We start from the raw sequence: 72,089 nt of genomic DNA, 5'->3' as shown, positions 1-72,089 counted from the left end.
CCTTGTTTTTGAAGTTCAGCCAAAACAAATACACGAGATACAATGTCCAAGTCGCACTTCTTTCAATAGTTATCAAAGGTACCAGGATTATAATTTAGTACGCCAGACGCGTGTTTCGTCTTCATAAGACCCATCAGTGACGCTCATATCAAAATAGTTATAAACCAAACAAATACAAAGTTGAAGAGCATTGAGAATCCAAAATTCCAAAAAAGTTGTGCCAAATACGGCTAAGGTAATCTATGCCTGGCATGGGATAAGAAAATCCTTAGTTTTTCGAAAAATTCAAAGTTTTGTAAACAGGAGATTTATAAAAATGACCACATAATTGATCTTCATGTCAACACCGAAGTGCTGACTACTGGGCTGGTGATACCCTCGGGCACGAAACGTCTTCCAGTAGAGGCATCGACCCAGTGGTGTAAATAGTTATAAATTATTGAAACCATATTACATTGGCAGTGTAAAAATCTCATGCACAAACATCACGCATCATACGTTTCTATCAAAAATATCATTTAGAGAAGTACACCTGGACATATTACCTGTGCTGAAGCGTTCAAAAGCCCTGATGATGTACCCTCTGACTCTGGATAAGTTATTTCTGCAGCAATTTCAAACCCTACAGGCAGGTAACCAGTCATGAAAAATCTGCATCAACGAAAAAAAAGATAAAGAAAGTCGGAACGTTTTCGAATCATATAAAAACTGCATTTCATACAAAACATTACCAAAATAGTAATAGACTTAATTTTACTTTTGGAAAACTGTATACAACAATTGCATGACTAGAGAGTTATAAAAATGTGTTCATTCAATGATCTTTTTATTGTGTTAATTCAAAACAAAAAATCTACAAAAAACGACAAGCGTATATTTTGTAATCAGTTCTCAAAGCAAGACCCTTCGTGGTCTTGTGAAAGGTAATGTACCTCCATATTTTTTTCATATTTGATGGTATCCTGTCGATTAAAAGCGGAACAAGCAGCAGGTTGAAAATACGTACCCTAATATTCCAGCACATAGATATACTACCCATAGTAAGTTTACATTCAATGTGAAAGTAAATGCCACCATACCAGCTAATGACAGCAAATATATACCAACAGTTGTTCCCCTAAAATAACAGTTAACAAATTGAACTTTATCACTTATTTCATGTCTATTGTGTGTTTTTTACATTGTAGTTTGTATAAAAAGATAACATGTAGTATACCTCAATGAGTGAGCAAGCTAACACCAAAAATTTGCCGCAAACAGTTTTAATAAATACTTTTCTACTATTCTGTCGTCAGATTGTAAATAGTCTACCTATGTCATTTGTTTGCTAAATTACTAATTAATTCCATATATATAAATGTGAATTATCATAAATTTAATCTGATTAAACATGTGAAATACAGCCGAGGAGCACCTCCGGATTTTCTCACTGCGTTAATGATCCATTGGTGGCCTGCGGTTGTTACAAACATAAATCTACTCTTTGGTCGGGTTGTTGTCTCTTTGACATATTCCCCATTTCCATTCTCAATTTCATACACCGGGGATTTGTAAACGTTCCGTTCTCCCGTTTTGAATTATCTTTTGGGATACTCGGGTATTTTTTCTGGTTCTATTTCTGCACTGTTTGGATTCATTACGTACCCCTAGCATGGGGGTATCTAGGAGTATTTCTAGATCTTAGTACTTTGTACTAATTACAGAATAACAACGGGCAAATTAACGTTTGAATTTATTTCTTGAAACTAATTATTTCATGAAATAATCTAATCGTAACAATACACGCCTTTCCGAAATTCACCGTCTGAATTTAGAGTTTTTCGAACAGAAAGAAGAACAGAGTGTTCAGGATTTTGTATTATGTATTTTATTTGAATTTACCGTATATATTCTGAAATTAAATTCTTACTTGAATGTTTTAGTTTTATCAAGCCATACTCCAGCCAGTATAGCTCCTACTATTCCTGCTATAACTACTGTCAAACCTATTTCTCCAGCTTCTTTTTGGTGACCCTAAATATTTATAAGTGGACAATAAACTTAGACTTCATAATAACCAAATTTTGAACAGCAGTAATCATATGTTCGGGTTCTTACCCAATATAAAACATTTTTCCAGTTTCAATTATAACTAGAACAAACCCGGGTCTGTAACTTCGTGAAAATTTTGACGATAGTTTTCTATTCATGGACTTTAGGACAGACTGGTGAAATGATGAAATGACTTTCGGAATTGAGTGGCAAACTATATCTATATCGTGTTTGGCGACAAAGACTAATATGAATAAAGAAATGATTAACATTGTGGTGTGATTGCCAATTAAGCACAATCCTTGGAATTGAAAAATGAAATGGGGAGTATGTCGTGAGACAACATCCTAATGCCACCCATTCTAGGTCTTCAACGCAGCGTGAAGATATCACATTTGGAGGTGGGACTGAGCTAACTCCAAAGTAAAATGTGTACTATTTCAGTGAAATTGGACGTAATACTTTTAAAATTCCAAAACATATAAATGAGTTCAAATTAATTAACTTCTACGTCATTCGGTCTCGGGTGGAGTGTTGTCTAATTTGCAATAATACCACATCCTCTTACTTTTATATGATAAATGCTTAAATATGAAATAAAAAACAACTATGGCAGGCATGCAGTAACTCACAACACTCACTTGATCATAAGTTCCTTCAGTACATGTACACAACGAGTTATTCTATTATAGTTATTGTAGTTCTTTACAATTTGTAAATGCTGACCTTATCACGTTTAGTTTATATTAACAAAAAAATAATGGACTAAGTCTTGTATAATTATAGAACATGTACATACCGGATAATAATGCAAAACAACGGGATTCAGTAATGTTGCTATGGCGTAGTAGGATCCAGTGTTTATCCCTAAAAGAACATCATAGACTTTTTTTTAAATATTCGCTAGTAGTTTTGGAATCAATGTTTTAGGAAAACTCGAAGAGAGCTTTCGCTTTCGGCGTACATTTTGATTGTGTCGTCTTTTTCACTTTTAGTACAGCTGTCAATTATTTTTTGAATACCGATGCTAAGAGTTTGTTTGTGTGCAGAAGCGTAGTTATTTGTCAGACACCCGTACACTTAGCGTGTTTTTATGACACAATTTCACTCTTGAACTTGACAAAAGCGCCAATATTGATGTTCTTAATTCATCTTAAGGTCAAGGTGAGATATATCATCCTGTATTATTTTTTTTTACTGTAATCTTAAAGTCACATTGTCGGGGAATTTCATTGTTAATAAGTGTTCAGATTAAACTTATAGATAAGATTGGGTGATGTATGAAAATAATAACGTTCACAAAAACTGTTTTAAACAGATACATATATATATTCCAGTTTAACTTTTATTTCATTTGATTTCTGTGGAAAGTTGGATCATTGGTAATAAGATCAATCTCGTTTTTTCAAATAATCTGTTAAACTGTAATATTTTTTAGTTGTTTTCATTAAAATTAAGGCCCCGACATATAACTTTTAAGTTAGCGATACAACAGCGACAGCAATTCCAGTAAACTTACCTACCATAAGTTAATACCAGTAAAAGAAACCCTCTGTTTTTTATTAATCTCAGCAGGGATTTACCGTAATGTTGACTGGCAGCATTTCTTACTGCTAACCATTGAGCTCTACTTGGTGGTTGTGGTGGTTCTTTCTTAAAAACTACAACAGAAGAAAAAAATAATATCTTTTGTTACTTCCTGCACAACATGTATCCCAAAATGATTTATTATTATATATCTTGTTTTTATTTTCTATCCTTTTCAAAGAGTGATGCTAAAATTGTAATATGGTAATAAAAAAGCGTCAATGTTTAAGAAATCGCTATTGTTAATGGAACTTTTGAGAAACCTTTATAGCAGTCGGAAGAAGAAATTGACTCCACTCCATAATCAAAAACTTTTTTTTAATTAACGCAACATATAAGATAACTTGTATTTTTTTATCTTATCATTCAAAAATAAAGAATACAACGGGTTATATATTTGAAAGGGGTATGTTATCATTCTAACTCCATAACCATAATAAGGGTGGAATTTGTTCAGGAACAGACCCTGGTTCTTCGTTAGATTTGGATCGAAAAGATTCAACGACTCATTGGAAGGGTTATGCACCTTTGAAAATTAACCAATGTCGGTTGGCCAATAAAACTCAGAAACCGTAAGTTATAGCCACCTAAGATCATCACCAATGATCATCTATTCACGTGACCATGAAAATTGACCTAAGGTCAAAGGTCAAGGTCATGACCTAGATTTTGATCTTAGCTTGTTATCGGATTTACCCAATAACCGTAAAAGATAGGTGATAAAATGTAACAGAGAGAAAATGTGTGTCTTGTCGGGATTTACATTTGTTATGTTGGGTTCAAAATTTTTACTAAACCAACTGCTATGGAACTAGGGCACCAAAACTGTTTTTGGTGTCCGAAATGATGATTGTTTGCTTATAATTCAAAAGTGGTTAGAGATAGAAAGAAACTTTGAATTACAAAATGATCGGCATTATAAGATATACACAGTTATTTCTAGGTCAGAGGTCAAGTCTCTAGCAACGACATAACACACCTTAGCAACCATATATTTTTGAACTTAGAAGCTATGAATAATATAAATATGAAATTTTTAATACTGGAAATGACATTTTTGTCCCTAGCAACGATATATAAGTCCTTGGCAATCACTTAATTTTTTTATCTTTAAATACTATGAATAGTACATATGAAATTTTTAATACTGGTAGTAATATTTTTATCCTTAGCAACCACTTGTTATGAACATAAAAGTACTTAGAAACCATATATTTTTAAACTAAGAAGGAAAAAGGAAAGACCTTTCAATTGTTCACGAACATGACTTTTTAATTCAAAATTGGATTTGCTTCTGACAGACACATGACCTCGAGCTAACTCCTCTTGGCACTGTTACAACACGCCAATGCCACTACCACATAAACACGCACCAAATAAACAATATATCATAATGCTGGTTTTTAGATGTGTTGAGAGGCATTGAACAGGGAGGGAAATAATTGTCTTAACAGATATACTTACTAACTAAAACAAGTAAAAAAAGAACCGTTGTGACACCAGCACCAATATAAAACAAAGTATATAATTGGCTGCTGACCAGATCTATGTCGGGACTATATTTCACCAGAAGTGGAGGTAGTAAAAAGCCAACAGCTGCACCAATCTAAAAATAATGGCAATGTAAAAATAGCAATATTATTGTAATCTATACTGTTAATTTGACGTGGCATTGAATTCAAAATTTCCATTAACCACACGGTGGGTGCTCATTAAGAGCAAGAATTGTTTACCCTTTCAAATGCAATTGAGATCACCCACATTTATGTTGAGGTTTTGGTTGAATACTCTCACTTTATTAGTTTTCAATGTAGCGTTTATTCATTTTCTTTCTGTCATGTTTTTGTCATGACAAAGGTGGTTTCGTGAGTTTTATTGTCCCTTTGGTTTATCTTGCGCCACTTTTTTTTTTATCATTCTTTAGACACCCAATCAGATTTTTTATAATGTATTAGGAAGAACCAATATACAATTTTCATGCATGTCAGCTTGAATCAATTTTCTGTAGAATTCGTTGGGGTTTTCTTTTGTGAATTTCCATTCTTTTTTTTGAAAATTTAGTTGCAAAAAGAGGGACGAAAGATACCAAAGGGACAGTCAAACTCGTAAATCTAAAACAAACTGACAACGCCATGGCTAAAAATGAAAAAGACAAACAGAAAAACAACAGTACACATGACACAACATAGAAAACTAAAGAATAAACAACACGAATCCCACACAAAACTAGGGGTGATCTCAGGTGCTCCGGAAGGGAAAGCAGATCCTGCTCCACATGCGACACCCGTCGTGTTGCTTATGTGATTACAAATCCGGTAAATAGTCTAATTCGGTAGGTCAAATTCATGAAAGGGAATGGGATTGTAGTTACGACGTAAGGAACATATGCAAATGTATTAACAATTCTGATTTACCTTAGTAAAATAGTAAAATCTAAATACAAAATTGTAAATAAAGTTATAATCAAATGAAACAGTACAGTGTTAGACATGTATCATTGTAATCCTATACAGTCAAACATGTGAAATTTGCATATTGAAAAGGGTATGTACTTATAGTGACACTCTTCAAAAATTGTTTTTTTTTAAACTTCAAAATAGGTGACATTATGAACTTTAGTACATTTCTTGCAAGGAGACTTTCTCCATCAAAGATTTTTTTACGGAATCACAGTCTCCTGCAAATTTTATACGCTTACATATATTATCCATTTTTGTTGGCTTGGGCGATGTATCATGAATATTGAAAGTTCACGATAGGAAAAGTAAAAATTGTCTTTGATTTGTTTCTCATATCGTCTATTTGAACCTAGTTATTAACTAAGTAATGTTACATAATATACCTGGTTACCAAATACACCTAAAGATGTTGCTGTGGATACTTGGTTTGGACCAAACCATATTGCTGCAAGTCTCGCCGGGATACCAAGTATAAAAATCTGAGCTACCGAACAAACAGACTGACCGAACATCAATAACGCAAAACGATCGGGGTTAACACATGCTACTTTTATCCAAGCGCCAACTGCATTGAGGAAACTTCCGCAAATAATGACCACCCTAAGTCCTTTTTTGTCTAGAAGCCATGTTGATGGAAAGATTAGCGGTATATAAGCTAGCATGTAGACCATAGAAAGCCAATCTAAAGCGGTCTCCTTTTGAAATTTGTCCTCTGGCAAACTGGCATTGTAATAGTTAAGTAAAACATCTCCTATTATGTTCAGATGTAACCATTGGAAGTTGTTAGTTAATGAAACAAATGAGAACAGAAAAAGTATAATCCAACGCCTTTTGTAGACTTGGGGTAGAATACTATCTTCGGTAACTTTCGATGTCTTATCTTCGGTAACTCTCGTTGTCTTATCTTCTGCAACTTTCAGTGTCGGATCTGTTTGACCATTCATTGTACTGCAATTCAATAAGTCAATGCTTAACAATATGATGATACGTGCTATTATAAAATTTTTGATTTACAGGAAGAAAAAATAAAACCTTATACATTTTTGGTACGCACAGTCTAGAAAAGCTAAAAAGGGATATTTTCTCTTGAAAATTGTAGCAACCCACTAAATTCAGTGTCTGTACTATGTTAGACTATTTTCACCATGTCCATGCTGTAGATAAAGTGTGGTTTGTCTGTTTGCGCAGTTGTATTTTTCTTCTTCTGATCTGTTGTATTGTCCTTTTTTTGTGATTCGTTTTTTTTTCTTTTTGTGTATTGTTTTTATAGTATATAGACATCTCATAGCAATCTTACTCTGAGAACGCAGTTCACGTGTGGTTTTTTTTCTAAGAACTGTTCACTCGATACAAAGAGTTGAGGAAACCAAATGTATCGAATTGTCATTTTGCCCATTCCGTTATAAATATTGCAATTAAAGCTACACATTTATAAATATTACGAATTATTTGCCTTAAATAGAGATATACGATCTGAATAAGGGTTCTTTATTTCTGTATTTTAAATGTTTTAAGCCATGCTTTTCTTCATTTTTTATAATATTTTCCCGTTAATCTTTATTCTAAAAATAAAAATATTTCAACACCCTTTTTCACATATTATTTTTTTGCAAGTTGGACCCTATTGTGATCTATCGTGATTCCTTATATATATACCGCCCTATTTTTCTTTATTCTGTGTTTTGTCTATTTTTTCTCTTTTCTTTATATTGGTTGGCCTTTATTCTGAATTTATTACGGCTTATTCCCTTTTCTGGTGACCCAATCTAAAACCTCATACATTTAATTCACGATGTAGAGCTAGCGGAATGAGCAAACTAATCTATGTGTAATGTGTGCGATCTTAACGTTTTCAAATCTTTTCATCACATTTAATCTTTCAATCGTTATTTTCATCAAAAATATACTTTACTTTCAAATTATTACGCTTTGCATGGGCAAACAACCCTTGGCATGTTAAGTTATATCATTGCATTATTTAGCATATGCAAATTCAGTTATAATGTATTTTTAAATCATGTTGAAAATTGAACAATTCGAGGTCATTAACTTCGACGGCAAAAATCATAGTACTTTAAAATCTAAACAACACATGTAGCTTTATGAGTGGTATATGATCGACAAGAAACTGCGGCAAAAATTCCTTTGAAAAATCAAATCAATAAATGCAGCTATCAGTCAATTATGATTGAGAAGAAATGGAACTACATCTTTTTTTAAAGTTTTTTTTAATATTCGTCTTTAGTCAATATTATTGTGAGTAAGGCTAAGCACTTGATTCTGAAAACTAGACACTTTTCTCGGTCATGATTTCAAACAACGACTCGAATATATATTTATACTTTGCTACATGTATTTAATGTGAACATACGATCGCACGATGTTTGTTGAATATAAAGTACTGAAAATAATAAGCAACTCCGCCGGTCGAGCTCGTGGTAGCGATCTCGCATCAACTTTCAGGGGTCGATCTGATCACCCGTCTTTTTACAGTAGGCTTAAGACTTGTCAGTTTGAAAAAAAAAGCAAGAATTTGTCTGAGATGTAAACTATTACCTATATAACTAGCAAGTTTACAAACCGAAACCTTTTATCATTTTTGTGCAAAACAAGGTTTAGCATTTTCAAATTTCATGAGAATTATTTGCATGTAATATTTCCCGCTGGACGTTAATCAACCAATTAACTCGGTTCTTCAAACTTAAACATACGTTATCTATTGCCCAAATTAAACTGAATTATATTTGAACTAAGTGACATATAATACTCAAAGCGGGGATACAACCTTTGACATTTAGATTATTCAAAGTAATTTGTTTTAAAACTGTTGGCTGTATAATAAAGGAATTTGATTTGTTGACACGTCAGTTTGGTCATTTGAAAAGCAAACAAGGTGAACCGGAGTTCATACATTATCCTGTTTAACTGAAGGTCAAATACATGTATGATTATGCATATTTAAGAAAAATAATTAACCATCATTCGAAACTTTAGCTCAAAGTTGACCATCCGAATGCATTTCAATTGCAGATAATGGAAAAAAGGGGGAAAAGGTTACGGCAACCGTGTTTTATGTCGGATACGCGTGCATAAAATGTTGGCTGAAGTTTGATCACCTAACATCAATCCTGAAATGAAAAATGAGTCCGATTTAATATCTACTGTCAAAACAATAAGCTAAATAGGCATACTCTGTATTCCGGTTTACAAAACAAGATCAGCTTAGCTCTGAACCGATGTACTGTCCATTATCCAGCAGAGAACTATGTAAGCGCGTGGCACAGGGGCACACTCTTGCAAAGGGTTTTTTACCGTCATCTTGGGGTGATATATTTTTAAAATGAGGATCATATTTCTAATAGAAAACAGTATATATCTTCTTTTATTTTATAGGTGCATCATAACACAATTTTGAAAGTTAGGTATTTGGGTTCATATGACTGTATAAATTTAATTACTTAAGTTAATATTTATTCCAGATTGATTTCTACATGTCCCGGTGTCGGGTCCAGGGGAGGGGTGTTTAGGGTTGGACCTCCCATTTTAGGACGATCAATGCATTTGAATGGGGACATGTGGTTGGAACCCCCCTCTTTATCCTGGGTTGGGAACCCCCTTTCTAAAATGGCTGGATCCGCCCCTGTGTCCTACGATAGATTAGTACTCTTAACATGAAATATGTGGTTTATGCATATCGATCACCGGCATGGATTGTTTCAAATGGTATTTGTCTGCAGGAAACTAGCGTCGGGTTTGTAATCAGCAGACGATATATTGTAAAGAGCTTTCGCCTTGCGGCTTGTTAATAAGCAGCATTTTAAGTAATAACGATATCATTTCGATTCATCACAGTTACAGACGCATTCATTGCTTTTGTAAATCGTCCGGTATGTACAATGCGACTCATGTAAATTAGTTCTTTTTCTTTTATTTTAAAATGCCTTACCTTTTCATTTTTATTTAGCTTTCCTCATCATTTTCAAAATACACAATGCTCGACACAATGTCATGTTAGTTACATCTAAAATGATCTATCATAATTATAGTAACCTCCTTTTTAGTATGTAATGTCAAGCGTATAATTTGGTTGTATATTTGATGAATACAAACGTTACCTTAAAACCTTGAAAGGTATTCTATATGTGTCACTCGAGGTCGTATCAAATCCTGTTCAAGTGAAAGTTTATTATGAACAGACCACATAAAAAAAGACTGACGTGAAATTTCTGAAAATATTTAGAATTCATAACATATGTATGTAAGATTTCTGAAAATAATTAGAATTCATCACATATGTAATTTAAACTTATTAATAAGTATGTGATTATTGTACTAAATATATTGTGTTATTTAAACATCGGTCTAAGGAACATATCTATGTTGGTATATGTGTTATCTACTTACAAATTTGTCTCTGATTAGATTTAATTTAATTCAATTCAAAATATTTCATATATAAGTTTGACAGTCATTTCTTTGACTTTGTCACAGTTTTATTCGGAATAAGGAGAACTTATAATCATATCTGCTCATCGGCGAATAAATTCAATTTGACTTTTTGAAATGCTCATTGTATAATTTCAGAAAAATGCTTTTTTTTCTCCCTTCTTCTTTTAAACGATTCTTCTTAATATTATTTTCATTCGATAAAACATGGAATTTTATTTGTAAACTTTTCTATGTCACTTGGTGTCTGGTATAGAGTTGTCTCATTGTTATTCATACCACATTTTTCTTTATTTTATGTCATAATTATATTTAATATTAAAGCCCTAAAGGCAATTAAGAAAAAGTCATGTTAGTAAACCCCACAAAAACTTTTAAAAAAGTCTGTTCTGCTACCATTCAAAAGACAATTCTGATATTCTCCATCAATTAGCATTTTCTGAACGGATGACTTTTTTATGCTTTTTGGGCATAATAATATCAGTCAAATAAATATTTGTCGGTGTGATTAGTTTTTAAATACATCATTGGTAAAATACAAATCATTGAAGAGACAAAGGAAAGGATTATTATTAGCCAGTTTAGTGCATTAGGAATAAAACTTATCCTTTATTCAAAAAAGCAAAACTGGTCCGTCACAAACTAGCCGGGTATTAATACAGGGCCACTATCTATTTTGAATATAAAACTCATATGCAGTATAACAAAATCAGAGTATGTTTACTGTAATTAGATTGACAGGGCCATTGTGAAAAAACAGGTACCGCTATAAAAAATCTTAGGGCCATTATAGCGAAAACAAACAGAGTTATTATGTTTAAAAGAGTGCTTACTGAAAAAACACGGCCATTTGGAAAAATAAAACAGAGCCATTAAAAGTAAACAGTGAGGGCTGTTAATGATTTTCTGCTATTATCAATTTAAATGCATTTCGGGGGGGGGGGGGGGAGAAATATAGTAAATGAATGATATGTCACAGGGGTGGAGAACGCAACCACTTACAGATTCTTACTGTGCTGGTGACGGTGCTTATACTAGAGAGCGGCGTTTTGCATTTGCGCCGATCTGCATTTCATTTGCGCCGATTTTTTCTTTCATTTGCACCGATTTTTGATTTTATTTGCGCCGATTTTATTACAGGTAAATTATAGGTGAATAGATATAAGAAGATATGAGTGTCAATGAGAGAACTTTCCATCCAAGTCATGTTATTTTTCATTTATCATTATAGACCTCTTCCATTCGTCACTTGTACAAATGTAATGAATTGTCAATCACAACATGTATATAACTGTTGTCCCCAGCTCACCAGAAGGCCTACAAGATACATCTCCAGACTTTTTTCCTTGTTGACCGTATCCGTTGTTCTTTAGCATCTGTCTTTTGGACATCTATCACATGGTTATGCTCGATCTGTGTTTTGACAATAGAATCCGTGGTAACTCTGGCTTTACATGATTTTTTGGTACATTAGTAGGTATGTTTGTTTGAGAACACTGACCTTCCGATATGTATGGCCCTCGATGATAAAAGAATTTACTTCTCGGTCCGTTTCAGTGTGCAATATGACCATCAAGTTACAACGAAGTTCCAGAACAATATGAATCAAAATTAACTTAAACATGGATCCCGGATGAAAAACAATTATTACCATATTTTACCGATGGTATAGCACAGTACATGTACAAGTTTTAACTTACCAGTAAATCTAATTAGGAGCAAATATAAAATCGACGCAAATGAACAAATGAAATCGGCGCAAATGAAAGAATGAGAATTTTCAAAATCGGCGCAAATGTCATACGCCCCTAGACAGTAATAAATCAATACGATTATGGGTAGAACTAAGCATTATAATATTGATCTTATAATTCAATAATCAATATAAGTACGCATAAATCACAAAAACATAAACTTAGTATCTTGCTAGTTTTCTGCGTGGCACATTTAAAACAGTATTTACTTCATTAGTTAAAGTCTGGTGAAAATAATATGATATAAACAATATATTTTTTTTTTTTAACTATTTTCAGATTGTTCCTCTAGTTCCCTCGCTCTACATTTAATAATTGGAAGATAGCGTCGTCGGTTTTTTTTTTAAAGTCTGTTGACAAGTATAATAAGAACTAGTTAAATTGGAAATGTTTTCTGCTGAAAATTAAGTACATAAATCACGAAAAGGTTTATAAATTATGTTTAAAATTGCAATTACTTTATCCCGAATAAATAAATAAATAGTTTTGAATATGTTTTAAATTTAAAACATTTTGAGCTATAGCGTTTTCCTATTTATAAAAATAAAAATTGCATTATTGGAATTATGCACCGTATCAAATGCATATATGAAATGTCTTTTGTAAATTACTTCTCAATATATGTGACGTAAACAAATACCACGATAATACATAACTTATCCCACAAAAAATAGATGAAAGGAATGCTCTGTATATGTCATCAACAATTATTTTGGAAATCTTTTTTCAGCATGCACGTGCGTATGTCATCTGCAGGAATGATAGTACAGTTATGGAGGTTATATATACTAGTAAATGGCATTCTTGGTAATTAACCGTATTACTAATTTTAAACAAGCTACAAAAAATGTAAGTGTATTCTTCACAGATTTAATTTAACAATTATATGTCAAAGTACGTCGTTAACACAGAGCCTTGACTTATGCATTATTTTTTACTTCTTAGTCTGATCGGTAATACTGTGTACCTTAATAAGAAAAGAAAGATATGAATTGTCTATAAGTTTTCATCGTCCCCAGCGCGCCCCTTTCTTGGGAAATTTTAGAAATACCGGGCGTCCGTTCATCCGTCCTGTCTTGATATCGCTCTCAAATGTAAAATTCTATACCGATTTTTATAAAAATCAGAACATCCATTTATATGAGCAATGTTTCAGACGATTTCGAAAATCAATGCCGCTTCATTTTTTTTTAAAGAGTTGTACCCCTTGGAAGCATTCATTGTGTGGGATACTGCATAGTCAGCGTTCTCATATGTACTTGTAATGCCAGATAGTTGAATCATATATATATAATATATATATAATAGGTTTATGTCAGCATTGTCAATTTCAAAAATAAGTACCGATCAAATTTTTTGAATAAGTTATAAATATCAAGTATAGGAAAACTGCTCTCAAGATAATTTTAAAATGATTAGAGAACAAAAAATATATATAGCTATTGCCCTTGCATAGAAAACATTTGTAAAACGCAGTGAACATCTGAACTCTGTTCTAAGAAGTGTATATTTTGTATGACGTAACCCTTTGTGTCGGAGTTAAATTAACTTAAAGTATGTTCTTGTATTTCAAAGACGGACAACAGTATGGAAAATTATACAGACCAAACGCTATGCAGAAAACGACAGAGAAAACTGAGCAATACGAACCATCGAAACCATTTGGAGGGAAATCGGATATTCCAGTACGCTTTTCAGTTACTGTGTACAACCACCTGTCGTTTTGTGCAAAAACAAAACCCGCTGATAAGTGGGACTTATAAAGGCATGACTATACAGTCCCTTTAATTCTCAGGTAAAGTACTTTTAAAGTTCAGAACATTTCCAGTAAAGTTAATTTAAAATTATTCTTTTATCTATTTTTTTTCAGTATGGAAGCAAGACATAGATAAAACTCTTTTTTTTTGTTGGCCTTCTGTCAGAAAATAGGAAAACAAAAAAATACCGAATTCTGAGGAAAATTCAAAACAGTAGATTCTAAGTCCCTTATCAAATTGCAAATTTAAAAGTTCAAACCCTTTAATCGTATGGAAAACAACTGTCATATTCCTGACTTTGAACAGACATTTCCTTATTTAAAACATGTTGGTATTAATCTGGTTTTATAACTAATCTAACCTTTCACTTGTGTACTTTCTCTGTTGTTTCTAAGTGTGTCATAGCCTACACAGGTACATGAATGTCAAATATATATACTGGCCATCTTTTTCATGCTTTACATAATGAAAACTATTTTTTTCTAATTCATAGTAAATTTTAAAAGAGAAGGACGAAAGATACTAGAAAGAAAATCAAACTCGCAGATCGAAAATAAACTGACAACGGCATGGCTAAAAATAAACAGACAAACAGACAAAAAATAGTACAGAAGACACAACATAGAAACCTAAAGACCAAACAACACGAACTACACCAAAAACTGGGGGTGATCTCAAGTGCTCCGGAAAAGTAAGCAGAACCCCTACACCACATAAGATATAATTAGATTTCTATTATTATTGCTTTCAGGTCTTTAACCTTAAAATTTGTAATAAATATAAAAACTTAAATTTCCAACATTTAGGCAATAATACTACACCACATTTTGTATCATAGCATTAGATTGTATGATGTTATATCATGTTATAATTACGTCGTCGTTTTGAAGAATGTTGAAAAGTAAACTACGTACCAGTTAACTTTGAAATATTTTCTGCTGAAAAATACATGAAAAAAATATTGAAATTGAAACTACTTGATCCCGATTAAATAAATCAATTTTAAATATGTTTTAGATTTAAATCATTTGGAGCTACAAAAGCGTTTTCATATTTATAACCACCAAAATTGCATCATGGGAGATATGTACCGTATCAAATGGATATATGAATGTCTTTTTTTAAAATAACTTCTAAATATATGTGACGCAAACATACATGTAACTCTGTCTCATCACACCAAATAAGATAAAAGGAATATTTCTAAAAGAGTTATAATAGCCCTTGAACACATGAATTGTATGGACAAATGCACCGTTAGCGCTCCAATGTGTACCTTTCTTTGGTACTATTCTTGCCAGATTCTTTAATGAAGCTTATACTTATATTCATCTCAGCAATGTCTCGGATATACTACAATATTGCATAACTTATCTCACTAAAAATAAGATGAAACTTAGTAATGCTTTCTGTATGTCATCTACAGTTATTATGAAATCTATTTTAGCATGCACGTGCGATTGCCGTCTGCTTAAATAAATGTACAACAGTGAAAATTATATGATATAAACTCCTTTGTAACTGATTAACCGTATTGTTCATTGTAATCAGGGTGAAATAATGTGTGACAATGAATCCTTCATAGATACAAGAATATGTTGTATTCGTGTCAATGAGACAACACCTCATCCCAGTCACAATTTGTAAAAGTAAAACATTATAGGTCAAAGTACGGACTTCTTAGTGTGTTCGATAATACTGTGTAGGGACAACGGTACTTTTTATTCTGACATAGGCGACAATACTAACATTTTCTTAATTTACCAGTTTTTATAATACAAACCTGGATAAAATAATTATGTGTGGTGTTAGTACGTTATTACTCTATTTCAAAAATTGAAGCCAAATAGTATCATGACCAATTTCCAACGGAGCTTGTTTATGTCATCCATGCCCACTGTCATTTTACACCAAATTTATGAAATTTTGGAAGCTTTTTCAAATAATCCTCTAGAAAATATTTCAATAGGTTTTAAAATGTATATTGTAAATTTACACACTGCAGTTATTCATAGATAAATAAAAACAAATATACATTGTACCCATACATTCAATCACAGCGCTCCTAAGTTGACTTCCTTCACCTGTCTAAGGCCAACCTAACGTTGGGAAAATGTAATAGTACCGTTTTCCCTGTACTTTTTATCATTGCCTGTAAGTACATGTAATGTTGTTTTTCAATAATATATTTATAGTAATTTTGATAATAACGACGGAAATATTAGATTTATATATTTTTTTACTATGTGCAAAAAAACATAGTTTCGATCAAAACTATTAATACCATTGTTGATATAACAGAAAGGATATCTGGTGCTCTGTAGTTCTCGTTTGTTGATGTGGTTATAAATGTTTCTCCTTTCTAGTTTTTCATATAGACTAGACATTTTAATTTCCCGCTTAAATTGTTTTCCGTGTTGTAGACCGAGCTTTGACCTATAACGGTTTAAATTTACAAATTGTGACTTGGACAAAACAGTTGTCTCATTGACACTCTTACAAATTGAGACTTGGACGAAACAGTTGTCTCATTGGCACTCTTACAAATTGTGACTTGGACGAAACAGTTGTCTCATTGACACGCAAACCACATCTTCTTATAAATGTTTTACATTGTATCTATTGTTTTTTTCTACTATTTATTTCTTCGTATTGAAAAAAATAGCATATGAAGGAATTACATATTAATTGGCCGTGCTCTCAATCACGTGCACGAGTACATAACTTCTCTAATTTTACGTCAAAACAGACTCTTGAACACATATAGACAGTTCTACTCTAGAACACATAACGTAATTTCGGTTTTATTGGATAACACATTTGGGCATTTCTTTTTTGAGTCCACACCGTCCGACCATTGAACACTTGCAACATGTCTCACCTTGGACAGATTCTGGTAGTTCTTTCATAGAACATCGACCTTTCAGATTGGAGTGAATGAGTCTTTTGAGGACGAGATGCGAGCCTGGTATACACACATTTTAACCCTTTTATCTATAATAAGTTAATCAAGAACTGGTTTCCAAGTATTTGAACCATTCAATGACAAGATTTAGAAAGATCTGAACAGAGTTTTTATAACTGGTCCCAACTGCAGTTGATGGTATTAAGACGCTTACAACAAACACACCATACATACTATCTAATATAACGTAATTTATTATTGTCATATTATTTATTCACAGAAGACTCGGTGGAATCTATTACAAATTTTGGCTGTATGTTATTATGACTGATTACATTAGAATGAAGGCATTCTGTCATTCTTCAAGGAGGTCTGTAGCATAATTCAAGTTGGAATTAGAAAAAAATACGTTGTTGATCAAGTTCTGTGTATATGCCAAGATCATAATGTTTATAAATAAGTTGCATGGTTATCTATATAAATTGTGTTATTGCTTTGGTTCCGAAGAAAAAGCAATAATATATCCGAAACAACAGGTATTATTTAATTGCGATACGATAATAAATAACGGACTAACAATTTAAGGTATGGAAAAAATAATTGGATTACAAATTATTGTGTTCATGATTGTTAATGTTAATGGTAACCCCTGTTTGAAGTCCAGTTCAGAATGCCAGGAAATACGTATGCCGCTAGTATCAAACGAACTGAAGGCCCCCCTAGTAGCCGAATTGGATATTTCTGCAATGAACAAACAATTAAAATCTTACATAAGTGATGACATACAATTAACATTTTCCAAGGATATAAAAGACATGGTTAAAAGTGAACAAAACAATTTAAAGACTTCACTGTTAAGGGATTACGCGTCCAAAATGAAGACGACGAAGGAAGGGTATGACAAGAAAATTTCGAGTATAATTACAAATCTTCAAGCCAAAGAAGGAAAAGTTCAAGAAGAAATGTCTAAAGTTTATAAAAATTTAACTACATCAGAAGCAAACTTTAATGAGAAAACGACAGATTTGTTGAGCGAATTTGAACATAAACAGGAGAGCCTAAAATTAGAAATGTTATCAGAGTACTCAGCCAAGCTTCAGGTATCACATGACACCAACAACAAACAAATAATTGATCTTGCGAACAATTTAAAATCCCAGTTAGCAAATTTATCGAGAAATATCAAAGATGAATCGGTGGAAGTTAAATCGTACTTGCAAACCCAAAATAAAGAATTGGACGAATGGAAAACCAAATTAATGGAAACAATCAAAGGTAATGTCATTTATATTTTTTTATCTGAAATTACATAAAAAAAAATAACAGGGAAAAGTAAACTTAGTTAACGGAACACAAGACCACAAACGATTATCAACCAAATCCGACAAACAAAAAGTAAAATAACAAAACTAAGATACAAAACTCCGAGGAACATTCAAAACGGATAGTCCATAAACAACATGAGCAAATTGAAAATTTAAACTGAAAAACATTAAACGAATAGATAACAACAGTCATACATCTGGTTATATGACCGTCAGCAGTCTTCGGATGTAACCTCGATGGTTAATTAGAAGCAGACTAAAATGCACACAAAATTTGAAACATATTATCGACTCTTTTCATAATTTGAATATACGTTTTAGAATGTTATAAGTCGAATATTAGAATATGAGTCAAATCTGACAACATTAATTTGACAGCAAATGCCCCATGAAAACAAAGTGAACATGACATTTTCCCAACAATGGCGTCAGATTTATATTATATCGTCAATTTGAAAATTTTGGCGTCGGGATATTTTGGCTGCATGTGTTTTTTTTGGTTTGTCTAATTGAAGGCTTATGCGTTGGAATAAAAAAAATCAGATTCATAAATGTGACCTTCCGAACTAAACTATTTACCGGATTTGTTATCTTATAAGCAACACAACGGGTGCCACATGTGGAGCAGGATCTGCTTGCCCTTCTCGAGCACCTGAGATCACCCCTAGTTTTTGGTGTGGTTCGTATTGTTTATTCTTTAGTTTTCTATTTTGTGTTATGTGTACGTTTGTATGTTTGTTTGTGCTATTCATTTTTAGCCATGGCGTTGTCAGGTTATTTTCGATTTATGAGTTTTACTGTCCCTCTGGTATCTTTCGTCCCTCTTTTAAATGTCAGTTGACAAATTAATCAGTCATACAGACTAGATTTTTCAATCGGTTTTCATATCTTACATTATAAATATTTTACATTTGTACCCATTATGTGTTGTTACACTTTGATGTCAATATAATGATGTTTGACGCGACTGTCATACAGGTAAGACATTTAGCTAGATATAAATCCATTTTTGATTCTTCTTTTTGTACATTATGAAATTGCTGTTCTAAACAGGAATATTGCAATTGTTTTATTTGTTTGAGATGTTTGCGGGTTTTTTTTTTTAAATTCTTAAGGGACATTTTTACAAGGAGTTAAGTATTTTTGTTATTTTACTTTTTAGTTTCAAATCTAGAGAGCGAAATCACTATTCCTTTGTTGTCATAAATGCTATGTTTATCTTATATAATCATCTTTATTGTACTAGTAAAGCATATATAATACATGATCTTCTTGTTACAAACAAAATACAAATTTCATAACAATCTTTTAATCAAGAATCTCTTGTATTCAGTCATTTCAGTACCGCGACAGCTTTAAAAAGGGACATAGAATTTGTTCCAACCAAACTTTTGTTGGATTGACTATATATTGTTGATTTTTTTTAAAGTAAATTTTAAAACTCTTAAAGTCAGTATTTCGAGAATCAATTCAGAGAAGTAGCTGTATATTAGGGACGACCTCGAAAGTTCATTGTAGGATAACATAAAACTTAATTCATTTGTTGTTTCACTGACACCGCTACCTCCCCCCTCATCCCTCTTAACTTAATTTTGGAAAAATTGATTGACCAATAAGGATATATGTAAAATTGATGTCAATTAAACAATGATACCCTACCCCAAACTATTTGAATTAAGTTATTGTTATCCTTCATTGATTTTTTTTATGTCATTCCTTACTTTTAATTTCATCCGCAATGGAAGAAGAATTTCGTTTTTTTTTTTACACAAATCAATTTCAAAATTCAGATCACACATTATTAATTCCGTTATAAGTTTGTTGAACTAAAATTTTGAATGTGAAACTCTCTCCAAGAATCTATTTTTAGCTCCTTGTAGAGAAACAAAAAAATATTTTGTTCAAGTGAATTGTTTATATTCGTTTCATACTTAAAGTCATAACAAACCTCAAATTAAAAAAAAATATGCACATGTTCTTTTATAACTAAATTGATAGTTTTCACTATACAACTTATGTACATAAACTTTTTTCTGAGGAAAATTCTTCAATTTGACCACATTCAGAAGAAGTTCACTTATTTTTAATTGATTGCTTCCAGCAAACAATTCGTCGACATATTTTCCGTTTGCATAGTGACCTGAGCGTAACCCTCGTCGTAAAAATCCGGTGGTCGCAATACGCATGGATTTGTCATTAAAATAAACAATTATCTGATTGAACATGTTTAACACGTGCCCAATGCCATTGCTTTTTGTTATTTGTTTACTATAAGGTGACAATCGGTAAACTTCGGCTTTAAAACACGGCGTTTAATGAGTAGCCATATTTATTTATTTCATAACAGACAGAGAGAAACTAAATTGACGATTATACGATATATTTGCCTAAAAAATGAAAAAAATCGTGCACATAGAAAAATATTGTGCCTAATTCTTTTTAACTTAAAATGATTGTTCCTTTAGGAATCTTGTTTATGAATTGTATCCGAATTGTTTTTATCAATCAACAAATATGGCCGCCATGACTAAAAATGAAGCATAGGGTCCAATGCATTTTTGGCTATCTCAGAAACTAAAGCATTTACAGCAAATCTAACATGGGGTTAATATGTTGAAAAGAACAAGACCTATCAGTCCTGAAATGACAAACCGAACAACATTTTCTTGGTTACTGCCACTAAATTTGTTATTTTAAGGATAATTTGCAGTTTTGCGTTATAATCTTGAATATTATTGAAGAAAACAATAAACTGTAAACAGCACAAATGTTCAGCAGCAAAGTAAGATCTACAAAAAGTTAATATGAGGAAAATTGTTAATTGACCCCTTCAGGAGTTATTGCCATTTAAGGACAATTTTACACACGTTGTTTATTTCTTTTAACTTTAAAACCTTCTCAAATGAATTCATAGATATAGGAAGATGTGGTGTGAGTGCCAATGAGACAACTCTCCATCCAAATAACAATTTAAAAAGTAAACCATTATAGATTAAAGTACGGCCTTCAACACGGAGCATTGGCTCACACCGAACAATAAGCTATAAAGGGCCCCAAATTTACTTGTGTAAAACCATTCAAACGGGGAAACCAACGGTCTAATCTATATAAACAAAACGAGAAACGAGAAACACGTATATATTACATAAACAAACGACAACTACTGTACATCAGATTCCTGACTTAGGACAGGTGCAAACATAAGCAGCGGGATTAAACGTTTTAAATGGATCCAAACCTTCTCCCTTTTTCTGAAACTATAGCATAACATCACAACATAGAAAAACATACGATAAAATATCAATTGACAGACTTAACTCAATCAAAAAACGTCTGATTACACAATGAACGAATAAATTTGATCTGCGATATCTGCATACAAATGCACAGTTAATTAAATATTAGAGACAAACATTCATGACCAAAAAGCTAACAAACAAATTCAAACACAGGACATCACTGAGAAATATTTAACTAATCAATGTTCACTTTAGAAAAAAAACGTTTTTTTATAATCTTGAAGTTTATACAAATGTTGTAAGAATAAGTGAAAAGTTGAAGATATTACAAATAATCAAAGCTGGTATACAGACAAGATTAATATATATAAAAAAATAACAAAAAAGCATTATAAACAGTATCAACAGGTCGAATTAACAAGAAAATACGATTTGAGAGTACTCGCAGTTACTAACAGCTAGTTAAAAGCCAAAACCAATTAATAGTAAAAAATCATGCATCAGAGACTAAAATCGAATAAAACACATCACAGGGATTTAGTATTTTAACGTCATTGATAGTCAAAGAAGTCATGACTTGTGCAATGCCAAAAATAAATGTATCGACAGGTAGTAGTATAGTGAAGAGCGACTTCTATAGAAATAAATGTTAACGTGTCTGTGTCTCTATACATCTCGCCTCTAAAGATAATGAAATTTAGTTATGTTTTAATTTGCTTATGACAAAATCAATATTAGTGCCAATGTGAACTATATTCAGAGATCTAATTACAATATTGGTACGATAACCCTTACTTATAAGTTTGTTTAAAGGTTCGATGAGTTTACAAGGATCACATACGTCTGGCGTATAAAATTATAATCCTGGTACTTTTGATAACTATTTACAAGGATCACATAGTGATTTCCTCGCTTTAAGTACAAGATTACTATAAAATCAGTATATTTTTTAAATTTTATTTCCTTGTACGTCAAGAAACATAGACACTATGGTAAAATGGTACAAATGGGTAAAATTCCTTTATATGCTTTTGAAGAAAGAATGGCAGGTACAATGGAGATTGAAATGGCAATTTTAAGTCACTAATTAATATTTATATTCTAATTCGCCAACTCAAACGAATATAAATTATTTAATAAATAAAACAACACATAAATAGGATAAGTGTGCCTACAGCTGTAGCAGCCTTTAATATTACATTACATTCAATTTCATTCTCAAAACTAAAGTCCTTCACTTTAAATTCAGGCACACTACCATCAGTCCAATCATGCAATAGCACAGTTATATACAGTAACAGTAACACAATCAAAAACTATCTACAAAAGAGGAAAAATTCATATTAATATAATGTACTAATGCATATACTCCTATTAACGATAACCATCTCATAAAAGGGGGTGGGTGGGTGGGTAAACAAAATAACGAATGCTGCTACGTCGTACTATAGGCAAACTTCGAATAACTTAATTTTCTCAAGCTACCCCCTTAAGTAATACTTAATCATGCTTTTCACGAAAATCATGAGGGCATATACCCGTAAAACCGGCAGTACGGGTATATGCCATCCAATCAAATAGAACGTAAACACACACCATGTGCTTGATATAAACACACACACGTGTTTATAGTAAACAATCACTTGACCGTTACAACGTCATGTGACTTAATACCTTTAATAAATATATTTATATTCTAATTCGCCAACTCAAACGAATATAAATTATTTAATAAATAAAACAACACATAAATAGGATAAGTGTGCCTACAGCTGTAGCAGCCTTTCGAAAGACAAAGAAAGCAAAAAATGCAAGTAGATGTGAGATGTGAACATAGAGTGATACATATACAATGTATAAAGTATATTTATTAAAATTATATTCCCAAACTTTTAGACACTGTCAGTTTTTCTTTTATATTTTCTCTTACATAGCCATCTTTGGCTTTATCTGAAGCCCATCTACCATGCTTCTTGAATAATCTATCCTGAATGCCAGCTGATGCAGCTGCAGTAGCTCCACCTGATCTCAAGCTATGTAATCCAAATTTGGACTTATCTAAACCGATAGATTCAAGAGCTGATAATATAATTTCTCTTACTCTAGTATATGATAAAGGTTTAAGACCTCTCAGTTTATAAGACTTAGATTTTTTACATAAATACATTGATCTAAATATATAATCTGAAGATGAAGCGTCAATATTAGATAATAATAAATATTTCTCCAACATACTAACAGGACATGTTTGTGTATCTGTTCTAGCAATTAAAACCTGTGTGCCTTCTCTATAATGATCAGTTTTGCTTTTCGTTATGAGCAAAGAGACATGTGAATCACTAAATTTTAAATCAGATCTTTTTAAATTTACCATTTCAGAAAACCTTAAGAACCCTGCATAGCTTATAAGACACATACAACAAATTCTAATTTCTATAAGATTGTTACATTCTTGACCATATTTAATAACAATTTTCTTTAAAATATATGGTGTAATTGGTTCTTTTTTATTTACAATAGCATGTCCGATCTTTCTATGAGCTCCTTCTTTAACCGATATACACAACTGTGAATAACACGAGTTTGGATAGCCTGCTAGTTTATGAGCCCAGCTTATGGAATAATATGCTTCTTCAACCTTAGCATACGAATTAAATGTCTTTGACAGGTGTATTAAGTACAATGAAACATAAAAATCTGAAGCTGGTAAAGGTTTAACATTTAAATAGTTATTACACCACTTACAGAAATTGTTAAATGCATATGAATATTTTCTTTTGGTATTCTCGGCCTTCGAACGCAGACAGAACTCAGGTAGGCAATTAGATAAAGATGTCAAATCTTGGTCGACTGGCTTAGGCAAGGATTTCCATATTCCACATGAAAAAATATCTGAAAAACGTGCATATGAAATAGAAATATAATCTACTATACAACAGGCTTACAATATAATTAAATGACCTTGCCATATTTATTTTTCATACTGGCCATGTCAGTGAGACCTTGCCTATTAAATTTGGCCTTGTCATCAACAAACGACCTTGCCAATAAATTTGGCCTTGTCTTTACTATGCGACCTTGCTCAACAGCCTTGTCGTCAATTCTTACGTGAACTCAGCGTTCAATCTAATAGCTAAAACACTAGAAACGAATTCAGAAGATCCCAACAAGGACTTATTATTCATACCATGAATAAAAATGTTCTGATTTGGTTGAAATTCTAAAACATCAATTACATATGGTTGCAAATGCGAACCTCTTTTAAAAATCATTGTCCAAAATGACGAGGAAGACCACTTTGGAACGATCAAAGTGCCTCTAGCTTTACATAAAATCAAATGTTTAATTGCTCTACAGACAACAGAAATTGGAGGAACAATCCAATTAACTTCATTGTTCCAATTTTGCGTGAACGCATCAACTGCTTCAACACCTGGATTCCAGAACTTAGAATTAAACCTGGGTAATTTTTTATTTAAATTACTCGCAAATCTGTCCACAGTATGCGGACCCCACATATCATCTATAAATTTAAAAAATTCTATGCTTGTTCCCCAGTCTTCTATATCAATCATTTTTGAAATATAATCAGCTTTAGTATTTTCAGATCTCGGGATCCAAACAACATCTAACGTAATATTCAATTCAGAACACAACTTAAAAATATTCATAGCTATCTCTTGTAAATGTACTTTTGAACTTCCTTTCTGAACAATGAAAACACAGTTATTGTTATCTGTATGCCATTTAACACATTTATTTCTTAAACGGTTTTTAAAAGACATCAATGCTAACAAAATAGCTTGAAGTTCTCTCCAAGTAGAACTCTGTATAGACTCTTGTAAAGTCCACATCTGATGAAAAATATTAGAGTCAATATCTATCGAGTAAGCACCAGCAGCTACATTACTTGCATCAGAGTATACAACCACGTGGGGAAAAGAATAACCTGCTAAATGTTTTCTGTTCAATCTTAGAATGTTATTCAGCCAAAATGTGAGCTCATTGAATACACAATCGGGACATTCCAATTTTAAATTTAAATCCCACTTTACTCTGCTTTCAATAGCCCAGTGTAAATAACGGGTCATTAAACTAGTTATGTTACCCATGACTGGACACATAGAAATTACCTTTCCAGTTACCTGAGCCAATTTACGTGCTGTGAAATAAGGAAAGTTATTCAAAACATCAACCAATGATGCTAGTGTATTTTCAATCCTTCTATCTGATATACTAATTGAAAAATCAGACGAATTCCAAACTAAACCTAACCACTCTAAACATTGGACTGGTTCAAAAAATGATTTTTCCCTGTTAATAAGAAACCCTGCTTCTAACAAAGACGTTTTTACAAAAGATGAACATTCGGAAGCTTCTTGTTTATTTTTACCCATTCCAAGTCCATCATCTAAGTAAAGCACAATATCTACGCCGTTTTCTCGCCAGTATTTTACGATTGGACGTAAACATTTAGTGAATAGATATGGAGCAGACGAAAGACCAAAGGCTAAAACTGTAAAACAGTAAAATTTATTGTTCCAGCAAAATCCTAAATATGTTTGTTGTTTAGTACATACGTCATAATGAAAATAACCAGACTTAAGATCAAACTTAAATAGATAGCAATCTTTTGTGAAATAGTTTAAAGCCACTTTCCAGTCTTCAAATTTAATTCTTTCTTTTTTAATAAAAACATTCAGTTCACTCAAATCCAAAATCAGACGTTTTTTGCCCGAACTTTGAACTGCAACACTAAGCGGATTTACAACAAAAGGTTGAAATGGAGTTTCAATAACACATCCGATATCAAGTAATTCTGAAATTGCTTCATTTACAAATTTAGAATGGACATTAGCAGATTTGTTATTCTTAAATGACATAGATGTAGGAGTCTGCAAAAAAGGAATAACATACCCATTTTTGATAGTATTTATAACAAACTCATTAGCACCTATATGTTTCCAAAATTGTATATGCTTGCGTAAGCTATATTTCACCCCTTTTGCAACAGATGAAATATCAATATTATCAAAATATTTTGCATGTGACATAAACAGTTCAAACTGTCCGTAAAGATTACGTTCATCTAAAAAAGTAGTATAAAAATACTTATCATTAATTCTGTTGCCTTGTTGTCCCTGGGACACCTGGTTTTGTACTGAATAAGAGGGGGCACTGAGTTCGCCAGTGACCAAGCTGGTTGCAGTTGTAACAGATGTCCTGAGATGACGGTTCCCTCCGTCTGCCGGTCCGAAAGGGCGGCTGTTGGTAGTTGTTTTGTCTAGCGTTATGTTGATTAGACATAGGTGCAGAAGGAGCAGAAGCAGTAGCTGTAGCGGCTCTATAAGGATGAGGTCTTTTCTTTTCCTTGATACTCCTGATGGCACGGGTTTCTGCAGAACGAATGCGCTTCTCGTCTTCTGAGTCGGAGGCAAGGTCGTCGCTTTCATATTCACGGACGGTTTTCCATCCTGCAGGAGATTTGTCTGCAATGCGGATGAGTTTATTTCGCTTCTTAACCTTAAGGATAGCTCCAGATACCAATTTAAGACAAGCTGCATCTTCATCAGGAATACGCTTCTGGAGCTTAACGAGGTCGGCCATGATTTCACAATTAAAGTTGAATTGTATCTGGTTGCCCTCACCTTTGAGTTTAACTGAAACTTCCTGCTTGAGTTTGGTAGCAAAATTCTCGTTGCCAACTGCCAAATCTTTGTGTAGAGTAGCGATCTTCCCATCAAGATAGGTTTTAAACAGAGAGAAAGTATCCACTAAGTCGTTATTCCCAGTATTATGTGCAGAAATACCATCACGCAACGAATGTACACTAGTACCAGCTGGCAAAGATTCATGGTCGGAATCTAGAAGTTTCTCGGAGTCAGACATACCACAATAACGAATGCTGCTACGTCGTACTATAGGCAAACTTCGAATAACTTAATTTTCTCAAGCTACCCCCTTAAGTAATACTTAATCATGCTTTTCACGAAAATCATGAGGGCATATACCCGTAAAACCGGCAGTACGGGTATATGCCATCCAATCAAATAGAACGTAAACACACACCATGTGCTTGATATAAACACACACACGTGTTTATAGTAAACAATCACTTGACCGTTACAACGTCATGTGACTTAATACCTTTAATAAATATATATATTGAAAAGCAAAAATAATTATTGATGAAAGATTTAGGAAAAACAAATAACAGGTGAGCGATTCAGGTTCCAACGAGTATCTTGTTTTACTTGTTCTCGAGAAAAATAGATATTACTTTGTGTGAATTGGTAATATTATGGAAGGACGTTTTTAAGTAAATATTAAATTACTTTGATTTGTATATTGAATTTGTAACGGTAATGTTAATGTTTGTAACTGGACAGGTAACAAATAAGGCCAAAGTTCAAATACTGCATTTCCCCAACACTGGTAGCAAACATAAAGCTATTGATAATGATTACCTTAATTTTCAATAACATTTTTTTCGGCAATTAACCGTATGAATTTGTAGCCAAGGGTCCTTTCGAAAAAAAAAAAATACTAAACATAATTTCCTGCCACCTCCCCAAAAAAAGGCTTTGCCCGTTTTATTATATAGTTAGGTTAGATGATTATTGCCAAATAATAACTATCGTCAGTTATAGGTTAAACAATATTGTCTGACCAATTTAGAACATATTCATACTTTCGAGTGACCTTACAAAACTAACTTTTTCCATTGTTATATTCAAACCTAAATAAGAGTTCACTTTTTATAATGAACTAAAAATAAAACATAGGTAATGATCATTTCAATGGATGAAATGAAATAGCACCGACATAGTTTTGTGAAGGATAAATTGTTTTTCTTCTGCTTCAGGTAAAATTATTACTTGATATATATCTTTAAATTATTTTTCTTTTAAAAAGCAACACAATGCTATGAAAATCCCTTTTTTGAAATTGATTTTTTTTATAAATATAAAACTCTCTATATGAATATTTGAAATCAGACCATTCAACTTTAAATGCTTTATACTTTATATTAATAAATTTAAATCTATAGTGCTTTTCCGAAAATAATCCTTTGTTTTATATATCAGCAGTCGGGCATTGTGTATTTTTGAAAGAAACAGAAAATAATTCCCTCAAATGTAAGACATTTAATTTATCCTTACCATTTTTTGTTGTTGTGTATTTTATATACATGATATATGTATTCCTTTAGGAAATGCATGAAATTTTGCAAAATTCATTTTTTTTATTTTAATCTTTGCTCTTTCATCTTTAATCAGTAGGCTATTTTTCCAAGGATAATGCCTTAGGGGATTGAACACTTGGATAGTGCAACTATTAAGAGTTCACTTTCATAATTAACTGACAATGAAAAGTCATTCATGTATAGCATTTCATAGTGCATGGAAAACCATGTACTATGAAAATTAGAGGGCAGAAAACTGACTTTTCATTGGACGAGAAGGGGTGAGTATGTTCTAAGGTTATATAAATGATGAGTTATATTCAGTAAGGTAAATGATTGATGGTTGATAAACCATGATCTAGAACAGCTGAACGAATGGTCCAAAAAATGGTTAATGTCTTTTAATCCAGATAAAACAGAAATTATGTTATTTTCTAATGTGGAAACCCCAGAAATGAACTTTATATTCAATGATAAAAATATACCTATTACAAATATGCATAAACATTTAGGGGTTACATTTAGCAATGATGCTAAATGGAATGCCCACGTTGATAATATTATATCAAGCACGTCTAAACATATAAATATGCTAAGGAAGTTGAAATATAAACTGAGCAGGAAAAATTTAGAAAAACTCTATATAGTTTTTATAAGACCTTTATTTGAGTATGCAAGTGAGGTTTGGGATAATATTGGGGTAGGTTATGTCAATAAACTGGAGCAATTACAGCTCCAAGCTGCTAGGATAGTTACGGGCTTACCTATATTCACAAGCTCAAGGGCTATTTATGAAGAACTTGGATGGGAAACATTAGCTGAAAGAAGAGAGAGAAGAAAAATCCAAATGTTTTATAATATTCAAAATAATAATGTTCCAGAATATTTGTCAAATTTAATTCCCCCAAAAATACAAAGTATGACGGTTTATCCTCTACGCAATGGAAATGACATCATTATTCCATTCTGCAGACTAGCATTAACTAATGATTCTTTTATTCCATCAACCATACGTCTTTGGAATAATCTTGATGATTCAACTCGTGATGTGGAATCAATTAATAAATTTAAAACTGAACTAAAAAACCGTTACCCTCAGAGTAATATTTTTGTTCCGAAGCAATATGAATTTGGAAATCGAAAATTGAATATAATTCTCACCCAACTTCGATGTTTTGCATCATCCTTAAACTATGATCTATATAGGGTCAACATTATTTCTGACCCTTCCTGCCGCTGTGGTGTTAATCGTGAAGATTCCTATCATTTCTTTTTTAAATGTATATTATATTCAAACATACGAAATAAAATGTTTGAAAGTCTTCGCTGGCTTCCAAATGATTGTAAAATTAACATAGAACTACTTACCTCGGGTAGTTGTCTTCTTACTTTAGAGCAAAACCGAAACATTTTCAAAAATGTCTTTGAGTTTATTAAAAGTTCGGAAAGATTTCAAATTGTCTAGGTAGCAAACCATGATCGCACACACATCATCATCTAAGATTTCTTCTCCCTTTTTTTTTGTCCTTTTTAATTTTTTTTAATTGGGTTTTTTTTTTTTTTTTTTATTATTATTATTATTATTTTTTTTTTTTTTATTTTTTTTTTTTTTTTTTTCTGTTTTCAAAATAATTTATTCATTTATATATTATATATTTTTATTTTTATTTTTATTTTTTATTTATTTTTTCTGTATTATTATTGTTTTTTTTTCTTCAATCTTCAATTTTCCGTCTTTTGATCCATATTTATATATATATTTAGATATACCATTCTTTACATGCATGCTCATACATATATTTTTGTATTATATTGCTATAAATGTTAAATGGAGAAGACTTCATAAGTCTGTTTGACTGGTGTCTTATCCAATTTGTACTTTAACAAATAAAATATGTTTAAACTAAAAACTAAAATGATTGATGATTGTTTGCGCCGCATCTGTGCAAACGCCTAATTATATAAATCGTGGATATAATTTCAATAGAAAAAGATTTAATATGTGGACGACTTTCTTTTTTACAAAAATACTTTTGTCTTCCTTTCAATTATGAATTTTAAAAACAAAAATTGAATTTTAGTTTTATTTAACTAGGTCACGACATGCGTAAACACATTTCAAAATGTATACAAAGGTTTGTCTGTAAACACAGCAAGTTTTGCTCAAAGGCTTATATGACCTTAATGTTAAGTAGAGTGTATCGTGTACAATGAAGTTAAACAAAGAGATACTGGTACATTGACTAAGAACAACATGCACAACTGTATTAGAGAGATGCTTATTCAATGTTGAAATAAAACTAACTGACAAGTATGTGATTGCAACTTCTGGGTATACGAAATGATTATGCCCCTTTGTCTATCTCTCAGGATGTTGGACTAAATGATATTTTTCTGACTATAGGTATCTTCAATAGTCCAAATGGTCAACACACATCGCGATGATAAGTCTCTATAAAAAATATATATCACTTTTAAGTTGAACATTATCTTCCCTCCATTTTTGCTATACAACCCTGCTCAGTCGCTCTTGGAATTCTCGTATCACGACTTTAAGTTGTTTTAGCTTTAGAATAATTCCTAATCGACGTAACTCTTCGAAAAGTGGCAAAGACCAAAATATTACGATTAACAGTATTATCGGATTTTGTTCGATTAAAAAAAGAATCAGTCACTTGACAGAATCGAAATCCTTATTCACATTGTGTTTTACGGCTGATATTTAACGATATCTCTGAAAATACGTTCAGCAATCAATATAATTTGAACGATCGCCTGTATCTGCTGATCGCCGATTTATTAGCAAATACAATTCAATAGTGATTTTGCTTTGGTATATTTATTGTTTTAAAGATATTGCATAATAGATTTTTTTGTACGATTAAATCAAGATATTTTCGCAAAAAGGTAAACATATATATAGTCAAAATAAATTTATTTTCTCTTTATAGTTTAACTATTGTTAAAGTATTATTTATCGTCAGTAGATAAATTCAAAAAAGGTTTATGTGTTCCTGTTATCATTCCTTTCGAAATTCGCTAAAACGTGCGGGACTTTATACCATAGTCATGAAAGTTCATTAATTACCGGGATAATGCAAAATTAGTTAAATAAGGATGCAAAAGTAAATAAATATCAAATTGTAGTGACAGCAAGTGCAAAAATAAATTGTAAATGATTAGAAACTCACTGTGAATAAATATTTTTTTCCAGATGCATATGCTCCTCTAATGTTCAACATGTTCAAGGACTGCAGCTATATGACAGAGAAACAACTGAAAAGTGGAGTTTATACCATATACCCTAATATGGTCGATGGAACTCAAGCCTACTGTGATATGACCAATGACGGGGAAGGATGGACTGTAAGTTTTATTAACATCTTGTCGAAATGTAGTAGTTATCGATCTTATATTTGAATAAATCTTATTGATAAACCAAAACATTAACAAGAATTCATGAATATTATGCTTGCTAAGTAAATCTATTGTACATTCAATTGTAATTTGCTTAACAGTAGTCATTATAATAATATCAACACTTGTCATGATAAGAATATTAATACTTGCCATGATAATAACATTAACACTTTCTATGATGATAATATTGACACTTACCATGATAATAATATTAACAATATGAATAGGTTTTGATCTTTCTTCGGATATATCAAAATGAACTGAAAACAAACTGTTCAAACCAATTTAACCTAGATCCGTTCCACCATACAACTTCTATGATCAGTTCTGGGTTAGATAAAAAAATCCTTATATGAATTTCTGGCAGCCACAGCACTGTTAGGAACGCTAAAATTCAAACATTCAAAATCGAAGTCCATTTAAAGACGTTGTTACATTAGCGTCTATTCAAAAGAGACCTGGCTCGTGCTACTAAGTCTTCAGTTTTCTCTGGTGTGTGTTGTTTATGTCTTTTTCTTTTCTATTTGTTTTTTGCTCCTGCATTTTCGCCTCTCTTTTTTATAGGACCGTTCGTAATAAATATAATAAACTCATGATAAATTCCAGGATCAAAATTGAGTACGCCTGGCGCGCGTTTCGTCTTCCAAAGACTTATCAATGACGCTTGGATCAAAACAGTTATAAAGAAATAAGAGCTGATCTATAGTAGAGTAAACGTTTTCTGGATTCTGTTAGGGTAGAACTTGAAAAAACATTTTGAAAATTACTGTAAGAATTTTTTTTTTATCTTTTATTTGTTTTTCAATAGTCAGGATTTTACAATACCCCTACAATCACCACCTGACTATGGTTCTTGGGGTAAACATTGAAAGTTATATACAAGACTATCCATTTGGTTTTTTTAAATTTATATTCATAATACAAGAATATAATTATTAAAGAAAAGAAGAATATAGATGCTCACACTCACACTTTCTCTCACTACTTACACACAGTCTCTGCAATCTTACCATTAGTATGCATGCATGTCTATATATAAAGTAAAAATTCAAAATACCACTGCTCACTATAGAATAATTTAAAGTATAAATGATAATAAATCATGACAAAATTGTATGTAGTGGGAACCAGAATCTTTCATAAGATGCTGCTCTGTTATTTTTGTTTGCAATATAAAATTCATTTGATTGGTATTGTTTTATTCTGAATTTAAGTCCTATAAAACTAGGAGCTATATTTCTTAACTTACATCTAAAGATGTAGTTTTTAGCTATAATTATTAACAAATTTATAAACAAACTCTTGGTAATAAATCCTAATAAAACTTCCATCTTGCTAATGCTGAAATGCTCATCAAATAATTTAATTTTCTGTAAAAATGACAACCAAAAATTGTATGTAACATTACAATCATAAAATAAATGTTCTATTGTTTCCTCTTCCTCATTACAGAAGGTACATAGACTTGTTTCATTTTGCTTAATTCTATATAAAAATGTATTGGTAGGTATAATTCTATGTAATATTTTATATTGAAAGTTCTTTAAATATGTATCCCTACAACATCTTTTCAACAGAGAAAAATACTTAGACCATTCTGAGATTTCAGAATTTGTTACATCCTCCCATTTTAAAAATTTCTCATATGGGAGTATGCATACTTTATCTACAAGATCTCTGTATACAAATTTTAACTTCTTATTTTCCAAGATCCTTTTAGAAAATGCATCAAAAGGAACAAAATTGTCTAAGTTCAAATCACAATAGTCTTTGATGTATTTTTTTTATATATTTTGGAATGTTAGATAATAAACTATAGTATCTCAAAAAAATTTCCAAATTAAGTTTTTGTCTTACTTGTTGGAATGTTAGTAGTGATTTACTTTGACTATCTACAATGTCCCTTATAAACTGTATACCATATAATTTCCATTTCATATAAACAGGGTATTCAGATAGTGGTATAAAATTTAAAATATCCAATGACAAAATTTCTGGAACACATAACTTTGTATAAGGCTTTGCCATGTGTAGACATTCAAATATGTCTTTCCAAAATGGATTTTTTACACAATTAGAAATTTCTTTAATCTTATCCTTTTGTAATGTAAAGACTCTGTCACCACCTAACTGTTTTAGTTCTGCTAGTAATAAATTCTGCCAAGAACCTTCTGAATTTGATAAAAATCTCTTTACCCAAGATGATTTAAGATATGTACAGAAAGACTGCAGATGCACCATATTTAATCCTCCCTGTGAAAAATCTGCAATAAGAGTACTACGCTTTACTCTATCAGTCTTACCATTCCAAATGAAATTAAAAAACATAGCACTCAGCTCATTTAATTGTGAGTGAGGTAAATTTGGCAGGGCAGTCAACAAATGAATCAGTCTTGGTAATGCCAGAGTCTTAATTACAGTAATTTTACCTAGTAATGATAATTTTCTATGTTGCCAGCTTTTTAGTATAGCTGAAACCTCTTTGATCTTTTTTCTAAAATTAATATCAAGAATACTTTTTAAATCAAGCGAAAAATCTATTCCTAAAAGTCTAAAGTTTGTGTGTGACCACATAAGATTGTAATTAGGACACAATATTTGATCAGAATATTTTTTGTTACCAATCCAAACAGCTCTTGTCTTTGATTTGTTCATTTTCAATCCAGATAACATATAAAAAGAATCAAAACAATTGAGGCTTTCTTGTAGTGATGTCTCACTACCATCTAAAGTTAGAAAAGTATCATCTGCATACTGACTTAAAAGTGTTTGTTTTTCATTAATGAGGATACCGTGAATTTTGGGGTTTGACTTAAGTTTTAACGATAATAACTCTACACCAATAACAAACAAATAAGAGGAGAGCGGGTCACCTTGTCTGCAACCTCTCTCGAGATTGAAAAAAAATGACAAATTGCCATTGTTGATTACACAACTCTTAGCACTTTTGTAGAGAGTCTCAAACCATTTGCACATTGAAGGACCAAAATTAAAACTTTTTAATGCTTTTTGTAAAAATACCCAGTCAACAGAGTCAAATGCCTTTTCAAAATCAACTAATAAAAGTAAGGCGCTCATGTTGTGATCTTCAAGATAATGCATCAAATCATACAATAATCTAGTATTCTCTCCAATGAATCTCCCCTTGATAAATCCCTTTTGAGTGTCACTTATAATAAATGGTAATACAGACTTAACTCTGTTTGCTATAGCTGCAGAAGCTATCTTAATGTCTGTATTTAATAGGCTGATAGGTCGCCAATTACCAATATATCGCCTATCTTTTCCTTCTTTTGGTATACAAGTTATGACACTTTGATATTGAAAATCTGAAAAAAGTCCAGATTCATATCCATAGAATAATGATCGATAAACAAATGGTCCAAGATCTCTCCAAAAGAATTTGTAAAAATCAACAGTAAATCCATCGCTTCCTGGGGATTTCCCATTTTTCATCTTACTCAATGCTAAAGCACATTCCTCGTATGTCAAGTTACCCTCACACAGGTCATGTTGTTCCTGGGTGAGGGCAACATCATGAGAAAAAAAGCTTTCATTTGAACAATCAATTTTTCTCTTTGAATACAATTGTTTATAAAAATTATTTTGTTCTGAGAGAATCGTGGATTGGTCAGATATATGATTACCCTGATCACCAATCATTTCAACCATTGTTTTCTTTATAAAATTTCTCTTTTCTAATTTTAAAAAGTATTGGGAACATTTTTCACCATTTTCATGCCAGTTTGCCCGGGACCTTAATAGTAAACCCTCTATCTTCTGCTCTCGCATGGATTCTAACTCTACTTTTTTATCATTTAAATTGGTCTGTACAGCTTCAGTAGGGGCTGTATTCATAATAATATCTAAATTTTGTATATCTTCTTCAAGTTTCAGAGTAGCTCTTTTTTCTTCTTTTGATTTAGATATACTGTGTGTAATGGACAAGGATCGGATTTTCATCTTCAGTACTTCAAGAAAAAATTGATCGTTACAAGAAAATTGTACATGAAATAGGTCATCTCTACTGTCTGAAAGATAGAACTCAGAAACAGTATCCTTAATACACATCTTTACCTTTTCAACATATACAGTATCTCTCAACAACTGTGAATTAAACTTCCAATATCCCTTTCCCCTTTTATCAAGACTGGCAGAAAATGTGAAAACAATGGCTGAGTGATCGGTTTTGTATCCAGGTATAATTTTTGCATTTTTCATAAGTGAAAATAAGTCTTCGCTCACTAAAAAATAATCTAATTGACTCTGCTTGATAGGGGAGGTTTGACGCCAAGTAAACTTTTTGTCATCTGGATGACAGGTTCTCCATGGATCTAAAAGTTCAAAAGTTTGTGAAATTTCTTCAATCTTATTACGAGAGTTCAAATTTCTATTGTGCAGAATATTATAAGTGTCCAAATGAAAATCTTGTACAACATTCCAGTCACCACACATCAAGATGCTAGTATTAGTATAGCAAGAGATGTGATGTAAAATATCACTAAACAATGATGGTTCATCAGTATTAAATCCATAAACAGTAACAAAGGTTAACCTTTGTTCATATATTGATAAGTCTAAAACAATAAAACGACCTTTCTGGTCTATCTTAGAATCATGAATCTTAAAATCTAGACCCTTGTTAAACATCACACTAACACCAGCACTTTTATTGTTGCAGTGACTGAAAATGCATGTATTACCCCATTCATCTTGCCAAAGTTTCTCGATATCCTCATTACTGCGAGTCTCTTGAAAACAAACAATAGATGCATGTTTACCTCTAACCCAATCAAAAATATCTAATCTTTTTTTCTTGCTCGAAAATATGCCCCTCACATTCATAGATAAAACTGTAATATTATTATCAATACTCATTAAGTAATATGTTCAATCAGACAATAGAAAAGCAAAGCAGTACAATACTTAAAATAAAAATGCATACCCATACTAACTACACATTTATACATCACAAACATACACAAAAGATGGCGCTTGAAACAATATTCAATATACATCAGATACTTTTTACAGATTGGCTTCATATGATAAATAACATAATTTTTTGTTCTGATAATTTGGTGTTAAATGATTTATTTTCTTTTTAAATTAACAGAAATGAGAACCTAGTATAATATTTTTTCTTTTTTTTCAATATTAATATAAATCTTAAGTGTGTTGAGAACGATTTTATGATAAAAATAAAAATAATGGTTTGGAAAATGGAGAATCAGTACAATTATATAGTTAAAATGTTTTATTCAACTCTAAACAAATCTTTGAACATATTTTCTTTAGAAAGTTATGAGTAAAATTTTCTTATAATATATGAAATATCTAATAAAACATTCTAGTAATATAGAGTTACCTCCCATTAATCAAGAAAGCATTTTCACTATTTATAAATAGAGTTATCTCCCATTTATGAACAAACATACAAGCAAAAAAATACCACAATTAATAAGATAGAAAATATTTACATACTTGAACGTTTACATACTTGAAAGTTTTTTTTAAATTTTTTCATCTATATTGTCATAAAGATCAAATTTGATTCTGTGCTCACTATCCTTCAATTTACCATATACACTACAGTTGTAGAACCAGGCATTATTTAGCATCACATTTGTATTTAGTCTAGCTAATAGTCCAAGATTTCTTTGGGTTATATCGTCATGAAATTTAATGTCATTCTTCAACCCCTTCTTATTTCTCATTATCTTGATTTTAATTTCTGTGTTACGGACCTTTGCTATCACAGGTTTGATGTAACCTTCTTTTCCTGGGATTCGATGTATTGCTATGACATCTGATGGTTCTATCTCAACATTTAAGTCTTTCTTCACCATTTTTACAAAAACATCTCGTAAGTTCTCATTTCTCTTTTCTGGAAAATTCACCATTCTTATATTATGTTTCCTGGAGTACTGTTCATTATAGTTTGCAGATTTAAGTGCATCTATGGACCTATGGTTGCAATCTTCCACTTTTTCCTGAAGCTCTTCTATTTGCCTATCTTTTGTTCTTAGTCTCTCTTTGAAGTTCTCATTGTCTATATTAAGAGCATCTATCTCATCTTTCAACTTTCCAGTTCTTTCCCTCAGTTTGGTGTTAAATTCCTCAGTGATTGACTCCTTCAGTGTAGACAAAAGATTACTGACGATGGTTGTCACAAGATCTTTTAAGTCCTTTTGTTTGACAAGATTATCCAGGTCAGATTTTTTAACAGTATCTTGAAGGCTTTTTTTGATGTCCTTTAAATCTGAATGAATACTAATTAAATCAATACCCTCAAGGCTCTCCTCTGACACATCTGAGAAAGTTCTTTTGTCACGCTTTGGTGGTGGATTTCCTTGATTAGCTATTTGTTGATCTTTCTTTGGTGCTAATAAAGACTGAACTGTTTTATTTCCATCTTTGTTCTTAATTTCCTTATTGTCCTTGGTATTTATCTTATTGGCCAGAGGTGGTGGCATGTTTAGGTTTTCACTTTCAATACACTGAATACTAATCACTCAAAACTGTTTTCACTATAGAAAAAAGTTTCTATAAACTGTATCTTTCACAAATTACTGTAAGAATTAGTTCAAGTATAGAACTGTACTGTAAAAAACTGTACTAGTTCAAACCTATTAGAATCTGTTCTAGATCATAACTGCCAAAATTGTACTTTGTTGTAATTTTCCGTAACAGTTCTAGGGTACAACTGGCTTAGTCAGAAACTGTTCGTTCTACGGTGGCAGGTTCCAGACATGTTTCGAAATATTCATAAAGGGGTTATAATGTATCCAAACTGTAAATGATACACAAAGATGATTTTTAACATTAAATGAACAAATTTTAATGCACGAAATAAGCATTTTGACGAATAATTTTTCTTCCATTGGTCGAGGTCAAAATATTTGTACTGAATACACACGACCAAAAGCTGTTATAATCCAATAAATCAAACAAGGAATCAAAGCAATAGATGATTCTTGCAATTGTTTTATGTATTTCATATTTTAAACAGTTGAATAAAGACAAAAACATATAATATATATACGTAGGTAATTCAAAGAAGAATAGATGGGACAACAAACTTTAATAGAACCTGGAACGAATATAAAGAAGGCTTTGGTGATGTAGGAAAAGAATACTGGCTTGGTAATTTATTGTTTAAGTAGCTATATTTCAGTCAAGTTAAAATCTATATGGAGACGCCTTGTGAATATTCAATGCGAATATTATGTGACGTTTTTATTCAAAATACTAGAACACATTCGTGATATCGCTGGTCCGTGACTGAATTAAAGTATATTACTATGCGTAAGCCTTATTTTAGTATTGATATTATCATCTGATAAAGTCATGCCGATTATAAAATGCACAGTTTTCTCTGCTTTCAAAATCTTTCTGTTTGAAGCCGTCGGCCTGGAACCGGATTATCATAAGTCAATTGTTGGTAATATTTATTATTTGGAAAACAAAAGGTCCTCGAATAGATTTTTTTTTAATCAACAACATTGTCCTATGTAAGTTATACATAAAGTTGAATTCTTTGTATCACTGTTTTACGTCATGCCCGCTTACAAATTGAAAACTGTGTAATCCTATATTTATACCGCCTTATTTTAGGTCCAGACATTTAGTATTCGTATTGTCATCTTAGAAAGTCTTATGTTATGAAGGTATGATACTAAACCCCTAACGGGAAGAATTGTGCTTGATATTCATATGATGAAATCATAATCTTTCATTCAGTTTAACTTAAGTCTGGAGCTGGCATGTCAGTTAACTGCTAGTAGTCTGTTGTTATTTATGTATTATTTTCATCTTTGGTTACATCTTCTGACATCAGACTCGGACTTCTCTTGAATTGAATTTTAAATGTGCGTATTGTTATGCATTTACTTTTCTACATTGGGTAGAGGCATAGGGGAGGGTTGAGATCTCATAAACATGTTTAACCCCGCCGCATTTTTGCGCCTGCCCCAAGTCAGGAGCCTCTGGCCTTTGTTAGTCTTGTATTATTTTGATTTTAGTTTCTTGTGTACAATTTGGAAATAAGTATGGCGTTCATTATCACTGAACTAGTATGTATTTGTTTAGGGGCCAGCTGAAAGACGCCTCCGGGTGCGGGAATTTCTCGCTACATTGAAGACCTGTTGTTGACCTTCTGAGGTTGTTTTTAATATGGTCGTGTTGTTGTCTCTTTGACACGTTCCCCATTTCCATTCTCAATTTTATTACTGATTTTACTGATTAAAATACTACAATAGAGATCAATTTGACAATGATTGAATTTAGTAGTGTCAATCCTGTGATAACGACCCGTGTATATAGCAAAATCCTAAATACACGATTTGTGGGTGTGCCTGTCAGATGCGGAACGTATAGATAAGGTAATAGGTAACAGGTGAATATATTATTGGTGTCGGTATCGGATTCGAACCGGAACTTGTAAATTATTGACAATATTAATTATGTGGAAAACAAAAGGGTCTGGAGTGGTGTTTTTTTTAATCAACACCATTGTCCTATATTAGCTATATATACAGTTGAATTCTTTGATTTGTCGTTTTTACCCCATGACAGCTGACAAATTGGACCTCGTTATTTTAGTATTAAAGATAAACTCACAACTGTTATGGATCAGATGAATGCATATGATAGTACCCTTCTACTGAAAAGATAATCGTCAAGTTTTTAATAAATCGGGAGGATTATCCATAGTATGTTTATTTCTGGAAATCTTCTACAGTTTCAAATGATAATCAAACCAAATGCTTAACAGCTTTCATTTTACTTAACGATCTAGTTTGTATAATTGTAGGATATAGTCAAGAGAAATGTTTCATGTGAAGAAATCATTGAAATTGTACATGTTGTACTAATTATTTTGAGTTTTAATCGACATGAATCGATATACATTTGATATCATCCATCCATTGTGTTACATATTGTGCGAAAACCACCACACTGGAACCGGTCGTACGTTTTTTGCTATTCTTAGAACTTATGATGTCTTTTGGCATAGTTCGTTATTCAAATTTAGTTAGATTTCAAATTATATTGTATTACTCAGTTTGAAATGTATTTCAGCGTTTAATGCAATAATCATACACTAAAAGAAATATTTTGCGTGATTAAGGTGGCACATAACACTATACAGAGAGATAAATCTGTAAAAAGCAGATAAACGTTTTAATCACGTTCTATTATTTACATGATTAAGGAAATATTAAGCTTCATAATGATCAACATTTGTGTTTTTTAAACTGATATATGTGCAATAAAATGTTTCCAATAAAGTATGTGGTTCAAGTTTTTGATTTTTTTTATATTTCCGTCAAACATTTGTCAAAGGGTCAAAGTAAAATTTCGTAAAAATTTTTATGAAAATGAAACAAGCAAAATTTATTTAACTTTAGAACCTCAATAATTTACACAGTAATTTGATTCAAATTGATATCGAATATTTTTTTTTATAACACTGTATCATTTTACTTTTATTTTGAATATCGTAGAAACAAATTATGTAAATTTTGTTAGAGTTTTTTTTTTCAATTAGATAAATTTCCCCCAAGATTCTATTTTTCAAATCTTAACTTTTTAGAATTATAGGATTACCCAAACTGTTCTTATTTTGTATTTATACCATAAACAGTTGATCGATCTTGGGGTAAATGTTTGGTCTTAAATATTTAAGAACATAAAAGGAAGAGTCATTCATTATATTTTTCGATGTTTTTACCAAATCAAATCCATGTGTTAATAAAACATTGTCTGTGAACATCACGATTTGAATATTTTAATATTGGTGCACCAAAGGGTATTTGTCAGATTCTAACAATTTTCACTTTTATATGTACTGTTCATGCAAACTCGATTTTCTATATGAACATATCTGCTGAACACTTAAATGATAGATTTTAACTTTAGTCATTTTACGAAATAGGTAACAAATATTTGAACATTCTGACATCCAGTGGTAGATACGAACTAAGAGTGGACTTGGTGGATACTTCTAACGCAAAGACTTATGCAGTTTATTAGACGTTTGTTGTAGGTGATGAAAATTCAAAGTTCAAGTTAACTATTGATAATTATACAGGAACTGCAGGTATGTAAATGTAGATCTTTGTTTATGATGGTGGTAAATGCAACTTGTTGGGTTCGGATCATTTCAATCATTCTTTCAGACTTTTTCAATTCAACTTGCTTAAAAGATCCTTCTTTCGATGAATTTTGAACTTGGTTATCAGGGATTATAAATTTTATACTTTGCTTAAAAGCAGTTAAAACAAAGTAAATATCATATTTTGTTTTGATAAAATTGGTAAATACTCATTTTGCAGATTCTTTTAAGAATATTTTCCTATTTCATTCATCGATCTGGGGTAAACCCCAAATAGAAACACTGAATGGTTTACCATGATATACCAAAGATATGTAAATCAAGGCCTAAATATGGTTTTTAAGAATTAAAAGTTTAATCTAACAAATCTAATGGAGCATTATATATTAAAAAGAGTTTACAATTCAGATTATATTCTTGTGCTATATATCTTACTTCATAAAAAAATCTGCATCATCACATTTCTCGTAAGTAACTAACATTTATTAACTGATTAAAATTGTATATGTAATATTTTTACCTATGGTAAGGAACCAAACATCTATAAGCCCTGATTATAGAATATGACATATACGGAATATTTTACCAGTATAAATTTACGGCTCTGAATAATGACGAATCTCCCATATGACGATATATGATAAGAATAAGACGAAACATTAAATTGTACAACATTGTTTTATTCAGGAATTACAATTCATTAACTAAAACACAGGCTTGTCTGCTTAATCTCTATAATGTTCATAAACACTAATTAAAAACTGAAAACAAATGTTTAGTGAAGGCTACAATAGTTTATTTTTAAATGGTAAATTGATTGAGAAAAGACGAATAAAGTCATCATTTTAAAAACGTCGGGAATCGCATGAACTGCATGCAAAAGGAGCTATCCGCGGACGTCTCAGTGCGAGTGTCTTCTGTTTTGCATGCATTACACGTTATTGAATTTACAATCATTCGAAATCTTATAATCGGGAATAGTATTATAACGACTTCTAGAACATATGAACATAACATGAATTGTAAACCAAAACAGGAAATCAACACAGCAATTGTTTAGTCACTTATATGTTGTTTTCAATCTTTTCTTTGTAATGGCTGAAGCTAATTGTTTTGGCATGGAAATATTGTTTCTATAATTATACTCGTAAACATTGAGAACATTATGAACTTAAGTGACAATAGAAATAAGAGAAACTTCATAAATACGCAGCATTAAAGCCTATGACAAAACTTCCCCATTAGAGATAATAACCATATTATTTTTTAACGAAATTTTTCGTTTGTTTACGTGTTGAATAATTGATAGCAGAAGTATCAGGTATTATTGATATTTTAGGAGATAAAATGAAATACAACAATGGTAAATACTTTACCACCAAGGACAGAGACAATGATAACAGCAGTGGAAATTGTGCAAAAAATCCTCGCTATGGTCCCTGGTGGATTGACAACTGCAGTTTTGTTGCCCTGAATCTTGACTTGAAAAAGAACAAAATAAGATGGAATAGTCACAATTTCATCAAAGCTGTAATGAAGATCAGAAAAATCAACTAAGAGAAATTTCTTTTAATAAATAGACACTAAAAGCGAGTTTTGTTATGTTCATTGTTTGAAAAGAGGGAACTGGAAGAGTTGATATGAGACAACATTACCAAGACATTTTAAATCTTTATCGGAGATATTCAGACAATAATGAAAATAATCGTACACACACATGTAGAAATAGCAAAATATGGGTAGTGGTCCCTGACGAAAAACTATACAGCATTTGATCTTGAAGTTGATAACCAATAAAAAGCTTCATATTTTATCTGATCAAGTTATTTTGCTCAATCAAATCAATGCTTTTGAAAATAAACAGTTAATATTATTGTATACAAAAGGACAAAGACAAAATATTTCGTAATTGAACTCGTTACGTCGGAAAGGGCAACTTATTTATAATATAACTTCATTTTAATGTTAAAGGTCACATGTTACAGTGAATAAAAAATTAAGGCACTATCAAACGTATGCAACAACATGAGAAATAGCATACCTCTGGTGATTTACCTGGAATCAACTATTGAAAATGTTTTACGTTATCGGTAAAACGTTAACATGTGAAATTGATTGTTCATACATTCAGTCGATATAACGTTGAACATGAAATGATTTCTGTCATGAACGTTGCAAAAAAAATGACTTTGATATGAACCTTTTGTGACTGAGTCACTGTCTTCCTATATATATAAACTCTCTATTTAACATGATATTCCTGAATTGATATACACATTTACGGTTTACGGCTTTTACAAAAGTATTTCTTGACGATCCCTGCCAAGTGTTTGAAAGTTTTATTTGAAAAATACCTAGCACGCAAAATAAGCATTTGAAAATCACGATGCACGTAAAGAAGCAGAACACGTTGAACGAGGTACCTGTCTTGCAAGACTGAACGTCAAATAAAAAAGTAAAAACATGTTGAACGTGAAATAAAAAAAGGCGACCACGTTGCACGAAAATAATCCTTCACCACCCTCCGATCAGTACAGACATTCTAATCTGATTTTGTACAGTTTGTTCTTATGTTGTATTCTTATACCCATTGTCTTTATATGGATGCGCATAATCAGAAACCCGTAATCAAGTGGTTTTTCTTGGTTGTTGTTTGGCATTGACATTTGATCTATACTCCCTTTTCAAATACTTTTCTTAATTCGGTTAAACAATAATGCTACATTGCAATAACGTCAAAAGAATAGGCTTTATTAGAAACTGAGAGGATCATATAATTGTCTTAAAAGCGACGATGATCAATTTAAAATGTTTCTAGAGAAAACAAATTCTATAAAAGCAACTTATAGAAAACGACTCCTCTAATACTCTTTCCATAACTTCTACGATCTTTATAGGATTTCACGATATGAAAATGCCGCAAGTAAAATGAGGAATACTAACACTATTGTCATTTAACTCGTCAAGATCGGGTTCTCCCTTTGATATCAAGAATATAAGGCTTAAGCAGGTTTTTCTTACAAAGGTTCAGAACTTATTACCTTTAATGTTGAAAACATTCATTAGTAACTTACAAGCAGTGATTAAACATTTGCAGTACGTTAAGCATTGTTAAGTATGCATTGTCATGTACCATATATCCCCTAACCAAAATTATAAAATAATATAATATAAATGATTTTGGTAACAAAAAGAAAACATAAAATGAGCACTCTTATCATTTAATGTTTTATTTATATGTATAGGTCACTAAATAAAATATAACCTTTTGGTTTTTTTTTTTTACTATTATTATTATTTATAAACCAACTGCGTACGAATAAATTTTTACAAAAGACTGTTTATCAAAAACCCTAACTGGGCTTAATACAGACAAACTGGGCATTAATACAGGACCATTACAGAAAAACAGTGTTAATATCAAATGTAATAAATTTAAAGTAAAAAATCGACAGGAAACAAACCCATTTATATTCTTTGTGGTGCTTCAGTAACTGGTGGAATTGTAAACATTAACATTTTGTTCATGAAAAGGGAAATTTGAATCCTCACTTTAATTTTAAACTTCAAATTTAATATTGTTAATGGTTTTATTAGATTTAATTACGTTTTGAAAAAAATATAATAACAATACTTTTTTGTATTTTATTTAATTTAGTGACTAGCAACCAACATTAGAGGAACCAAATATAGGGATCACTGTTCATCCTGTTTTTCAACACATAACTTCTGTCAACTTAATTTCTTGGATATTTGGTATATTAAAAGTTTTATCATTATAGTGAAGAACACATTTGTTTTCCAAACTAAACCGTCATTAAGAGATTAGAGAGTACATCAAGTTGGCAGCAAAACATACACTTTTGTTCACTTGGTTGATAAATGTATTCAAAAATGGGTGTTTTATAATGGCCCTGTTATCTGTTCTCGGTCAGAACTAATGAACTCGGATGTCTGTAATGGCCTTCGGTGTTGCCTCTGGCAATTACATACTTCCTCGACCATTATTACAAACCTTGGAACAGGGCCATTATGAAAACACACATTCATTAATGCTATATTATTTCATAACGTTAAGTTACAGATGTAATTAACACAACATTTGGTAATGCATTGACATCTTCTTGCACAAGGCAAAATAATTTATTGAAACAGGACTGCGCATGCATTCTCCCGTGCATAGCGCTGAATAAATATAATGCATAATATATCTTTTTTACTAAACCCCTTAACGACCTTTCAATAGTAATGCTATTTTGATTCTTATAGGCGCCGTTATATGTGTTCCCTTTCAAAAGGGAGTTGAGCTTTCGGTTTATTTTAGTTTGTCAATTTACATTTCTCTGAACGCGGCCTTTAAAGAATTCCATCGAATTTGAGGGGTTTTATTTAAAAATAATTTACAGTTGTACTCCTTATACTTCATGATTTTTTTTGTATTATCACTATTAAAGCGCTTATTGTGATTTCTCACATCAAAACATGGAGTTTACATGTTTTATAAACGTTAAAATGAAGACGAGACGGGAGACGAGGGATTTATTGTATTATCTCAAGATGGAGAAATAGACATGATAGAGATGTCAGTTAAACATGTTAAAGGTCAAAATGACACCAATAAATTGATACAAACAACCGATGAAATTCTAAGGCAACAAAACATATCAGTTATTATAAAATTAATAAAAACCTGAAAATAATACCCTTTCCTAAAAAATTGAGAAAATAACAAACATTCTATGAATATTGCAAGGCAACCATCTTGCTCTATAACATTTCAGGGCGTGAAATATGTTATAAACAAATATCAAGTCAATATCTTCAAGCATGACAAGATAAAAGTGTTGAATTGCAACTTGTCATGATAAATTTATACACCAATTATTAAATCAACAACTTAAAGAATAACAGGAAATGCAGAAAACTGATTATATAAGTGAATTTTCGAAATTAGAAGACCTTTACTCTGCACAAAATCATTACACCGAATCAAAATTCGAAATTGACCTGTAACTTGTCATTATAAAACAATAAGCTTAATATCAGATCAATATCTCAACGTAATAACAAAAAGTGCGGAAAACTGATTTTCGGAACTGGCGGATGGACAGACAAACAGATAGCCAGACAGAGAGACTTCGTTAGCAGTGAACAAATTATCAGAACCATCAACATAAATTGTATTAAAAAGTGCAAGAAAAAACAAATTATAAATCAATTATCAAAATGGCAAAGGCACAACACGACAGTTTCCACATGTGCAGCAGGATTTGCTTACCCTTGCAGAGCACCTGTAATCGACCCCAGTTTTGGAGGGGTTCGTGTTGCTTAGTCTTCAGTTTTCTAATTTAGGAATGAATGAATATTTTAATATTAAAGTGCAATCTGAAGTATAACAAACAATTACATTCATAAATACATTTTTTTTAATTATGTTTATTGGTTATAGATTACACCGTTACCATATAGGAAAATCCCTTTCTTGTTACTATTTTCTTGTACTAGTATATTATTTTTATGTCCTTTCTTCAGTCTTAGCATTTAAAACTTATATAACTCTTTAAGAACAGGTCACACTATCATTGACAAGTTCTTACAATATGTTTTAGATTGTGATGTATGTGAATATCTTGTACTTTTGTTTTCTTCATATAGAGTATAGCAGTTTCTTATCTTTAGACGGATTTTTGTTTATTTGACACATTTCCTGTTTCTATTTACAATCTTTAATAGTGCATACTATTTTCTTAAGTTCTGTAGACTTAATGACTCTTTTGTCATTCCTGTGTTTGAAGTGACATTTGATATATCAATTTACGTGATGTATATCGGAATGTCAGGGCAAAAAAGAAACCAAGAGGGAAGAAACAAAATAATAACTCAAATAAAACAGGCAACAGCTCAAATAGAAACACCTGAACAGTACAACTATAATAAAACATTAATGACCTAGGGTCTTCCGTAAGTATACCTGATACGTGAAATTAGTGGTTATTCATTAGATCGGCTATTTTGTTCCTATAAATTACTTAAATCCTTTACAAAAAATGTCTAAGATACATAGATTTGATTTGGAATTCAGTTGTTCATGAAGCACTTGTTACAATTTCAACAAACTGGATATCACATTGCATTGCCTGTACAATACCTTGTCTTAATGACTTTTTAAAAAAAATATCGTCATTGCGGTTTCTTTTCCTCGCGCCACACACCTTTAGATGAGTGACGATAAAGTCAATATTATAATACCGTTGTTCACTAAACATAACTGAAAAAAATCTAAGCCACATACCGAAATTGATAACGACATTTCATTTTGTTTTAGATGGTTTGTTCTTGCGTTATATTATGTCTGTAAATGACTGTCGTTCTATTGAGGATTCTTAAATTTAGCAGTAATCATTGGTTGTCTTGGATATTTGTGTTTTGTTCGTATTGGTAGCGTTAATTGATTTGAAATTTGTTTTTTTAAGTCTGACACTTTCTTTCTTATATACAAATACTGTATGAATTTATAAGGATACCAAATATTTATTCATGATTAGAAACTAATCTTCTTTTCCCGTTTGAGGTTCAGTTCATCATCTGCTGTATTTCAGTCATTAAAGTAAACTGTTTTTCAACTGCATACTTATGATTGACCTTTTTTTTCACACAATAATGAAATTATATGCGATTCTCACATGTGTCCTACAGAATTCCACGAGAGTGTAGATAGCTATATAATCAAGTTTCATCCACCATTTCTGCAGAGAGAAATGTCTGTACCAAAGACAGGAACACGTTTTTTCAATTCGCTTGAACTGTTTTAGATTTTGAATTTGCCTTTTTTTAAAGGTCTTTCTGTTTTGAATTTTCCTGCTGATAAGGCTTTTTTGTAATCTAACTTTTATTTTGCAAGAACACCAGCATTCCATTTTTGTATACAACATCGTATTAATTTTCTGTGTACCAAGATGTTTTTCTTTCATTAGATTTACTTGATTTAATTAAGTTTAAACATTTCTATATAACATTTGAATGTTATTTGTTTCTATGATATTCTCACAGTTTACCTTCGGATAAGGAGAGTTACACACAAACGTGTATCTGTTAAACGTATGATACATTCAAATTGACTTTTTAAAATACCAATTGTAAATTATGCCATACATAAGCTGTTGATACAGTTCTATAACGTTTACAAAAGGCATCATGTATGATTCATTCGGATATTTCATGGTGGCCCGTTTTGAATGTTATACGAACGATCCATCCACATTCGGTAACACAAATGTCAATGCGCGTCAAATATCGTAGTCGAACGCAATCTGCACAAGAGTGGTTCTAACCCACATATTTCAATGTAGGTGCACGATTACTGAGATTGGGTCCAAATCTGAGGCAAGATCTACTTACTTTTCTGGGTGTACCTTTGGTCTTTTCTGTCGTTATACTTTGTTTTTATGAAATCCATTTATTTTCGACTCATTTGTTCCTTTGGTATCTTCCGCCTTTTGATATCAATTTTCATGTAATCAATACTGTGCTTTTATGTGGGTTTTGTTTTCTTTGCAGAATAAATAACAAAAATCAATGCATGATGTAAAATAAGTTATATAAACATGGACAATACAAATTTGCGTATAACTTACAATGCAGAATTGGTTTTGCGCATTGTTGAAGGTCGTACGGTTACATACATTTATTAATTTCTGTGTCATTAATCTCTTGTGAAGAGTTGTCTCATTGGCATTCACACCATATTTGCTATTCAATCTTTTAACTGCATAGTTAATTGCTTTCTTATGTTATCTCAAGATACACATTAAAAAGAGAAGGATATTATAATAAAACCGTAAGTAGAAGAAAAATAGACAATACCATGACAAAGACGATAAAAAGTCGAGAAAAGACGAACATTATTCCGTTAACCACAAGAATCCAGACTATTAACAAAGTTGGGCATTAGTTATAAACCGTGGCGTTGCTATTGGCAATCCAAAGATTGGTGGTAAAAAGTAAAATATAAAAATTAAGAATTCCGAGGAAAAATTCAAAACGGAACGTTCCTTATTAAATGGTAAAACACTTTGGTTTCTTTCGCCGTTCTTTTAATGAGTTTTTTCTATTTTCCTGTTCTTTTCTACTCTTGATATTTTTTCCAATTGTATCTGTTCTGTTAACCATGTCAAACCCTTCTCTTTTCTTAATTATAAATCAAAACTATAAACTAGAGATGTGTACTTAAATGAATATATACTATGTAAACAACATATAGAGTCAATAACTCAGATATGTGAAATTATTAAAAGGAGATTTTGGATCTAAGTCAATTGACAGCAACTCAGCAACAGCAAAACTGTACATCTAATCATTCTAAGAAGACAACGCCAGGTTTTAAGGTATAGATAAGTGTCTTCACAATATGCTCATGGCCTATCATGATCTATCATAATGATCCTCAACGCTTTATTTTTCTATAGATTTCCCACAGTGTTGCAATAAGACATTCATAATTTAACATGTTTGATTTTAGGACACAATATTCAGTAAAGTATCAAATTTAAACAATCGCCGTACTGAAAAAAGCTCACATTATCATCTTCTTATAAAACATTGCAAGAAAATAGATCGCATTAGGACAAAGCTACAGCTGGTGTTGGAGAGTTCAAAATGTGGCAATTTCCTAATCCAAGATTTGTCGAACATCCATACTGCATGATAATTTCATGAAATCCGAAAGTGTTATAAAATTTGTTACATTTATACAGGTAATATCTTTTGATTTTTTTTTATTAATGAGGCTTGCAATTTCTGCTTAATCTATATTGGTTGTCCTTTTTCAACCATACTATATTGACATATTTAACATTGGTTAAACATAATGTATTATAATTTTCTTTCAACTTGAAATATTAGATAAACATGATAAACTTATGATTTGTTTGTGTCTTTTAAGTATATTTAGACTGTTCAGAAAAGAAAATCCATTTGAAATCAAAGGCAGATAATTATATTTGATTTTTAGCTCACCTCGTCGTCCGTCGTTAGCCTCTACAAAAATCTTCTCCTCTCAAACTACTGGGCCAAATTTAACCAAACTTAGCCACAATCATCAATGGGGTATCTAGTTTAAAAAATGTGTCCGGTGACTCCGCCAACCAACCAAGATGGCCGCCATGGCTAAAAATAGAATATAGGGGTAAAATGTAGTTTTTGGCTTACAACTAAAAAACCAAAGCATTTAGAGCAAATCTGACATGGGTAAAATTGTTTATCAGGTCAAGATCTATCTGCCCTGAAAGTTTCAGATGAATCGGACAACCCGTTGTTGGGTTGCTGCGCCAGAATTGGTCATTTTAAGAAAATTTTGCCGTTTTTGGTTATTATCTTGAATATTATTATAGATAGAGATAAACCGTAATAAACAATAATGTTCAGCAAAGCAAGATCTACAAAAAAGTTAACATGACCAAAATGGTCAGTTGACCCCTTAAAGAGTTATTGCCCTTTATAGTCAATTTTTAACAATTTTTCGTAAATGTTTGTTATCTTGTACAAAAATCTTATCCTCTGAAACTACGGGATCAAATTAATCCTAACTTGGCCACAATTATCTTTGGGGTATCTAGCTTAAAAAAATGTGTCCGGTGACCCTGCCATCCAACCAAGATGGCAGCCATGGTTAAAAATAGAACATAGGGGTAAAATGCAGTCTTTGGCTTATAACTCAAAAACCAAAGCATTTAGAGCAAATCTAACATGGGTAAAATTGTGTATCAGGTCAAGATCTACCTGCCCTGATATTTTCAGATGAATCGGACAACCCGTTGTTGGGTTGCTGCCCCAAAATTGGTAATTTTAAAGAAATTTTACTGTTTTGGGTTATTATCTTGAATATTATTATAGATAGAGATAAACTGTTAACAATTATAATGCTCAGTAAAGTTAGACCCCTGTAGAAGTTATTGCCCTTTATAGTCAATTTTTTACAATTTTTCGTAAATCTAAGTAATCTTTTACAAAAATCTTCTCTGAATCTATTGAGCCAAATCATTCCAAACTTGGCCACAATCATTTTTGGGGTATCTAGTTTAAAAAATGTGTCCGGTGACCAGGTCATTCAACCAAGATGGCCGCCATGGCTAAAAATATAACATAGGGGTAAAATGCAGTTTTTGGCTTACAACTCAAAAACCAAAGCAAATCTGACAAATTAAAATTGTTTATAAGGTCAAGATCTATCTGCCCTGAAATTTTCAGATGAATCGGACAACCCGTTGTTGGGTTGCTGCCCCAAAATTGGTAATTTTAAAGAAATTTTACTGTTTTGGGTTATTATCTTGAATATTATTATAGATAGAGATAAACTGTTAACAATTATAATGCTCAGCAAAGTTAGACCCCTGTAGAAGTTATTGCCCTTTATAGTCAATTTTTTACAATTTTTCGTAAATCTAAGTAATCTTTTACAAAAATCTTCTCTGAATCTATTGAGCCAAATCATTCCAAACTTGGCCACAATCATTTTTGGGGTATCTAGTTTAAAAAATGTGTCCGGTGACCAGGTCATTCAACCAAGATGGCCGCCATGGCTAAAAATATAACATAGGGGTAAAATGCAGTTTTTGGCTTACAACTCAAAAACCAAAGCAAATCTGACAAATTAAAATTGTTTATAAGGTCAAGATCTATCTGCCCTGAAATTTTCAGATGAATCGGTCAACCCGTTGTTTGGTTGTTGCTTCTAAATTGGTAATTTTTGGGAAATTTTACTGTTTTTGGTTATTATCTTGAATATTATTATAGATTGAGCTAACTGTTAACAGCAATAATGTTCAGCAAAGTAAGATTTACAAATAAGTCAACATGACTGAAATGGTCAATTGACCCCCTAAGGAGTTATTGTCCTTTATAGTCAATTTTTAACAATTTTTATAAAATTTGTAAATTTTTACTAACATTTTCCACTGAAACTACTGGGCCAAGTTCATTAGAGATATAGATAACTGTAAGCAGCAAGAATGTTCAGTAAAGTAAGACGTACAAACACATCACCACCACCAAAACTTTTGTCATGAATTCATATTTCCTTTGTTTAATATTCACATAGACCAAGGTGAGCGACACAGGATCTTTGGAGCCTCTAGTTATAAGACGATTTTTTTTTATTCTTCAAGAAAATAAAACCTTTACCATCTGTTTATTTTTGATATATCGAAGGTGTTTATGTATTCCAAGCAGTTCTCTCGTTAAATCGTAAACAATACATTTGTTTAATACTTTCTCAGTAAGGAAACATATATTAGTGTATAAACATCATTGCCCACATAACATGTATAAAATGGCTGGATTTGTTAATTTAAATTTATTCATATAAAAAAAAGAATGGGATGACCCCTTGTTATAAGTTACTTCACACAAAAATGACCAAGAAGTCCTTAACAAGTGTTCAGGAAAAATCTAGCGACAAATATTAGACAGTTTCCTCAATCACAGCGTGTCGTTTGTTGATAAAAAAAGAAGTGGTATGCTATCGAGCGTATTAGATTTCATTTGAGAATTTGAAAAGTAATTTTCAATATCATATTGCATTCAACTGCGACAGGTGTACCAATATATTCAGAACGCTGATATCAAAATTTCAGTTGCACGCAAGCATTATTTTGATATTGTTGTGTTGTTTTCGTTCGAATCGACGGACAAACATTTGGATCAACACGTTCATTCAGCATGTCGATTTGTTCTTCTTTGTTGGTTATATTCCTTACCGCTGTAACTGTACGCTGTTACAACGAGGTTAATGTAAGAGGTAAGCAATTTTGAAATGTATAAGTATTATACTTGATTGTGTATCTCCATTTGTGCTACATGTCATCTATTGTCACATACCAGTAGTGCTTTTTTAAAAAACTGATAAGGTTTATCCTTATTACAAAAGCGGGTATGGTCCTCTTACGAGAAAAAAAATATCCATAGTAGATAAATACGTCACTCATACCTCTGATACCAGCGGTTATACTGATCCTTGCTTTTATTTGTGCTAAAAAATCGAATGTCTTGTTTGAAATACTTTATGAGATAAAGAACCTCTCTATGTGTGTACAGGGATATTTGTTTAATAGATTAAAATTTACAAGAGACTTGTGGTTCCCCCTTACTTGAAATTACAAAAGGAGAGAAGACAGCACAATTAACATTTTGACATTTTTATTCAATAGCTGCATCTGCATACCAAATAGCACGCATGTTATTATTAGCCATTTGTAATATATGAGGTAGAAATGAAGTCGCTTACATCACGACTCACATAGCCAAAGTTGAGCATTTTGTCCTAAATTGATACTTTCAATTTTTTGTGGTCACAATGTTCTCATTACAAATAGAGTTTTTATCACATTACTTTTAATTCTGCGGGTGAACTGTTTCATTGGCAATCATTCCACATATTCCTATTCTTACATTACATGACAAATGAAACTTGTAGAGCAGGAAATTAATACCTTTACGTTGCATATGCATTAAAAGCCCTTGTTTCTGTGGTATTATTTGTTGATTATAGTCGTCTTTCAATCTTAATCCTATCATTTTTACCGTTCTTGCACTTTTTACTTACTAACATACTGACATGAGAAAGAAAAAAGGTTATTATTAGTCTTATCATATTTTTCTTGTGGGAAACTACTGTCAAATACAAGACGGCTTATTCAATGACACACAGAAAAAAAATGTCTTCCCATTTGAATTGGTAATTGAAGATTGCTTCGATTAAAAAAGAAATTTAGGCTAAACAATTATCAGAATCTGTCACATCCTGGACACTACGCATATTGATGCTACGAGACCAGCAGAAATTTAATGAAAAACATACTTAGTTCATCATGTCACATGACACAGTTTATGAGAAGTCAAGGAATAACCCTGCACAATTAAGATGCGTGATTTACCATTTCAAAGGCTACAAATGATTAGGTATCGACAATTAGATATTCAGGTTGGGGTTGGGGTTGGGTTGCGCTCGATCATTTATTATATTTCAATTGTTGGCGTCGGGTGTTATGCAAGATCATTTAATTTTTTACACATTACAAACATTAAATGGTCAACCCCCTATTTTTAGTTATTATAAGTAATATGAGTGAAGATGGAATGAATGAAAAAAATAACTTCTATTAGCAAGGATTGATTTTACAATTTTAAGAGATGTCTGAAATATTATACTGACTGACTTTAGAAACGCAACACTAGATTAATTTTTGGTTAATTTTGAATGAATGTGTCACCGTCAAAAGCAATAACTGCCTGTTACAAACACCAACATGATTGTCAGAAAAGTCAACAAATTATGTCTTAAATGTTATGGATTCTGTTTTACACCTTCTGATTTTGCATCTGTTTAACCCATTAATTGGTTTTGGCAATTATCCGGTTGGAACTTAAGGGATTTGAAACTTTTCCTTCAGTCGATTCTTTGGCAATTCAGTTGATGGGAAACATTTATGGCATGAATCTGTACGCAATGGCACACTGCAATTTGATTAGCAGACAACTTCAAACATTCAGTATGTTCAATAACCATAGGTTAGTCAGATTTATATTTTGTGTAAAGAGAAAAAAGTATGATAAAAATGAAAAGTAGTTGTAAGAGAATCAAACAAGATTTGGTAAAACAAATCATCAAAATGAGTGTTGCGTTTTTAAAATCGTTCAGTATAGTTGTTATGACCCACGTTTCATCTACAAAAGACGCTCAAATAAAAATAAGATTCTTAATTCAGTTAATATAAACAAAATCATTTTACGGCTTACAACTTGAATTAAACTTTGTAACATTCTCAAAAAAAATATATTCAACAAAAAGGCAAATGCAAATTTATTAAACCGTTACCATCACTTTATCCATTCTGATTAAATTTCAGGGTACTATGTACGATTTCAATTAAATATGCTCCTGTTTTCATATTACAATTACTAAAAACTACATTACCCTAATGTATAAATTTTGCCGTTCAATTTTCTGATTTCGAATAAGTATTATTTTCCAGTTTGTACATGCCTTTATCCAGTCATCATAGCGTTTCCTTGTATAATTATTTATAAATAAGATATTTGGCATTTTATAAACATGTTCTTTGTGAGGAACTGTCATTTTTGTGATTATTTTTTTATATGAAATTAGTTTGAAACTACATATAAGAGCGTAAGAAGTACACATTTCTATTGTGTTAGGTTTTGTTTTTTTCATTTTAAAGGTACGCCCTATTTTTTTAAATACTTTAATTTGCACTTGAGATTACTGCTTTAATTGTGTGATTTTATTTTTTTATTCTGACCAAACCAATAAGTTTCTGAACCCGGGACCTTAATTTTTTTTTTTACATATAAGTCATCAATAAATAAAATTGAGAATGGAAATGGGGAATGTGTCAAAGAGACAACAACCCGACCAAATAAAAAAACACAACAGCAGAATGTCACCAACAGGTCTTCAATGTAGCGAGAAATTCCCGCACCCGGAGGCGTCAAGTATAGTACTAAATGTCTCAATGGAAATCAAACAAAATTTCTCTATTTTATCATATAAACCAGATTATGAATGATTATGATCATGTGTCATAATAATATAAAATGTTAAAAAAAATAGTACAATATACATAAACTATTTTTTTCAAACTTTCATTTTGGATCGATTGAATGATCTTATGAACATAATTTGCACAATCACATTGACCCTTAATTCATATTAATAGTAAATTGCGAATTTTTATGAGGTTTTTGCCAAAAAAATATCTGTAAACTTAGATAGGAATGACAAAACAAGATTAAAGAGTATAATTATTCATTGACTTCTATGTACAAAGAAATCCATCAGAGGGATACAAAATTAAGAAAAATTATCATATTTTTAGATATTAAATAAATTTTCTTAAAAAATATGTCATTTACATAATATCCTTTATGTCAAACTCAATAACAGTGTAAAATTTAAACAATTCATGTTATTCAGTAAGTTCTTCTTTTATTATTGTAATGACGTCACAATAATAAGAGATATAGACATGCATTATATTATAAACAAACTATTCAAATTAGAAATATACAGGTAACGGTTGGATGGCTTTTAATTCGTTCAACAATTGTTTAAAATGGGGAATGTATCAAAGAGACAACAATCCGACCATAGAAAAAAACAACAGCAGATATACTTTAACGAATTTTGTCTTTTGCAGGTACATCTATTAAATGTAATGCAGTCTTTAAACAATTAATAACAAAGTCATTCAATGATGTGAATTGTTTCGTTTTTACACTGTTCTTGAGTTGGACATATGATATATTTGGATTACGTATTTTCGGAGAAAATTTATTCCAATTTTAGATAATATTATTCTTATATAATGCATGTCTTTCTGTCTTATTATTTTTAGTTAAAATTATAACTTAAGTAAACCTTTAGGAAGATAATGGTAACCATATTTTAGACTTTTAAATGCTCATAATTCCATATTATTTTAAAGGCTGATTTATATATTGAATAACAATCTTATAATTATACATTTACTCTTTGAAGAGATACTTTAACTGAAAACATTTTCAAAATATTGCATTCATTGTAGGAAAAAGGAATAAAGATGAACTGTCTGTGGAAGACGGCAAGGTAGACGAATTGATGGGCATATTGCAAGGTTAGTTTATTCAAGCATCTCTGGGTATGGACAAATTTTGCTTATGTAAAAGGTTTTAGACAAATGTGGAGCAGGATCTGCTCACCCTTCCGGAGCACCTGAGATTACCTTTGGTTTTTGGTGAGGTTCGTGTTGCTTATTCCTAAGTTTTCTATGTTGTGTCATGTATTGTTTGTCTATTTGTCTTCTTTCATTTTTAGCAAGACGTTGTAAGTATATTTTCGATGTACGAGTATGACTGTCCCTCTAATATCTTTCGTCCCTCTTTCAGAAAGACCTTGCGAAATGACATAAGATCTTTTAAATTCGAATAATATAATTGTTAAATCTTCAATAGATCTTTTACCCTTCTTGTCATGTCTTTAAAGACGAAATTCGAGAAAGTAGATAATCAATCGTTGAACAAATTAAAACCAAATTCTATCGTTACAAATTTAATTCTTACTAGAATAATTTGTATTATGATATATTGCATGTCTTTCTCTCCAAGATTTTTAAAGTTAACATAAGAAAGATGTGCACATTAAAGGAAATTGCTGCCAACCCAAAAAGTGTTTTGTTTGACTAAATATTAAACCGCACGGTTTAAAGAAGTTCATAAAAATTTCTATTCAAACTAAAACTAGCACATTGATTCAATCTGGATGGAGAGACATGGAAAATAATTGAAATTAATAGATTTAGCTAGGAAATGAATTCATTTTTCACATTTTTGCTTTTTCTTCTTTTCAAGCATGAAAAGCGCGGAACAAAAGTATGTCGTTAAAATAGATAAAACCTTTGCGGAACAATAAAAGCAAATACAGTAATGCTTATCATTTCTCACAGATGTATTTATTTTTATCAGTGCGTGACGTATGCTTGATTTACATTTTTTTATTAGGAAACTGTATGTAAAAATTCTTTCTGTTATCAGTAAGATCCATTCTTTAATTGGTCATTGTGAGTGACAGCGTGAACCAAATAAGTATCAATAACAGATAATGAAAAATAAGACAAAATCCAAACATAGTTTTCTTTCTCTCCAACACCTAAAAAAAAGGAATTAAAAATAGTTTCATATTCATACAAAATATTTTTTTTACTTATTGTCCATTAAATTGTTGTCTTGCTTTCATTTCAATAAGTGAATTATATTTTTCATAAGAAGTTTCTCTGTGCTACATGTAATGAAATTTGACAATACTTGAAAATAATGTGTCCCGACATGTTCTAAATCAAATTATTGGACTTTCTGTAAGTGTCAATAATAGAACACAGGCTAGTGACATAACTATTAGCATTTTTTATCTCTTTAAAAATCAGCTGTAATTGGGCTTGGTTTTTTATTTGTCAAAATGCATTGAAACTTACGAAATTATATCTTCTTTCTATGGGTTGCATATGGGAAACTTAATTTGTTTTAAACAAATAGAAATAATAGATTTTGTTAAAATTCAATAAGTGAAGTACTTTTCATATATAGTTCCAAAATATCAAACACAAATAGCCTTAATGAGCCTTTTTTTAAATCCACAAAAGACTTTTTTGTAATTTTAAATACACTAAAATATTGACATATTTTTAATAAAAGACCAGAAAATCAACCTTTATGACAATCTTCAAATTCTCTTTCTAGAAAAATGTACATGTAATTGTATTTATGTTTTTCTTCGTTATAATTAATAATAACTACCAACATGGTTTTACATATTTTTCTCTCATTTATATTAGTGTTTTGTCTCCATAGGCGATTTTTTTTATCATGTTATAGTCTGAAATGATGACATGAATCTGACAATTAAATGAGTACTATTCCAATATCAATTGTTTCGTGAATCATTGTCAAGGATGTTAGATGCCGACATATAAAAGATCAATTTCAAAATCGATGTCATAATATTTTAAGTTCAAATAGAAATATTCAAACCTATTATTCACCATGAATATGTGTTGTGATGATCTATAAATTGGTTTTCTTTAAAATTGCATTTTTGACAGGAATCTCAGCTTATTTTCTGGAAATAAAAGAAATTGAAAGAATAGTTCACTAGAATTGCTTAGAGGTGGTGTAAAAATGCAAAACACGTATACATTTGGAAATGATGAATATAAAGGATGAGAAAGGTCAGCGGCATTGCAGGATTTACGTTTTGTAAAAATGCCAAAATCCTTCAGTACGTTGTCATGTACGATATATTAAATCAAATTCAACATTGGGTATGAAATAGTTTCATATTAGTCAACATCTGTTGGAATGTTAATTAAAATTTCAGGTATTTGTGTACATGAAAATCCCGATCAGACGGTTAAACAACTGTTGAAGGATACTGACACCATTCTTAAAAGTATGTACATAACTCATAGAGTGTCTCCATTGTAAAATTTTGATTGGATTCATGTTTCGTTAGGTTTTTTTTATATATAGCTTTAGTTCCAAAATTCTCAATTCAAAATTCACAAAAAATATACCAAAATAATCGTATGAACTCCAAAAAGCAATAACCCAAGATAAGTCGAATGTTTAATCTATTCTTGTTATGAGTACCTTATCTGGGAAGCAAATTTAACACAGCCAAATGTCACAAGTAGGCATAAAAACACCGTAGAATATGAACCGTGAATCCCTGACCGCTTATTGACAGCAATTGAATACTAGTTTACTTTTCTTTAAATGATATCTAGTTTTAGATTAAATGAGGTAATTGATAATCAAGTTACCATTTAGAGTAAGAAAAATTGATGTAGCAGAATCCCAGTATAGCTGCATGCTAACCAAATGTTATTGTTTTTGCAATGTTTATGGTTGCCAGTTAGTTAACCTTCATTGGCATTTGAATTTTAACTTGTAGATATAAATGTGTATAAAGAGGTCGTGAGGAAGAACAAGATGCTTAGAAAAGAGCTGAAGTGGATTATTGAAGGTATTTTGACAATAAATGTTAATTAGTACGACACAATTAGTATAGAAAGGTTCTGAATTAATACAAGGATGTGTTTACATAGTTAACACACAAAGCTTTTACGCTGTAAAATGATTTACATACATAAACAAAAGGAGATATATACACTATATCTATGTGATAGCCTACTCCGTATTTGGTTTACTTTGACTGGGAAATGAGAACCGTATTTTCTCTATAATTCATCAATCTATAAACGTTGAATAAGATAGGTTCATATAAATCATGACAGTACCATATTACAGACTACTGAGCTGATGGTACTACTGGGGATTGATAGTCTTCTATATCGACCCTGTGATGTAAAACATCAAGACAACATGTTATCAATTTCATTCGTCTGTTACCATACAATCATTAGGAAAGCTCAACTAAAAATAAGACCATTAAATAATAATCAAATTCATCCAAGGTCAGCTTTGCATGAGGAATTTGAAACCACAGTTGCTTTACAATTTTTATATTAATAAACAAACAAATGTTGTAAGGAATCGTATAATACTTTAGTCAGATTAAAAGATTCAAACTTACTATAAATACATATTGAATGACCTCAAATCCTTTATTTTTAGAATCAAAAGGTCAACGAGAAACTTCCAGAATAGTTGATCTGATCAAACAAGGTGTAAGAGGTAAGTGAATAGTTATTCTAATGCAACAACGTTTGTAACGTTCATTTTGATTGGATAACGTCACTTTCTTTCATGGCATCTAACGCGTCGCCAGTAAACTTAATTTGCGACCATCAAATCCCCAATTGATGCCGAATTCAAATACAATACAGTTATCTTCTAATTTATGGTACCTGCGGCTGAAATCATGCTCAAAGCATGAAATCAAGCATTTCGATTGGTTGATTTTTTGGTATGAGTACAAAAAATGACTCGAAAGTTTTGTGACTTCAAGGCCAGGTTTATAATTTATACGCCAGACGCGCGTTTCGTCTGTATAAGACTCATTAAAGACGCACAGATCAAAATAAATAGGAAGCCAAACAAGTATAGTTGAAGAGCACTGAAGACCTCAATTACAGACTACTGAGCTAAACGTTGTCATCAGTTATACCAATGCATAGTTGTCTCTTAAACAATCAATGCGCTCAAATATGTATTAACTAATTTTACTTTTTTCAAAACCAGATGTATGTGTTTCCAAGAACTTGAAAAAGAACAGGGATTGTAGTGAAATAAGTAGTGAAAGCCGAGAAAGTGGAATATATACAATATATCCGGATAAATCAAAAGGAATTAAGGTTTATTGTGAAATTACAGATGGCAAAGGTTGGACTGTAAGTCACTTTTACCTTTCACGCATTCTGTAAATATATGTAACATTAACATTCAGTCCACTGATTATTTTTCTATTTTTTTATTTATTCACTTTATCTGTAGTATTCTTCGCTAATTGTACCCTGACGGATAAGCAGATCCTGCTCCACATGTGGCACCCGTCATGTTACTTGTGTTATGGTTTAATATTCATGAAAAGAGAAGGGTATTTAGTTACGCAAAAACATATCGGATATCATCTTTGAAAATAATGTAGAAGTAAATTTTAGAGTACATAATACTCCTATTTCCAGAATAAGAAATAAACTTCAAGAACTTTCAAAGCGTGTGTGTTTGTATCGGCCGTTAAAGCAGCCAACAATGTGGTGGTGGTATGCCGTAAATATTACACGGACGTTCTCAAGAATGAAATACAAATTCATCTTCATTTCAGTCCATCCGCTCAAAAGAAAGTCATATGGTAGCAATAAACAGTTAGAAAAAATATCAAAAATTGCCCTCATCAATTTAACCATACCCTTTTCATTGCTTTCTTGCAAAATTAAGCTTACTATTTGTGTCATATATGTGCATATGTATGTTATCAGAATCATCTTAAGATTTTATATCCAGTATATAAAATGGTAAAATATAGTTTCTTTTGGTTGTATCCATGGCAACAATCTGCATTTATTTACTATAAAATATTACAAAAAGGGGAGGAAATATGTCACATATTTCCCAAAAATTTGGCTAAAAGTAGAATTTCAATCGCTTGAAGTAATACCTTTTTTGAAGCTGTTTACATAGTTGATAGTAGTCTGTTGTTATTTTTGTATAATTGTCATTTTATTTATTTTCTTTGGTTACATCTTCTGACATCATACTCGGACTTCTCTTGCATTGCATTTTAAATGTACGTATTGTTATGCGTTTACTTTTCTACATTCGCTAGAGGTATAGGAGGAGGGTTGAGATCTCATAAACATGTTTAACCCCGCCACATGTTTGCAGGAGCCTCTGGTCTTTGTTAGTCTTGTATTATTCTAATTCTAGTTTCTTGTGTACAATTTGGAAATAAGTATAGCGTTCATTATCACTGCACTAGTATATATTTGTTTAGTATATTTGTTTAGGGGCCAGCTGAAGGACGCCTCCTAGTGCGGGAATTTTTCGTTACATTGAAAACCTGTTGTTGACCTTCTGCTGTTGTTTTTTCTATGTTCGGGTTGTTGTCTCTTTGATACATTTCCCATTTCCATTCTCAATTTTATATATCTTTCTGTTAATCCTATGAAAATCATATGTCTTTCGTCTCATTTTTTTGGTAAAATTGCGTCACAAACTTTGTGTAGAAAAAAGTGAATGTAAACATAACATTAATTGTTGGACTGGTCTAGCTATAAAAATACGGAGAGTCAAACAGAAAATAGCCAATAGAACATGTTAAAAATAATCTTGATGATCTAATAAACCATCTTTGAAGGGTAAATTAGTTCTCAGCTGTCTAAAATGAATATAATTACTTAATAACTTTCATATTTATAAAATCCACCGGGGCAAAAATGCGTAACTAAACTCTTAACTGTGTACTGCTTCCTATAGTAAACAAACATATCACCACCAGATCAAAGTTTGAGGCTTCTTCTGAACATGAATACAGTAGAATGTGTCCCCGTGCTTATAGTGTATGTCCTTATATTTTGCCTGTGAAAGAGCTTTCACATTTTTAATTCTTTATTGTTTTTTTAATTGTTATTTGGATGGAGAGTTGTTTCATTGGCACTTACACCACATCTTCCTATATCTATTTGAAGGTCCCTACTATGTATAGGCTACCTTAACATGCTAAACTACACAAAAAAATCATTTAAATATCGTTTCATCTCATCCTCTAGTAAGTGTTCTACAACTAATCTTTCAGTGCTCTTAACTAGTTCACTAATTATTATTAAAGAGCTTATCAGAAACTATTGTAATACAATATATGCACATAGTGGTATAAACCATGTTTGGAGTTTGGTACGGATTGATAGTTTAGTCTTAGATGCATGATTTTTTATTAGTTGTAAGTAGTTTTGAACTAGCTGTCAGATAACTGCGAGTACTTTCAGATCTGTTCATTGTGTTTTTTTGTGTCTGGATGTAAAAGTACCCGGCCACGTCCACTTGTATTTTTGTCCATCTGATGAGTTAAGCCTTTTACAACTGATTTTTACAGTTCGTTCTTATGTTGTACTGTTATACCCCTGTCCCAGGTTATGAGGAGGATTAGATCCCGCTTATATTTTTAACACCGCCACATTATTTATGTATGTGCCTGTCCCAAGTCAGGATCCTGTAATTCAATGGTTGTCGTTTGTTTATGTTTTTCGTTCATTTTCTTTTATATAAATAAGTCCGTTAGTTTTCTAGTTTGAATTGTTTTACATTGTCTTATCGGGGCCTTTTATAGCTGACTATGCGGTATGGGTTTTTCTCATTGTTGAAGGCCGTACGGTGACCTATATTTGTTCATCTCTGTATCATGTTGGTCTCTTGTGAACAGTTGTCTCATTGGCAATCATGCCGCATCGTTTTTATATTTGAAACGGTTTTTCCATAGCAGTCATTCAACACGTGATGGCGGCCATTGAATTTACGGAAGGATGATTTTAACTTCACTATTTTGAACTCTTTGGTTAATAACTTCATTCAAGAAAATCATGATAGGAATACGACCCTGGAAATATCGTATTGATTGGGAGATATATACTCCGAATGCACAAAAAATACACTTCTGGCTTTGTCTGGCGGACAACATACTTATTATGAACGTTAATTAACCTATGTCAATAAATCGTTCTTGTCAAATATATGTGCTACGAATGTTCAATCAATTGGTATTACCGTTTCTGTGGTCGCACAGCCTTAATTTATTTAGAACAATTCAGTGTTTTTGCCTTTTTCATATTCTTTTCAAATGTATAAGGTCCGAGAACACAATTAATTTGTAGTGCATTTCTTTTACAACATAAATGAAAATTAAAAAAATCCCACCTGCGCTTTCTCAATGAAATGTTTACAGTGTGTTGTACTATTTTTGGGACAAATTATATCAAAATTATAGAAAACTTCATCGCCTCTAACTTAAAATATGGACAATTTTGTGTTTATGGTGTCTTGAAATCTTTTGACAGCTTCCGAAGTGCTAATTTTTAACCTTTTTCAGCTGGACCAAATCACTACTTTCCTGTAAAATTCTGGACCAAAATTGTTTTACAGTGTAATTTCACGCCCCTACTTACAATTTGTGGCATTAAACATGGAGAAATAAATTTGGAAGGGGTATAAAAATTATTGGCAAGTAACCCACTGTTAACACTAGGGACTATATTCGTGAACAACGAAAATCAAGGGACGACAATTGTGGTCTCGGACCATAAGTCATCGCTTTTTAAATCACAATAAATTCGATATAATAAACATAATTCTTATTAAAGAAAATTCTTGATATTCTTTCAATCAACTAGTTTTCACGACTTTAACTCAGATATAAATCGTTTCGAAAAAAAAAGTTAAAATTGAAATTCGAAACATTTAGTTATATTACAAACATTTGAAAATCGCCGCGCTGTGTTAGCAGGGTCCATTCGCGAAATAAATTATCTAGAAAAACAATTTAGGTACAGTACAATACATCGGGAATTGAAACGGGGGTTGTGTCAAAGATACAACAACCCGACCATAGAACAGACAACAGCAGAAGGTCAACAATAGGTCTTCAATGCCGCGAGAAACTCTTGCACACTGGGACGTCCTTCAGCTAGCCCCTAAACCAATATATATACTAGTGCAGTGATAATGAACTCCGCATTATACACAAGAAACTAGAATAATGACTAACTTTAAGACAGAGACTCCTGATCATGGACAGACGCAAAAATGTCAACCCTCCCCCTATACCTCTATCCAGTGTAGAAAAGAAAACGCATAATATTAAGCACAGTAAAATTAAGTTCAAGGGATGTCAGAAGCGAAATAATATAAGTATAATACATGTTAACACAATCATAACAAAAATAAAACTAATTATTAAGTTTTAATTCCATCTTTTTTCTTGGCTGGTTTATTTTGAGGGGATTGTATTTATGTCAAACTTCATCTTATATTTCGAATATGGTTTTTCTTCATAGAGAAATATCAGGAACCCAATTATTTATGATATTTTGCAAAAGTTTGATAATTAGTTTTTTATATATAATTGCATAGCTCTTTAAAAGAAATGGTAATTTATAGGTAATTCAAAGAAGAATCGATGGGTCTACGGACTTTTTTGGTAGAACATGGGACGAGTACAAAGAAGGATTTGGCGAGGAGGAAAGGGAGTACTGGCTAGGTTAGTCAACGTCCGGTATCACAACACATCAAAACTTATTCATTAGTAAGACATAGAACCAAGTCAGCTGACAAAATCTTATTTAAAAATTTTGACTTTATTTCAAAACTTTGGAACTACAGATATACTGTCAGTCCCTAATAATACTAACGGTAAAAAATTGTGTTTCCAGCAAATGTAGTACATTATATGAGGTAATTTTGATTTGAGTAATATTTTCAATTCGTGAACTAAGGTTTTGTGTTATCGGCTCTCTACCAACAATGTGTAATAAACTTATCATATTTTGATAATTATAGATTATCGTTCATCATCTCAACGAGATAGGCAATTGAGTTGAGATGACCAATGATAATCTGTTTATCGCTTTTTTACCTATGCCGACGTTGTGATTTTCATGTTAATTTCGTTAGCAACGCCACTTAGTTTCTACCGATTATTTTCCATCTCAAGCGAGTAGCATGATATGAAAAATTATCACAAAAAAAAGATCAAAGGAAAAATGTACAAATAGCGATGAAGAGAAATAAAAGTCGGGTTTAACGAGTTTGTTGACATCGTATCCTGGAAAATATTAAATAGTCGGGGCACCTGATTGTCAGTCACAGCTAGTCTAATAAATAAGAAACAAATTAGTTAACATACAATTTACAAATTCAGAAACGCTGTCGTTTATATATTGGATGTGAAAAATCTCGAAAACGTTTAGAATGACTTTTTTGTGCGAAAAGGTAAAGGTTTTATTTATTATTGTCCAGTGATTTCTTCTGAATTCTCTGGTGTTATCTAACAACACCGTTTATGGAAAGGAGGGGCATTGACCTTTCATGAAACCGATTATTTGAGTATCATGTTGATATTCGATTCTCAGTACTACAGTGTAATACGCAAGTACTAGTTGAAATCTTTTTCATTTGAAACACTGTATCAAGATTGATCCTAATATTTTACCTTGTCATTCTCAGTCCGACACAAACTTGTTACTATCGGGGTAAATACAAAATGATATCACATTACACAAATCAACATGAACAAGAAAATTGGTAAGATGGTAAGATGGTAAAATTGCCATTGTGAAAACAGTTACTGCTTCCAAATTGATGAAGGCAACTATAGGTCATCTAATGGCCATAAACAACGATCACAAAAGAGGGACGAAATATACCAAATGGGCAGTCAAACTCGTAAATCTAAAACAAACTGACAACGCCATGGCTAAAAATGAAAAAGACAAACAGAAAACTATAGTACACATGACACAACATAGAAAACTAAAGAATACACAACTTATACTTTACCATGTTTACAGTCAGCTGTTAAAGAAAAGAAAAAGATAACCAGGAAAACTATTTATTACTTTTAGAGCTTATGTTTTGTTGTGGAGAATTATTGAATACTCATTTCAAAAGCCGCTGATTCATGTACTAATACAATTCAGTTAATTTGCAAGATTCATATAACTCAATGTCAACTTGACCAATTTCATGTGCCAGGTAACAAATATCTGAACATCCTGACATCCAGTGGTGAATACGAACTAAGAGTTGACTTGGTTGATGCCAATAACAAAAAGACATATGCAGTTTATAAGAAATTTGGTGTAGGTGATGAAAGTGCAAAGTTCAAGTTAACTGTTGGTGATTACAAAGGAAATGCAGGTATGTAGATGTAGACGTATGCTTATGTTAAAGAATCTTTGTTGCTGCTTTAGAAACATTCCATATTTCCTCCAATTCTTTATTCTCGCTTGAAAAGATCCATCATTCTTAAAATTTCGCACTTGATTTTTATGAATTATACATTTCATTTTGTTTTAAATAAAAACAATTCAAAAGCAAATAAAACGAAAGATAAACAATATTTTGTTTTGGCAAATTTGATAAATAATCACTTCTTTTTTTTTATTACAAATATTTTTTTCAATTTTACTCATAGTCGAAAGTAAACTTTACCATCATTTTACTGAATGGTATACAATAATTTACTACAAATATGTACGGAAAAGATTTATTTTACTAGTTTACCTTTACCGCTCGGCCTTATATTGAATCTCTTATATAACGATATATGATTAAGGATAAGACGACGCATTACATTTAAAAACATTGTTAGATTATGGAATTACATGACCGTGTTTATTTTAAAATCTTACACAACAGAAACACAGACTGATGGCTAAATCTCCATAATATTCAAGTCTACTGACTAAAAGATAAAATATATGTAAAGACGGCTACAGCTGTTTATGTTGATATCTCTTGAATCGACTGAGAAAGGATGAATAAAGATATCAATCAAATAAAGGCAACAGTAGTATACCGCTGTTCAAAATTCATCAATCGATTAAGAAAAAAAAACAATCCGGGTTATAAACTAAAACTCAGGGAAACATCATCCAATATGAGAATTTATAATATTACAATGGCCATATTCCTGGCTTGCTGCATGACATCTTAACAAAAAAGGGGGTATTAGCATGAACTACAAAAGGAGTGAGCCGAGGACGAAGCAGTTCGAGTGTCCCATGTTTTCCATGCATTACACATTCATTCGAAATTTTACAATCGGGAATATGATATTTACGATTTTCTGAAGATTTGAAATTCACCTCAATTCCAATCCAAAAAATGAAATCGATAATACTGTAGATCATTGAACTTACTTTTGGTTTAAGATATTTCCTTGTAATGGCTGGCGTTCATTTTCTTACAGGAAAATGATGTTTTATTCATTACCGTCGACATATATATTCAGGAATTAACGTAACAAATGAGAAAAATTTCTTAAATGACACTTTTTGATATAGGAAGATGTGGTTTGAGTGCCAATGAGACATTTCTCCATTCAAATAACAATTTTAAAAGTGTAAACCATTATAGGTTATGTACGGACTTCAACACGCAGTTTTGGCTCATACCGAACAACAAGTTAAAAGTGCCCCACAATTACAAGTGAAAACCCATTCAAACGGGAATACCAACGGTCTTATCTATATAAAAAAACAAGAAACGAGAAACCCGTATAAATTACATAAACAAACGACAACTACTGTACATCAGATATTTTTGTTTTTTTAGTAGATTACTTGGGTTACAACAATGGTAAATTCTTTAGCACCAAGGACAAAGACAATGATTCCAATGGTACCAATTGTGCTACAAATTTCCAGTTTGGGCCATGGTGGAATGGCAGCTGCAGTAATGTTTCCCTGAATCTTGATTTAAAAAAGTCAAAAATGAGATGGGGTGGAATTAAATACATCCGATCTGTAATGAAGATCAGAAAAATCAACTAGAATATACGTCTGTAAATAAATTAATAGACACTATGAGCCTGATTACAAAGTTTTGGTTTTTTTTTAAGAAAGGGGGAATGGAAGGCCGGCTGATATGCAACAACATTCCTTAGACATTTAAAATGTACATTAGAGATATTCAGTCATTTAAAACAATCAATCGTACGAATGTATCTCGAGTGAAAAAAAAATATGATTTCTTTGAAGAAAAATCTTATCACGCTAATTAAGTTTTTTGTACAATTAAATTCGTTCCTTGCTAAATAAACATGGATCTATCATCACTATAAATATCATCAAATACACAAAGTGAAAATGTTTTGTAATTGAACCCGTATCGTTTGGTATGACAACTTGTTTTTTCAATATCAAAAATGAAAAAATATCATGGCCCTTTTCCATTAACAAGAAGGTTATCATAAAATTTCATTATATTGACACGATGTGAGATCTAGGCTAACAGACATTATAATTAGAAATGGCAAAATATGGTTACAACAGACACCATGCATTGTGTTATAGTGTTAATCACAGTTAAAAATAGAACAAATATGAAAAATCAGAAAAAGGCATATATAGATAAAACACATAAGTAAAATCGAAATACAATATTGTGCAATAGCAAGAAATTTTCAATTGCACAGTATTGCTCAATAGCAAAAAAATTTCAATTACTCATTGTACAGTATTGCACAATTTTCAAAGTGGTCCACATTTAGGTCCAAAGGGTCAACAATTATATAAGTGGTTCTTTAATATGCTGAATCTAACCATGTTTTTAGATTTTTAATATTTGGGCCCAGTTATCAAATTGGTCCACATTCAGGTGTAAAGGGTTTAAAATTGAACATTACTTGATGTCATCAAAAATTGAATTCTTGGAGTTCTATGATATGCTGCATCTTACCATGTATTTAGATCTTGGATACTGGACCATACTAGGTAAATGTCCAATTTAAAAAAAATAAGTTTTTAAGTTTTAGTTCTTAGACCACATTCATTCTGTGTCAGAAACCTATTTTGTGTCAACTATTTAATCACAATCCAAGCAAGTTCAGAGCTGTATCAAGCTGAAATGTTGTGTCCATACTTGCTCCAACTGTTTAGGGTTCGACCTCGGCGGTCGTTTAAAACTGCACCCTGCGGAGCATCTGATTTCTTTTATGGCCATGGTGTTGTCAAGTTATAATTTGAACTGTGAGTGCACTTGTGGATAGAAATTGTAATGAGTGTCACCAACAGATTTATATCATAATAATTGATATCACAGTTTTATATCCTATAATGAGATTTCTGTAGTTTAGGATATGATGACCTATTTTAACTTTATTTAATAGTACTTTGATCTTTTCCCAAAAAGTTTTAAAGTAACGACATTCTAGGAAAAAAATGTTTATAATCTTCTGTTACATTACATAAGTCGCATTTACTGTCTTCTTTTATCTTCCATTGAAAAAGCAGTTGTTTGCAAGGAAGGATATGATGCAGCAACTTCTTTTAAATAAGTAAATACAAAGTTTAGCATTGATTTAATTGGGATTAACGTTGATAATGTGTACCTACCTATCCCCTTTATAACTCGTATGATAGTCATATTAAAGTCCACTACATTAACAACAATGTGTGAATACTATAGCCATAAAAGCTATAAAACTTTTTAAAAAATCAAAAAGAGCAAACCATTACACATAAACTGAAATTTTAGCTATACGGAAATAACCAAACATACGGATGAACTCGGAATACGTGAAAAAAGGTGATTAAATATTGGATCGTTTTCTCAAACTACTCAAAACCTGTACGACATACTGTTACAGATACAAATATTTTATTTAGACTTTGGTTTTGATTGTAACGATTTAAACAATTGGATATCACATTGTATGGTTTTAACAATAAGTTGTCCAAGTGACTTTGTAAAAAAAATCGCTTTGATTCAAACAAAATAATCATTGTAACTGACATTATCAATATGCTTATTTCTTGATTGACAGCATATTTGTTAAGCTTAAATGAATTGTTTTTCAACACTTGGCATTGGGAGTTTTGTTCTGGCATGAAATAAATACAAAGTCGAAAGTAGTTTACTGCTGTTTGAAATTCATTAAGCTATTGAGAAGAAAAAAATCGGGTTACACACTAAAACTGAGGGAAACAATCAAATACAAGCGGAGGACAAGGACAAAAAAGAAACACAACATTAAATGTAACATTCACAGAAACGAAATATTTTAATATAACAACGGATATTTTCCTGACTTGGTACAGGACATTTAAAGAAAAAAAAAAGATGTGGTCGAACCTGGTTT

At 31.5% G+C, this 72,089-nt stretch overlaps 5 protein-coding genes across 6 annotated transcripts in view; 2 read left to right on the top strand and 3 right to left on the bottom strand.

Annotated features, from left to right (window-relative positions):
- The window catches only part of LOC134686236 (heme transporter FLVCR2-like), a 13,138-nt gene extending 3,067 nt beyond the window's left edge, over nt 1-10,071 (bottom strand). The window contains exons 1-8 of one of the 2 annotated variants that reach the window (XM_063545914.1): nt 10,024-10,071; nt 6,461-7,025; nt 5,083-5,224; nt 3,555-3,692; nt 2,831-2,898; nt 1,910-2,013; nt 1,007-1,117; nt 546-651 (exon numbers count right to left, since the gene is read on the bottom strand). In XM_063545914.1, the coding sequence (XP_063401984.1) occupies nt 546-651; nt 1,007-1,117; nt 1,910-2,013; nt 2,831-2,898; nt 3,555-3,692; nt 5,083-5,224; nt 6,461-7,025; nt 10,024-10,031 (1,242 nt within the window). In that variant the 5' untranslated portion in view covers nt 10,032-10,071. The remainder of the gene's footprint in view (nt 1-545; nt 652-1,006; nt 1,118-1,909; nt 2,014-2,830; nt 2,899-3,554; nt 3,693-5,082; nt 5,225-6,460; nt 7,026-10,023) is intronic. The other variant, XM_063545915.1, reaches the window with a different exon arrangement.
- A 7,363-nt stretch (nt 10,072-17,434) lies between these two features.
- Nucleotides 17,435-43,887, top strand: LOC134686235 (angiopoietin-2-like). Its single transcript, XM_063545913.1, has 5 exons — nt 17,435-18,214; nt 31,904-32,055; nt 39,159-39,255; nt 42,050-42,214; nt 43,569-43,887. The coding sequence occupies exons 1-4, from the start codon at nt 17,527-17,529 to the stop codon at nt 42,145-42,147; spliced, it is 1,035 nt and encodes a 344-aa protein (XP_063401983.1). The 5' UTR covers nt 17,435-17,526; the 3' UTR covers nt 42,148-42,214; nt 43,569-43,887.
- LOC134686398 (uncharacterized) lies at nt 26,620-27,392 on the bottom strand. The gene has a single exon (XM_063546070.1). The coding sequence runs from the start codon at nt 27,390-27,392 to the stop codon at nt 26,622-26,624; it is 771 nt and encodes a 256-aa protein (XP_063402140.1). The 3' UTR covers nt 26,620-26,621.
- Nucleotides 37,601-38,674, bottom strand: LOC134687343 (uncharacterized). Its single transcript, XM_063547561.1, has one exon. The coding sequence runs from the start codon at nt 38,583-38,585 to the stop codon at nt 37,623-37,625; it is 963 nt and encodes a 320-aa protein (XP_063403631.1). The 5' UTR covers nt 38,586-38,674; the 3' UTR covers nt 37,601-37,622.
- Nucleotides 43,888-53,881: 9,994 nt separating the features above from the next.
- Nucleotides 53,882-69,800, top strand: LOC134687900 (fibrinogen-like protein A). Its single transcript, XM_063548358.1, has 9 exons — nt 53,882-54,023; nt 57,829-57,897; nt 60,153-60,224; nt 60,729-60,800; nt 61,412-61,471; nt 61,979-62,127; nt 66,386-66,485; nt 67,979-68,143; nt 69,563-69,800. The coding sequence occupies exons 1-9, from the start codon at nt 53,945-53,947 to the stop codon at nt 69,778-69,780; spliced, it is 984 nt and encodes a 327-aa protein (XP_063404428.1). The 5' UTR covers nt 53,882-53,944; the 3' UTR covers nt 69,781-69,800.
- Nucleotides 69,801-72,089: the final 2,289 nt, after the last annotated feature.

This window comes from Mytilus trossulus, chromosome 10 (assembly GCF_036588685.1).
Source record: "Mytilus trossulus isolate FHL-02 chromosome 10, PNRI_Mtr1.1.1.hap1, whole genome shotgun sequence".
In the NCBI taxonomy this organism is placed as follows: domain Eukaryota; kingdom Metazoa; phylum Mollusca; class Bivalvia; order Mytilida; family Mytilidae; genus Mytilus; species Mytilus trossulus.
This window is presented reverse-complemented; position numbering and strand designations above follow the sequence as displayed.

Coding starts and splice junctions, on each gene's coding strand:
- LOC134686235 (XM_063545913.1), top strand. CDS start 17,527: ATGGAAAAAATAATTGGATTACAAATTATTGTGTTCATGATTGTTAAT. Junction 18,215..31,903: donor ATTAATGGAAACAATCAAAG/GTAATGTCATTT, acceptor ATTTTTTTCCAG/ATGCATATGCTCCTCTAATG. Junction 32,056..39,158: donor ATGACGGGGAAGGATGGACT/GTAAGTTTTATT, acceptor ATATATACGTAG/GTAATTCAAAGAAGAATAGA.
- LOC134687900 (XM_063548358.1), top strand. CDS start 53,945: ATGTCGATTTGTTCTTCTTTGTTGGTTATATTCCTTACCGCTGTAACT. Junction 54,024..57,828: donor CAACGAGGTTAATGTAAGAG/GTAAGCAATTTT, acceptor CATTCATTGTAG/GAAAAAGGAATAAAGATGAA. Junction 60,801..61,411: donor GCTGAAGTGGATTATTGAAG/GTATTTTGACAA, acceptor CTTTATTTTTAG/AATCAAAAGGTCAACGAGAA.
- LOC134686398 (XM_063546070.1), bottom strand. CDS start 27,392: ATGTCTGACTCCGAGAAACTTCTAGATTCCGACCATGAATCTTTGCCA.
- LOC134687343 (XM_063547561.1), bottom strand. CDS start 38,585: ATGCCACCACCTCTGGCCAATAAGATAAATACCAAGGACAATAAGGAA.